The sequence below is a fragment of the Medicago truncatula genome, chromosome 8 (assembly GCF_003473485.1).
Source record: "Medicago truncatula cultivar Jemalong A17 chromosome 8, MtrunA17r5.0-ANR, whole genome shotgun sequence".
Classification (NCBI taxonomy): domain Eukaryota; kingdom Viridiplantae; phylum Streptophyta; class Magnoliopsida; order Fabales; family Fabaceae; genus Medicago; species Medicago truncatula.
Window position 1 is genome coordinate 26,546,173 of NC_053049.1, and position 64,970 is coordinate 26,611,142.

The window sequence follows — 64,970 nt, forward strand, 5'->3', positions numbered from 1 at the left end:
TTGAGAGTGTTGTGGATTTAGAATCCATTAAGAGGAATGGTTGTAACATCAAGCACTTTTATTGAGCAACAAGAATGGGTGGATTACTTTGAGATGCTGAATGGTCCATCATATTCTCAGTTAGTAAGATACTTCTAGGTCGGAAGTGAAGTCTATGATGAAGAAGTTGCGAAGAGGGAAGAACTTCATAAGATAGCTGAAGATAAGTCTAATGAGGGCAAAACTAGAGTTGTGATGGATCTGGAAGAATTTAATGGCACTGGAATATGGTCAGTTGTCCAAGGAATCAAGGTCACAATTATTGAAGTTGTGGTTGAAAAAGTTGTTCGTTGCAGACACCATGGCATGTTTGAAGTTAATATTGGGAAGAAAAGTAAATGGGTTGATAGGATATATCAGACTCTCCATGCAAGGAGACCTTCTCATAAAACTTCAGAGATGAAGGATGAGCACAAAGTGCTGCACAAGTTGATTTTTCAATGCTTCATGCCATGGGAAGAAGGTACTAACAAATTATGGGATCATAATCATTTCCTTCACTTCCTAATCAACAAGTTCAAAATCAATCTTCCAGCATACATCTTTCACTATATGTGTGAATCCATCAAGGAGGGTATTAAGGGTAAGAAGCAAGTTCCTTATACAAGACTTTTGTCTGAAATTTTTCATCAAGGAAAGTCGATTCAAAAGTTGCAGAATTTTGGACTAGCTTCTGATGAAGAGCTAGGAACCTACAATAGCAAGATTATCACTAGAACTCTGTTAGGGAGCATGGGAATTATTAAGAAGAAGGAGGTTATAACTTTAGATGAAGAACTGCAAGTAAGCTTCAACATGTCAGCATTTTTGGATGACTTCCCTCTTATCTCAAAGGAAGATTGTCCAGAAGTGTTGGCACAGTACATCTCCCAACACTATCTTGACACTAGTGTTATCATCTCTTGGGATGAAATTCTATACAACTTGATCAACCTCTCAAGCCAACAAGAAAGAGGAAGGCATCCTATGAAGAGGCTACATGTGTGCCCCAAAAGACATCCAAGAAGATTAAGTCTGCTAAACCTACTGCTTATGAAGTTCAGAAGGAAGTAGAAGAATGAGGTGCATCTGATAGAGCTTTATCTCATCAATAGAGCATGAATCCTCTGAAGCAAAGAAAGAAGACTATCAGGAAGTTGGTGCTACCCACATATGTTGTGGAAGAAGAAGTTGGAGAAGGTGGAACAAATCATATGTCAAGGGTAGTAAAAGAAAGACAAGTAGAAGTTGCACAACATGTGTTGGGCTTAACTGAGGAATTGAAGGAGTATGCAGTAAGTCAAGCAAGTAAGGTTCTGAAGACTCACATGGAGATGAAGACTAAATCAGGAGCTTCTGATGCTCATAGGCTAGAAGTTGGTGCTTTGGAATCAGGTAATCTTGCACAATCCTCGCCCTCTAAACCAATAGATATATATTCATCGTCAGATTCAAATGATGAATTTACCCTTTATCAAAGATATTCAACCCTACGTAAAGCTAAGACCCCCTCATCATCCACCTTACCCAAACCAGATTATGTATCATGACCTAAGAACACTTGGTTCAAAACTCATGATGAAGCTCCACTTTAAACTCTGCACCCTAGTGAAGAGTTTCAAGCCTCTACTATAATTCCCCAAGAAGTCTTAGATTCTGAACCTAAGCTAGATGAGCTAAGTAGAAGAAAAACTCAGCTTGAGTATGAAACATACTGCTTTTATAGAGAACTTACTGCTAAAACAACATTAGATATTATATATGTGTATCTGGGTGCAGAACTACCTTCCACACACCTTGATCAAACTCCACAAATAGCCTCTGAATTAGTCATTGATAAGATTGTTTCAAAAATCCAACAACAACCATCCTCACCTCCACACAAAGCCACTGATACAACATCTGAAAAAGTTGTGTAAGAACCTCAAACAACAACAACCTCACCATTATCTAAACCACCCTCAAACACTTCAACACACACAGTCTCTGATACATCATCAGTATCAGAAGACAAACCAATCATAGCCATGACCTTACAATTTGCAAAACCTGAAACCAACCAAACTGACTCTGATGTTCTCATGCTTGAGGCGTCAGAAGATGTTATCCAACCTGAAACTCAACCTCTTACCTCCACTCAAATTGTCCTGACCTCTATTGATGAAACTCAAGCTATGGATATATCAGAATCAGATATTCCATAAGCCATCATCATAGAAATCCCCTCTCAAACTTTCATTAACCCGCCTCCTATGCTTACCTCTAACTTAGTTTTACAAGGAGTGTGTCAAGAAATATTTGATAGTCTGTTGGAGCTAGTTGAAGCAAGACATCAAGCAATACATCTTGTCAACTATGCCGACAAATGGAACAGATTGAAAAAGCTTATGCACTACACGTTGGACAATCTTTATACCATGGAAATTGCTTCACAGCAAGAAGCTCTTCAGAATTGGTTTGAAGAAGTATGCAATAACATGGAGGAAGTGGAGCTGAAGACCAACATATCAAGGCAATCACAAACTCTGAGTTTGTACAAGAGTATGATAATGTTGAAGAACTGTTAGAAGCTTCTGAAGTTCCTGAGATTGTTAAGTGTGGACTGCAAGGTTCTTGGATCTCTAAGTTTTCTACAAAGCCTGAAAAGGGTATTCTCAAGAGTCAAGATCCTGAGGTAGTTCTATTTCAAGATCAGATACAAGAAGATCTGGAGGATCAGAAGCTAACTACAGAAACTGTGAAAGTTCAATTGATTGAAGTCATGCTTAAACAAAAGAGGCATAATGAGATTCAAGCTGAGATTATCAGAAAGCAAGAAGCTTAGGAAGTAGAAAATGGAAGAGCAACGTGTAACACCCTAATTCCCGACGGTAATTTTAGATAATAATAATAATCATAGTTTTAACGAAAAGGATGTCACACACATTCATTCATCTTTCACATAATAAAATAATAGAGAATCAAATGTAACAGCGAAAGATACTTCATAAAATTTCATGATTATAAATGTCTTGTCTTTAACATTATTTAATAAAAAAAAACTTAAACCATCATAGTACTTAAATTAACTTTATAATTTAAGAACATTCAACGCTTAACCGAACCCCCAGTGTTACAAATCAGAGCACATATCTATTCGACTACTTAATATCTCAAATAATAGCTACAGTGGTATGTCCCCCATCGCCACCTTCTAAGCATCTCGCAAATCTAAAGCTCCTCGTCCTGAATATTTGTACCCCAAGGGTACAGACACCAAAATACACAAAACAACAACAAAGGGGTGAGAATTCACATCATAACATATATTGGGATACATGAATAATAAAGTATATAATCATATCTTCATCGGTCCTTCATCTCATCATCATCAATCATTCATCATACCATCCTCAATCATTCATCATAATATTCACACAATTCATTTCATAAACATCATTAACACATACATCTTATGCACACTTTTAACACATATATCATATTCACATTATTAGCACATATCACAGTTCACCTAACATGACCTATATGCAACATACTTCATCCCTAGACCTACATGCATGCCGGTACCGGATCCTATCGTCATAATAATGTAAGTCAGAGGTGTGTTACTGAACTTACATCCGTCATCCGTCATTCGTCATTCGTCATTATGCAGTATGATATGATGCATGTGGACCCACCAAAACATCATTTAGAAGAAACATAAACAACACATCATCTTTACGTCATAGTTACTCGTCATATTGCTTGTTATTAGAAAACAAGTACGTCATTCGGCTTACATCATTTTACATCATTCGTCTTTAATAATCATAACATCATTTTACATCATCATCTTACATCATTAGCAACTCATCATTATTTTACACCATATATTCGTCTACTTATGTCTAACTCATAATTTTGTCATATTCACATCATATTTAAATCTTACACCCACCATTAGTTTGATTTTCATTCTCAGCATCTTTTACTCCTAGTGACATACTTCATCCTTCATCTTATCCATGCATTAAACCTACCTATCCTTCTCCTCGTTTATATGCACCTCATCAACTCTTTAACATTGCCGCTTATATTAACTCTTATTCCCTACAACTTAACAACCTTCCTAAGCTCATTATTATTTAAGGATATTATGTTTAACCTCATCAATTACCCATAATCATCTACTCTATTATTCCCTCTTATCATCGTATTTTCATTTCTTTAACTCATTCATATCTTGTACCTTACTTCATACTTTGCCATGTCATTAACGTCATTTATTACCTTATTCATTTACCATCGTGTCTCTTTAATTTACCCTAGTTCTTGCTCTTCATGTAGTCTCATCGTTGCATCTATCATTTACTCTAATTTACTACTATTTTGATCCTCATTAGTTCTTGAATTACCCTCTCACAACTCTCTCTACTTCGCTTCTAAGCCCTTCATCGTTTCACTACCTAATCTCTTTTGATTTTTGAGATAATCAAATCCTAATGACACTTAAGCATACTCTCTCAACCTCATTATAATCATTAACAACTTCCATTCCTACCCCAAGGACCGGCTCATGAACTCATTAGACCCTTTATACAAGGTTATTTCCTTTCTAAAAACATCTCTAGATGGTTAGGATAAAGTCCCTACACTTAGGAAGAAGTTTGGAAGCATTTGGAGTGAAGAAAATTGCATTTTTAAGGTTTCTGGTATGACATCATCGTGGCACGTTGGTCTCCCATCGTGACACGATTTTTTCCAGATTTGACAGACGACTTCAGATTTTCAACCTTCACGTTTTCGCGCATAAAAACCTAATCGCGCATAAAAACCTAACCGTTAACCCGTTTTCGATGGCGTTTTCGCCTACACGCTCCTGACACTTAGCTCTATCATAATCTACAGAAAAATTCAAGTTTCAACCACCTAAAAAAAATCGATTTCACAAACCTCACATAATCTCTTATTTGCAAAACGTTTAGACACCGACTTTTCAAACGAAAATCCCAATTTCCATCGGCTCAAACCCCAATACTGATTGGAAACTTAGTCTGTGATTATTCTACAATCTAAACATCCTTTATCACCCTAATCCATTAAATCATCTACTTCTTTCCACAATTCAATTCTACTTTCTAACCCTAACTTAATCTCATAAATCTCATTCGTTCAACAACATCATTGCCTTTATTCATCATCATAATTCCATCATAAATCATATCAAGAGAAACACATCATACTAAATAAAGTTACCCCCATCATAGATTAAACACCCTAAAGTGGTAGGAATCTCCCCCTTACCTCGAATCCTTTGAAAAATCTGGTTTTGCCTTGACCTTGTTGCACTAGGGTTCTCTCTGCCTCCGCTCTTCTCTTCTATTCTTTTTCACGTTTAGTAAAAAAAATGAGACTTTAGATTGTTAATTCTCTATTTATACTTGGGCTAGCCTCCACCTATTATTTTTTCTATTCTATTTCCTATTATTTTTACTCCTCCCTCCCCCACTTAGTTATTTTCTTCTATTCGACACCTCCCCCTTCTTCCTATCTTATTATATTTATTTGTTTTCCTCTTTCAATCTTGTCAATCTTCCTAATACGTCGTTAGCCATCGTAATCTATTATCTCATAGTTAACATATATATTAAGTATCATAACATCAATTTAATCTTAAACTCAAGAATTCTTCTAATTAACTTCATTAAATCATTACATATAATTTTTGGGGTGTTACACAACGCTTAGAGTCTCTAAGGAAGCAAGAAGAGCTGGAAAGAAATATGAAAAGGCAACATGAGGAGTCTTTGGCTGAGGCAGCAAAGACAAATGTTGGGATTGATGCTATCTTAGAAATGATGAAGAAACAACAACAACCTTAGACCCTTAGTTGCACACCCTTGATTTTTGTTTTATTATTACTGCTTCTAATATATATTTGTGCTTCTGATACAATTTCTTAACTCTGATGCCTTAACTACTTTCAACGTAGTTTTTGTCTTTGATACTTATAATCATGTTTTTATTCAATCTTTTCTTACTTTTTTCAATTATTTTTTATGATGACAAAAGGGGAGTAAAATATATAAGTATTTAGGCTCTGAGTCCTATAAGTAAATTTAAAATTGGACTTAAGAATCAACTTCTCACCTCTTTGCCTCGGGTTTTAATGTGATTTCATTCTTAGTGATGTATTATTTAATTATTTTGGATTTGTAATGAATTTAATTAACTTGGATATATCTTAAGGGGAACTTATAAAATTCACCTTAAGGACTATTAAACCTAGGAGGGATCTTAGAAACCTCAGACCCTAAAGTCAAGTTGTTAATTAGATTAACAACAAGTGACTATTAATATTTGATTTTGTCATCATCAAAAAGAGAAAGATTGTTGGAACAAAATGAGTTTAAACAATGCCTCTTAAGTTTTGAAGATAACAAGGTATTAAAAGTTCAATTGGATATGCTAATATTTGTTCAGGGGTGCAAAATCATAGTCTAGAATTTATACGTTTTAAAACAAAGTATTGGTTCTGGAAGAACAAATTAGAGCAAATGAATTTTCAAGCGAAGCCATGTTGCAAGTCAGAATCTGAAGATTATCCAGAAGCTGACTGTCAGAGTCTGAAATTCACTCACAGTCTGAAGTTTATCAGAAGTTGAAGTGAAGATCCTAAAGTCAATTATTATAGTTATTTGAAGATACAAATGTTCAGAAGGGATTAGAAGATTGGAGCAACGAATATTCTTAAGAATTAGAAGGCTTTGGATACTTATCCTCAGAGAAAAGACAATGAAGGACAAATAGTAGAATTGTACGACCACTACCTCAACTACTCGAACAATTTCTACACATAATACAAGCTACAACTGTGTCTACACTGGATTGGAAAGGTTAATTCCCTATCAAGGAATGGGTTTCAAATTATTCCTTCCTATGACATTAAGCATATCAAGCAACAAATCAATGTTGATTGATGAAGCATTTTCTAACGACTCTTTGATGTGATGACACCTCTACAACGTCTCTTTTATACCTATATATAAAGGGATGGAGACTTGAAGATTAGTAGAGACTCTGCAATATTTTTACAAGTGCCAAAACTCTGACAAAATCATTGTGCATCAAACACTTCGAATTTCTTATAAGCTTTCATATCTTAATAATTCTTAAATCTTAGAGTTTGAACTGTTTTGTATTGTGAACACCACTGATTATATATCAAGTGTTCAACCAATCTTATTATTTGTAGTCTGTTTGTTAGGAAGTCTCTTGCTTTTGTACTTAAGCATAAGAAGTTTCTTTCTGGTGTGCTTGAGCATTTGAAGTATCTTGCTTGTGTGCTTGAGCAATTGTAATCTTGTGTGATTATAGTGGAAAATCTCCTTCGAAATGCAAGGGGGACTGGACTACTTCTGGATTGTGGAAGGAACCAGGATAATTTCCTGTGTCTCTTTCTTTTTTCTCCCTCTCTCTATCTCTTTTATATCCGCTGCATTTGACTCAGAACATTGTTTAAGACTCTGATCTTTATCAGACTATGAACTCTGGACTTAGTTAAAAAGAAGAAAAAATTAAATAAATTCAACTTCCCTTCTTGTGTTTTTCTCACCTTTGTAACGCCCTGGATTTTAACCCAAGACATTAATTAAAAAAATTATTAATCTTCATAAAATATGAGTATATCTTCATTTACTTTTAAGAAGATTAACTTCTTTAATTACACTGAATAAATTACACCAAAAATAATAAGCTTACAAGAATTGTTTTAAATTTACAATTTAAGAAAAACCCAAATTTATTCCCCGCGAGCGTACAAGCTAAACATCAATATTTCTTCAAATCTTCAAACTCATCAATACCTAAAATGTTGGTTGTAAGGGTCAGTACTCCTAAACCACAAAATACAATTATATAGACATAAAGGCACAAGATAAAAAGAACAGTAAGACACTCACCACATAAGAGTCAAAAGCTCAATACAAATAACAGAAATCAAAATACAATTTTATGCAATTGATGCATGAGATGCAACTTGACCATGATCCGGATATCGCCCCAATTGGCACAAGAATAAATCGCCCGTTCGGCGCATAATAAATCGCCCTCTCAGCACAAGAGTAAATCGCCCTTACGGCACCAAAGTAAATCGCCCTTACGGCACCAAAGAAAATCGCCCTTACGGCACCAGAGTAAATCGCCCTCATTGGCAACCTATGACACAACTACATGTCATGCTATGCATGTTATGCATTCTTTACAATCATCACTACTTTTGCCAAAATTGATTAGAAATTTCAATTTAATTTCTTTCAAAACTTTCATCTAACCTCTTTTAAATCGTCACCATCTCCACAACTTCAATTAAATATTCAAAGTCTCATTCAAACATTCATCAAAGCATTTTCTCTAAAGAACAATAGAATCAAATATAATTACAACGTAATGCCATGCTATGCCACCAAAGATGAGATATGCAACAAAAATATAAATTCCATTCTTTTATTTATATTCAGGTTTTCTCATCTTATTAAGATAAAGGCTCTACGTTCAAGTTAGCTTATGAAATTATGAATATATAATTGTACGGAATATCGCCCTTACCTTGGGTGATTTTTCCTTCGAGACAAGACGTCTATAAGGTTGATTCCGAACCGTTTCACAAGCTAGTCTTGGGATTCTACAAGAAATAGAAGTGCAAAAGGACAGGTTGATATAATAGCTCTTGAGAGAAGGTACAAATTTTAAGGAAAAGACTTATCATAGGAACAAGGAATGGAAGAGGAACACAACAAGATTTTACCTGAAGACCTTCTAAGAGTAGAGTGGATGGAGACTTAGAATTTGGATGAGCAAGGTGATGATGACGACTATGCCGTGAATTCTTATTTTTTTGGAGATGACTCTAAATTTTCATGCGTAGTTTTTTGTATATGAGAATAATTTAAAATGTTGAGAGTCTCATGGATGAAGGGAAGGACATGTTGCAAAATCCAAAGGAAATTAATAGGAAAAAAGTAGTATTAAGAGAGAATTATTTTGGTCAAATGATTTCATAAAATGAAAGGGATATAACATGGTTTTAGTGAGTTTATCCTAATTCCTAAATGAAATATTGTCAAGAAGTTACAAGAAAGGAACGTACAATAATTAGAGGAAAGTTGGTTAAAACCTCTTTCGTTGACTAGCTAGGCGACATGGCATAGAGGGAAAGATGAAATCATTTAAACAAATCCTTAATATCATTAATAGATAATTAACAATTTGTAAAGAAATGATGAAGGTCAAATACATAATAGTATTGGGAGATTGAATCAAAATTAAAGGGAAATTACTAATAATAAAGATGATGATAATAACAATTAGTTATATGATGTTTTGAAAAAACCAATAAAAATATTACGTGGGATTAAAACTAGCTAAGACATTGGTCAATTATTTTAAGGACCAAAAGGAGAATGTATGGAAAAAATAAATAAAAGGGGAATGATTTTTTTTTTTTGAAGGAATAAAAGGGGAATGATATACTTTGCTTAAATTCTATACCATATGAAATAAGTTGATGAATAAATAATAAATCAAGAGATTATTAAAAGACATGTAAAAGGTGTATAATATATTTTTTTGCTATTCATGTTTAGTTTACACAATTGACTTTTGGATCTGTATAATTTTACTCTGTTATTTTGTTTCAATCCTTATCTTTTTTTTTTTTTTGAAGGAATGCATATCCTTATCTATCTACTTCTCTCTTGCTTTTATCACTTATTGTTGTTGATGACAAAAGGGGAAATAGGATAGAAAAGTATTTAAGTCTGAGTCTTAATGTATATAGAGCCTAGAGAATTCTAACTCTAGCATTTGTGACTTAGATTTTGGAACCTGGTTAAATAAAACAATAAACAGTGGTGTATTGGATTAGGATTTTAAAGGACAATTTTTGTTTAAAAAAATCTTGAGGATTTTAAAAGATTTTGCAAGATTTTGATGACTTTGATGATTTTAAAAGACTATTAAGGATTTCAATTGATTTAATTCATAAGATTTTAAAGGATTTGAAATGATTTTATGGATTTCAAGAGATTTCAAGAGATTTTACGAATTTTTAGAAATAATTGAAAAAAATATCATAACACACTCTCTTTCACAAAATCTCAATAAAGACTCTTTTATTTATTTTATTTTATTTTTTACGGGAGAGCTAGAGCTAGAGAGAGAGAGTGAAGGAATCAGAGAGAGAGAGAGAGAGGTTTTTTACGGGAGAGCTAAAGAGAGAGAGAGATAGAGAGAGAGAGAGAGAGAGAAGGAAGGGGAGAGAGAGAGAGAGAGAAGGGAGGAGAGATAATAAAATCTTAAAAGAAAAAAACAATCCTAAGAAATCTCATGTTTTCATGAAAGACTTTTTCATGCTAAAATTTCACTAGAAAATCCCACAAAATCCATCAAAATCTGATTTATTAAACAATCCTTCGAAATTTGAATGATTTTGAATACCACTAGACTTTTTTTAAGTGATTAAGAGTCTTGATTGAATACCACAAGACTTTTTTTAAATGATAAAGAATCTTGATTGAATAACACAAGACTTTTTCATGATAAAAAAGTCTTTTAAAATCCTTTAGAATCATGATCCAATACACCCCCCTAAGTCTGGACTTTGATGAGTTCAGAACTTGAAAGTTTTAAATTTTAAACCAGACTCTGAACTCTTGATTTTTGAACTTTAAAAGATCATTTATTTAACCTAGATAGGACTTGCATGGAGCTTAGAAACCTCACGTTATGGACTATCAGATTCAAGGGAGCTGACAAACCTCAAACTCTGAAGTCAACTTGTTAATTAAATCAACAATAATTGTTTTAAATACTTATGTTTGTCATCATCAAAAAGGAGGAGATTGTTGGAACAAAATTATAATTGTACAATACCTCTAAAGTTTTGATGATAATAAAGTATTAAAGAACAATTGGATATGCTAATATATATTCAAGTATGCAGTACCATAGATTAAAAATCCTAGTATAAAATCTAGTTCTGATCCTGAAAGAATACATATAAGAGCATTTGGAAACAAGAAAAGCTAAAGAATTGCACATGACTGTGAGAGATAGAAGACTCTGAGGGACCTAGAATCCAAGTCATACTTTGTGCTCTTCTGAAGTTGTCTCTATCAGACTCAGATAATATGATTTGTCTTATTCTAATCATGTGCAGAAACAAACAAAGAACTTTAATGACAAAAGGAATGAACAGAAAATTCTAGTTGCAGAAAAGGAATTTCAAATGTCCCATCAACGACATTATCCATATTAGGCAATATTTCACGTTCTTGCTTGAAGCTTCTCAAACGACTCTTAATGCGCCGAGACTCTCCAAAATCTCTCAAATAGACTCTGAAGCTTTGTTTGATAGATATAGGAGAAAAAGGGATAGAAAGACTCAAAAGGAAGGGGAGGGAAATAAAAAAATAAAGTAATTTTTCACCATGTTTGTACAACCACTTTGTTACAACTTTTTGACAACTCTCTAATACTCACGTTATGTTCTTATTCTTTTTTTTTCTTTTCTCTCTATTGTTTTTGACCAATGAAAAGAGAGAAAAATGAAGTTGTCATAAAAGTTGTCTCAAATGGTTATTCAAATAACACTAATCAAGAATGCTTGTGAAGAGTTGTGTTATTGAACAACCATTTGATTGACAATTTTGGATGAACCATAATTTTACAAAGAAAAAGAGTTATTGACACAAAAACTAAAACAATAATGAGAAAGTAAAAACATAATGTAAGTATGAGAGATACAATTGTCACAAAAACTATCGAGAAATTGTGGTACAAATATAATTTCTCGCTTGTGAAATTGAACGATGTTTTTATTGTGTTAAAAAGGTGGAAAAAAGTTGTCTAGAGAATTTGTCAAAATCTTTTCCAAGTTTTATATAAAAAAAATTAAACAAACCATCCAATGTAAGGTGGTTGACTATCTTCTCTTACACTTTCTTTTCTTTACTTTTTTTTTTTTTTTAGGCCTTCCCTTTCCAAAAACAGTCTAAGCATAAAATAGTACCAACTACTGATGCCTTTAAAAATCAGTCTCTTCGCTTGGCGCTTGTTACATGATAGATTACCTACAACGGATAATTTAATCAAAAGACACATTTTACATCCGAATGTTCATTTCTGCGTGGGGCGATGCGGCATGATAGAAGATGCAAAACACTTATTCATCTCTTGTGATTTTTTTGGCAAACTTTGGTATGGCATTTCTCATTGGCTGGGTTACCAATTAGTGCTTCCGGAAAATGTGTTAGACCATTTATATCAATTTGGCACCCTTAGCGGCTTCTCTAACAGCAAACGCTCAACTCTTAATCTTATTTGGCTATCTTGTGTGTGGGAGATCTGGCTTGAAAGAAATGTTCGCATATTTCACCAAAAAGAAGCTTCTTTTAATCAATTGTTAGATAAAGTTAAGCTCCAATCATACTGGTGGTTGAAAGCGAACCGACCTAGTTTTGTTTTCTCCTACCATTCATGGTGGCTGAACCCTTTACCTTGTTTAGGAATATTTATGTAACAGGGTAGCCTTCTTTTTTGTTCTTGTTTTGGCCTTTTGGCACACTTGTAATTGACTCTTTTAGCTGAGGTTTTGGCATTCCTTGTGCTGAAATCTCTATGCTTTCAGTTTTTTAATCCATTTTAGTTTCTTCAAAAAAAAAAGTACCAACTACTAATTTACTTTACTTTTTTAAGGCTTTCCGTTTCGAGAAACAAAGTCCAAGTATAAAATAGTACCAACTACTAATTAAGATAATAAAAACAAAAAGAATTCATAAAAAATGATATTGACTTAGTGTTTATTAGCTTTTATATTCTTTTGACAGAGTGAACTTTTATATTTTAATTAGTAAAAAGCGGCGAATATGTATGGATTATGTATCCTTCAAAAAAAAAAATGTATGGATTATGTAACATTGCAGTAATTATATAAAAATAATTAAATTGGTAAAATTTTGAAATTTTCAAAGATATTAAATAAAAATTATCTGCATTAATATAATATTTTTATTAAATAAATTTTTTCTTTCCAATGCAACAATATATTAAATATTTACACCGCATATGTTGCTTATATTTACGGAAGGAAATTTTGATGTACTAATATGAGAAAGTTGATACGATAAGATTTTGAAAAATTATGGGTATTTTTAAAATATCAACATTAATATAGTGATTTATTACATATTATTTTTATTTTATGTACCAAAGTAGTGTTTCTATTGCATATTATTTTTATTTTATGTACCAAACACAGTTAAATATTTGCACCGTGCACATTGAAGATTTATGTGCTTATATATCCGGAAGCAAATATTTATGGTAAAATTTATAGAACTCATGATTGATGTCAAAATATTAGCATTAATGTAATGTTTTTATTAGATATTTTTTTATTTTAGATACAAACACAATTAAATATTTTGCATCGTACTTGTTGCGGATTTTATTCGTTTATATCAGCGAAAGAAAACTTTTATAAACTGATATAAGAAAGTCATATGACAAAATTTTAAAAACTCATGACTATTTCAAAATATCAATATTAGCAGTGTTATATGTAAAACCTGATTTCCCGACGATAAATATTAAATAATAAGAATTTATTTAATAATAATGATGCTACAAAACTTGACATTATATCACAAAATAATAATAAAATGTTTTCTTTAAAAATAAATCCACTGTAGAAGAATAAAATCATTCACTGATCGAATTAATAAATTCATACTTACCTTTCAACAACAATAAATAGAAAATAACAAAGTTTCCAAAATTCAACTCAAAATGTATTTAAAATTAAGTCGTCAATCTCAACCCTAGTGTTACAATATCAGAGCTCGTAGCGACTACATGCTTATTCAACTACTAAATAACATAACTAAACGGAGGGCATCCCCTCATCTCAACCTTCTAAAACGTCACACAACTACTCCTTATCAACCTGAGTATCTGTACTCAAGGTACAACCACCATCCAGAAAACAACACAACAAATAAGGGGTGAGAAATCCTATAATAACATAATAATAGGAAAAAGCATGCATATTAAATAAATATCAAAATAATATAACATACACCGTATCTTCACTCTCAACAGTTTATGCCTAGATATAGTATGAAGAACCCATAGTTTCTTCCAAACTTTCATGTCAGTGTAGCTAGTAGAGGGAGTGTTGATAGCTTGAGTTTTCCAAACTTGGATAGCCTTGTAACCACTTTTAACCGTATAGTTTCCGTTCGGTTCATGCATCCACATGAGGGTATCCTCCTTATTAGTGTTTATCAGGGGAATTTTCTCAATGGTGGCCCTGTCCAGGGGAATAAATAAAGAACCTAAAATCTCCTTGTTCCAACTAGAAGTTTCGCTGTGAATTAAGTCTTTAACAAATCTGCAGTTAGAATAGTTTGTAGTCTGAATCAGGACCTTGTAATTGTGGTGGGATGGGAGCCAGTTGTCCTCCCAAGTTCTGATGTTGTAGCCATTCCCTATGCGCTAGCAACTACCTTTTTGGATTATCTAAATAGATTGTTGGATGCTCCTCCAAGCAAAGCTTGGACTATTTCCAATGGGAGCATGTAGAATATCCGTATTGGGAAAGTATTCGGCCTTGTAACTTTTAGCAATGATGGATTCAGGTTGCTTGTGGAAGCGCCAGACTTGGTTAGCTAGCATAGCTAACTTGAAATCTCTAAGAATCTTAAAACCCATACCAACTTTATGTTTAGATTTGAATAGTTTCCTTTTTAGCCCAATGGATCTTTCTCTATTATTACCCTTGCTGCCCCACCAAAAGGCACAAACAACCTTCTCTATTTTTTCACATAAACCCTTAGGGAGCAGAAAACCACTCATGAAATAGGTGGGTATGGCTTGAGAAACTGCCCCAATGAGGACCCCTCTTCCTTCAAAAGACAGACTTTTCTCCTTCCAACCTTTGAGATTCTTCCATATCCTATCCATGATGAATTTAAAATCTTGCTCCTTAGATCTCCCAAACTGAGTTGGCATCCCAAGGTATTGTGAATTTTATCAGTGATTTTAATAGGGCTGAAAATCATTTCAGATTTGTCTAAATTAACTTTCTGACCAGAGGCTTTTTGATGTTGATGGAGAATGTCCATTATAGCTTTGGCCTCTTTTGGTTAAGCTCTACAAAACAAAACGCTATCATCAGCATATAATAGATGAGATATGGTAGGAGCATTAGTTGCAATAGATATGCCATGAAGTTTACCATCTCTCTGACCCTTTTCTATGAGTCCTGAAAGGACTTCGGCACAGATGATATATAGGTAGGGGATAAAGGATCCCCTTGCCTAATACCTCTCCCGGGATAGAAGGGGTCAGAGGGTTGGCCATTCATATTGTTTCGGAACAAGGAAAAATAGTTTTTTCATCAAACTTTCAGATTGAATTAAAAAAAGAAAACAACACACCAAGTGGTTCTCTTATTGTTTATTCATACGCTGCAAGGAAAATCCCACAAATGAGGGTGAAGCCAAACCTTAATAATATTAACATGTCACTAACAGAATTTTCCATAAAAAAAGTCCCTAACAGAATTTATTTTTACATCACATATACACATGGTATTTTTTAATGGATAATGAATAAAATACTGTGTCATACTCAGATCTAGTAAGGGATAGATTTTTTATATTAAAAGAAGAATATAATTGATTTAGTGTCTTATCTCAACTATATTGATACCCTAATTACTAACAATCATTTACAGCACACCAAAATATATTATTGACATAAATAAGAAAAACGAAGGGTGGACTTACCCTAACCCCAAAACCAAAAGATAAGCGTTACACAAGTGTTTAAAAGAAACTGATATGTTAGGTGAGGATGGATGAGAGGCAACGGTGACGGATAATGCTCCAGTGTGACGGTGACGGTTTCGGTACGGCGGTAATGAGTCTTTGCGGTGGAGCGAAAGGTGTCTGCATGCACGTTAGTACTCCAACGATCAAGTCAATAATGGAAATGAGAAAGAGTGTCTAGAAAGTGTTGTGAAAAGTGAATCATACCTTGAGGGTGAAGTAGGTTCACCCATATATAGGTGCACGTTGAGCATCTTCCGTTCTACCGCGAAGACTCATCACCACCGTACCAGAGCATCTTCCGCTACCGTTAGTTACATTGGTCTCTTACCGGACAGATCACTTTCCCACAAGTATTGGTAGAGTTGGAAACCTTATCTTCCCCAAAAAAAAATAAAAAAAAAGAACATGGGTTCGAGTTAGTCCCAAAGTGTGGGTGTAAACTTAAAGGGTCTAAGCCTTATAGATACCTTGAGACACGTACCAGACTTTTCAAAAATCTTTATTACCATGAGTTAGGAAAAAAAAAAATTGCAAACTATAACACTAATTAAATGAGTTTTTTCTTCTTGCGTATAGGATGAGAGCTTTTATATATATAAGAAAAGGGGAGTAATACTTGAAAAGGGAAGTATTACTTGCAAGTTTGCAACCTTCATGCATATGTCATTGTTTCATTCTTTTTAATTTAATAAACCAACTAACAAAGTCAATCAAATAGAATATAATGTGGGAAGAAAGAGAGCAATAGATGCTTATTTATATTAGCACTATTGATAGTAGCAGGTAGATTTTTCACAGCGAAGAGTTGCAGCTTAAAAAATGAACCCAATTCCAATTCTTCATCATGAACTGAATGTTGCAGCTGAAGCAGGTGATATAGGCCTCCTCTATGGAGTAATCCAAGTTAATTCATCGATTTTAGAGATTATAGATTCGAATGAGTTTGTCAAAACTCCATTACATATCGCAGCAACACGGGGGCACCTCCCGTTTGCGATTGAGGTTATGAATTTGAAACCATCGTTTGCTTTGAAGCTAAATCAGGAAGGACTCAGCCCTATTCACCTGGCTATACAAAACAACCACAGGAGTATGGTATTTTGTTTGGTGGACATGAACAAGGACCTTGTCAGACTCAAAGGGAAGGAGGGCATGACTCCTCTTCATTTTGCAAGTCAAAATGGTGAGGATGAAATTTTAGCTAAACTCCTCTTTGCTTGTCCAGAATCCATTGAAGACGTAACTGTGAGGGGTAAGACTGCATTGCATATTGCTGTGCAAAATAACCAGTATGAGGTTCTTAAACTCCTAGTTTGCTTTCTCAAGAAAAATACCAAGAGAGGTGCAAGGAAATTAGAATATAAAATTCTAAATCAAAAGGATGAGATTGGCAACACCATTTTGCACATATTAGCGGCGCTAATGATGATCCAGCCAAATCCACAGCCTGAGGTAACCTTATGTTCCTTTTAATTAGTTTGTGACATTTTTGTTCGAAAGAAAACATATATATTAACGAAATAGGTGGTGTGAATCTAGCTAGAACAATAGTTACTTGTGAAGATTTTAGTTTCTAATATTATGAAGGCAAATTTACAATAGTTACTTGTGAAGATTTTAGTTTCTAGTGGTGTAATTTTGCCTATTATGAATGATCTCTAACAAATGAAATCTATTGTTCTTTAATTACTAGGAAGCTGCACAGGCACTTCGATTGTTGGTAAAGAGTGGGGTAAATTTGAATGCAAAGAACTCGGAAAACAAAACAGCATTGGACATAGCAGCCAATGAAGACATTGCGAGGATATTGTTAAGTGTTGGAGCAAGACACGGTGAAGAAGTCGTCGATGCTCCCTTACTTGCAAATCAACTAAGATCAGATACCACAATTATGAATAAAGTGACAATTTATGTTAGTCGCTTTAGAAGTGAAATATTAGAGGAGCAACGCAGCACTTGGTTGATTGTTGCGACCCTCGTTGCAACAGCGACCTATCAAACAGTACTAAATCCCCCTGGCGGATTTTATCAAACTAATGCTACCAACAAAAATTTGAACACCACTTCCTCCGATTCTACTATTTCTTCTGACCAAGGAAATGCTGGGAAATCGGTCTTGTCAAATCTGAATTTTATTTTATATTCACATTTGAATGTGTTTTCCTTTTTGATATCAGTTATGGCAATACTTATCATGACTCCGTGGGGGGCCGTAGGCGGTACTCTGGTGTTCGGTCCGGTGGTTTGGTTTGCCCTTAGTTATATGTATGCTATGACGGTCATATCCCCTGCACCTTTCAGTCCCTTAATTCATATCCTCATATCATCTTTAATTGGGTTATCTATATTCTATGTGTTAATTTTAAACATTATTAAACTTTACCGTAATCGTCAGCTGCAGCTGATAGTAGATCAGCATGGTCACTAGATAGATGATGGTACAACATGCAATCGCTATTTACATGTTCTGCAAGCAACAATATCTGAATTGAATAAAATGTTGAGTGAAGTCGGTGAATTGTATAACATTATCTATTGTATTTAATATCTTAATAATCGTATCTTGTACTACTACTTTTATTGAATGTACGTGTATTAATTGATGTTTGGAAGATAAATGAATACACGACATATGTGTGATGGTATTTTGCAATTATTTATTTTTATTTATTTATTTATTATTTTTTATGTTTTTTGCCAACATTAATTCTAGCTATTAATTATGTCAAGAGGGCTAAATACCAGGAAAAGTCAATTTACTAAATTGCAAAATTTGAAAAGTCAATTTGAGAACCAAAATATAAAATTTGAAAAAATTCTAACAATGAAGAATTTTAAAATTCTTAACTTTTAGTGTCTTTTGAAAGTTTCTAAATTTAACTTTAACAAAATACTTCATAAATTTCCATCATTTTAAAAATTCTTCAAATTATTATTCAAACAATGGAGTTCACCTCAAAATACTTAAATCCCCTCAAAACATTCTCTCATCCAAACACACTATAAAAATACTAACGTGACTTGGTATTAACTAAGTAAGAAAGTAATTTAGCTTCATAAAAAAAAACTAAGTAAGAAAGTTTAATATTTGGATTTGGCGGAATTTGTAATGGTTGCTTATACAAATATAAACATTCACTTATTTAGGCACTGTTAGATTCGGTTTCTTTTCAACTTCTCTGCATTTTAAAGGAGAATGTAGGTCAAACACAATATCAATTAAGTATTTACTAAAAAACTACCTTTTTTAGAATGTATAAAATTGAATAGAATGAACTTTGATCAAAAGTTGTTGAATGTTACTTCAAAAAACTACTCCCTCCATCCCAATTTATAAGCAAAAAACATAAATTCACACTTATTAATAAAACAAAAACATAGTAGTTTGAGGTATAATTTTGTGTTTTTATTGGAATAAGTTTCATGGAAAGATGTAAAAACAATTTTTATTGGTTAATGATTATGGATAGAATAAAAAGTAGAACAAATTGAATGCAATTTGCATTTAATACTACTTTGGAAAAAATGATTTTTTTGAAATAACATAAAAATTGGTCTTTTTAACTTATATTTTGGGACAAAGAAAATGAGATTTTTTTGCTTATAATTTGGGACAGATGGAGTACTTCTCATCAATTTATTTCACAAGCACCTCTCTTCAACTCACGCGGAGAACCTTTTTTTTTTTAATATTATATTTCAATTTTTTTTTCTTTTATTTTATTTTATGTTATTTTTTTGAAGCAGTCCATTTAATTCTTTTTTTTTTTTTGAAGGAGGGACCATTTAATTTTATTATATTTTTTTAAGGAATTTTATTATCTTTTTATCACTTATACTTAATTTCAATATTGTTTGATTATCACAACCTCGCAAATATTTTTATTCACACTATCATTGAATGACACCAAAGAAAAATATTTGGTCGAAGAAAGGGAATAAAAATATTTGGTGTCATTCAATGACATCGTGAATAAAAATATTTGTGAGATTGTGATAATTAAACGATATTGAAATTAATTATATAAGTGATAAAAAGATAATAAAATTAAATGGACCCTTCTTTAAAAAAAAATTAAATGGACCGGTTCAAAAAATTAAATTAAATTAAATGGAAGAAAAATATATTAAAAAATAAAAGAAAATGTTCCTAGTGTGAGTTGAAGAGAGGTCCCTTTGAAATAAATTGCAGAGAAGTAAGTTTTGTATAATATTTTCTCAAACAACTTTTAATTTAAAAATAGCTTTAAAACTAAACAAAATAAAAAATAATGAAATCAAACGGCTTTAACTTTTTTCTTAAAGATCTTTATTTTAACTTTGTTTTAAAGTAGCTTTTAAACCGTAAAAAAATCTGGCCAACGATACCTTAGTTGGCTGCCTACTCCGTGGATTAATCTTTTTTTTTTAGAGAAATGATATTTATACAACCACAGCTTTTATGACAACTTTTTCTTTTAAACTTACATTACTTTTTATTTTCTCTATATTGTTTTGGTTTCCATGTTAATATTTTATTTCTTCATAAATTTATGTTGTCTCTCGTACAAAATGGTTGTTCAAATAACACGTCTTATTTACTTACTAGGCTTACCTCAATCTCTCAACAATTAAACCCAATGTCTCAACCTTTAAAGAGGAATGATATCTGAACAACCAAATTGTACAACCAACAACTTATTTACTACTCCCTCCGTCCATATATCTAAGCACTCATTTGATTTTATTTTTGTCCCTAAATGTAAATCCTTTTTCAAATTCTTAGATGCATTTATTATTATTTTTCTTAAACATACCCCTAATTAATACTACTATTTTATCTTGAAATATGAAAAGTCAAATTTAATACACATACAAACAAAAGACAATTTGATAATATTAACACACAAAACAGACACATTAATTACACTGACAAATTTTCTTAAAAAATGTGAAAAAGATAATGGATGCCTACATTAAGGGACGGAGGAAGTATTTTTAATAATATTTGCATTGGTTGTCCAATTTTAAATGTACAAATAACATAGCTCATCTTTAAAACAAAGTAACGGCCAGAAAACCAAAAGCTTAAAAATGAAAGGAAACACAGTGCAATATTCGTCTTCTTTTCACTTTCATTCATTTCCCCTGTTTCCATCCAAATTGTGCAAAAGCTTCATACAGATTACACACACATAATTAAGACTCAAACTTCCATGGCCTCTACTATGTTGTCTAAGTTCGAATCACGTTGATTAGTGTGTCTATAAAGTATTTACTGAATGTCTAAACCAAAAAGTATTGGGCTTTTTTTTGTCTAGTAACAACAAGTTTTAAGGATAAGAATTAAGAAGAACCTGTTTACAAGGTTTATTTATTCGCCTCTTGTCCCTTTTTAATCGACCTTTTACTAAGCACGCACACACAATTCGTGGAGACACGATCTATCTATCTATCTATAATCTATAATATAAGGTGAGGCCTAGGTTGTCTTTGAAAATTCATGGGCAATTTATCCAAACCAATCAAAAGTTTTCATGTGTACTCCATTAGAATAATAACATTTATTATTTTATTTTGCAAAAATTTAGCAAATATTTTATTATTTAAACCATCACAATAATTAAATTTCACCTCTAATCCAATCACTCTCCAAACCTCTTTTTTAAAAATTAAAATTATCACCCTTGGGAATTGAACCTGGGTGCTCCCACCTATTTAAAATGTACTTTGGAACCACTTGATCAATACATTTTTTATGAAATAATTTGGAATTCAAAATTATGTTATTAGTGAGCAAATTATTTTATTTTTATTTGCAGTGCCTTTGTAACCTAGCTTTAGTAAAAAAAAAATCATTTTATATGTGTATAATTATGAAGTAGTAAATTTTTCTTAAGAAAAATGAATTCATTCAATTGATTTTTTATATTTTAAATATCATTCTTTTTTATAAATTCATACTTTTATATAGATTCGATGACCTACAACAATGTTTCATTTGTGATCCACCGAATTATGATTTATTTTAGGTACTATCTTCCATTTGGATCAGATAAATTGTTTAAAGGTAATAAATTTTTTTTTTGCAAGGTCTTATAAGTTATAACCTAGCTTTAGTAAAAAAAATTATTTTATATGTGTATATTTATGAAATAGTAAATCTTTCTTAAAAAAAATGAATTCATTCAATTGATTTTTTATACTTTAAATATCATTCTTTTATATAAATTTATACTTTTATATAGATTCGATGAACTACAACATTGTTTCATTTGTGATCAAACGAATTATGATTTATTTTAGGTACTATCTTTCATTTTGATCAGATAAATTGTTCAAAGGTATTAATTTTTATTTTTTTTTGCAGTGTCTTATAAGTTATAACCTAGCTTTAGTAAAAAAAAAAAAATCATTTTATATGTGTATATTTATGAAATAGTAAATATTTCTTAAAAAAAAATGAATTCATTCAATTGATTTTTTTATATTTTAAATATCATTCTTTTATATAAATTCATACTTTTATATAGATTCGATCACTGGTGGGATAAAACCGCAAATGCACGGTTCTACTAGAATTCAGGGCATTACAAAGGCAACATGTGGCATAAAAACATTACTTTATATGTATATACTATTGATTTTACTGTTCATTTAAAATATTTTATTGGCTTAATTGCACTTTTGGACCCCAATCTTTCCAAAAGTTGCGGTTATGGACCCCTAACTAATTTAAATACAAAACAGTCCCCTATGTTTTGATTCTTTAGCAGTTTTGGACCCCCAAGGCAAAAAAAAATAAAAAATTGACAAGTGGCACCTCACTTAGGGTGTCACATCAGCGTTGACCGAGTCAACAATGGATTGGGGGTCCAAAATTGCCAAAAAATCAAAACATAGGGAGCTGTTTTGTATTTAAATTAGTTAGCCGTCCATAACCACAACTTTTGGAAAGATAGGGGTCCAAAAGTGCAATTAAGCCTATTTTATTTACTATTTTATCCTTTAATAATATTATATTAAATTTGAATTAGAAAAATGAAATCTCATTAAAATAGGAAATATACCACTGCAACAGGAACAATACTATATATACTTTTTTTTTTTTTTTTACAAAATACTATATATACTATATATGAAGGGAATAGAGAGTTTGGGCTGAATTTTTTATAATTTCAATTATACCCTTAAACAAATTTTCCTATATTAATGTTACATTCTTGGTGGTATTAAAAAAAGATAAGAATTTGTATTATATTTGTTAAACTACTGTGTTGTGTGGGAAAAGATAAACATGATTTTTTTGGGTTTGTTACAATTTTAATTTCACAAATATTTGTACTTATAATTTTAATCAAAATCAAAATTTCATATAAAATACCGTTCATAATTTACACATGTCACGTGCCCGTTTTTTCGCTAGTTATATATAGTATCTATACTATATATAAAGAAAACTATCTCTTTCAGCACTTTTGAGCAGGATTTTTCTTTCCAAAAATACCCTTAATTTTTAATACAAACAACACATGTAACAAATAAATAAGAATAAATTTAAATATTAAAACAAATGTAACAAACACGATATGTGTGTCTGGTTTTTTTCCTTTATCATTTAAAAAGTGTAACAAACTATATGAGTATATTTAATATTTGCTTTTTTATTATCCCAATTATACCATTAAAACAAAATCCATAATCATCAATCAACAGCAAGAATATCCAACATTTCAAAAAATAAATAGATAAATTTAAAGGAATTTTTTTAAGATTCTTATGTTGTTACATAATATTTGGACAAGATTCTAATTCTCATTAATCTTTTCTCCCACGTCAAGAATATCTCTTTGCTTCTTCTGATTCATATTCATTCATTCCTTATTATTCCAATTTTTAACTCAATTCATCTTCCTATAGATTTGCATCGTTTTTGCTGAACCAAGAAGGACTGTTAAGCAGAAGAATTCCAGAATCATAGATGTAATCACAATAGTTCTCAATGACAATGCTTAAAAAAAATTGATTTTTTTCCCAATCTATCTCTCTCAATCCCGATCTACTCTCTATCCCCTTAAACCCTTTTTTCCTAAACTATTCCTTACCTCTCATGCTCTCTCTTCTCCATCGGATACCATTTTCCCTTCTATCATCTTCATTGCATTCTCCTCCTTCTCTTTCATTTTTGACTTCTCAATAAAAAATCAATTCCAACTTCAATTTTTTATTGTCGAATTCGGATTTGGGGTGCGTGGGTTCGATTGAGAGAGAGAGGGATTGAGATGATGGATATATAGACAACGGTGTTGATGGTGGTTTTGAAAAAGAGGTTTTGATGGTGGTTATCTGGATTTTCTCAGAATTTTTTTTTATGAAGGTGATGAATGAGGGAAGGAAGAAGATGAAGTATGGGATATAATGCTAGATGTTGTTGGTTCACAGTGGACATGCATGATCTAACAATCCTTCTTTATTAAAAAAGATCAAACAGTTTATATTAAAAAAAAAATAATAGGATCTATAGTGGACCAGTGGGTTCACCATAGATATTTGAGGTTAAAGTTAATTTATTTGGCAAACTGTGGGAAAAGTGAAGGACTAAAACGTGAGTTTTATTAATTGTGAGACCAAAATAAAACCAAAGAATTAAATAAGCCTTTTTTTTTTACTAAAGCTAAGTTATAAGTTATAAGACATTGAAAAAAAAAATTAATACCTTTAAACAATTTATCTGATCCAAATGAAAGATATTATCTAAAATAAATCATAATTTGGTTGATCACAAATGAAACATTGTTGTAGTTCATCGAATCTATATAAAAGTATGAATTTATATAAAAGAAAGATATTTAAAATATAAAAAATCAAATGAATGATTCATATTTTTTTTTAAGAAAGATTTACTATTTCATAAATATACACATAAAATGATTTTTTTTTACTAAAGCTAGGTTATAACTTATAACACTCTGCAAAAAAAAATTAATACCTTTAAACAATTTATCTGATCCAAATGAAAGATAGTACCTAAAATAAGTCAAAATTCGGTTGATCACAAATGAAACAATGTTGTAGTTCATCGAATCTATATAAAAGTATGAATTTATATAAAAGAATGATATTTACAATATAAAAAATCAATTGAATGAATTTATTATTATTTTTTAAGAAAGATTTACTATTTCATAAATATACACATATAAAATGAATATTATTATTATTACTAAAGCTAAATTATAAGTCACTGCAAACAAAAACAAAAAAAAAAAATTGCTCACTAATAACATATTTTTGCATTCCAATTTAATTCATAAAAAATGTATTGGTCAAGTGGTTTGGGAAAACATTTCAAATAAGTGGGTGCATTCAAGTTCGATTCCAACGAATGATAATTTTAATTTTTAATGATTTTTGCCAAGTCGTTCAACTAAATTTGAATGAATGCATGATCTTTGGCATTAAATTCCAAATTTGATAAAATAAAAGGAGTGATTGGATTAGAGGATAAATTTAATTATTGTGATGGTTTAAATTGTAAAAAATCATTAATTTAAGATGGGGTGAATATGCAAATAATAAAATACATGCTAAATTTTTGCAAAATAAAATAATAAATATTATTATTCTAATGGAGTACACATGGAAAATTTTGATTGGTTTGGGTAAATTGCCCATGAGTTTTCAAAGGTAATTTAGAAAAAACCATAATGTAAAACAAATGCTATTGGAACATAATAAATGGCTATTTTTTTTTTCTTTTCTGAAAGGAATACGTGGAGGCACAATCTAACTATAGTATAGAAAAAATGTTATTGGAACACAATAATATGATATAAAATACGGGATAGATTTTTTTTTTTTTTTAGGGAACGGGATAGCTACATTGTTCACCAATAAAAACAAACAAACAAAACAGTCCCGTGAACTTAGCTCAGTTGGTAGGGACATTGCATGATTTATGCAGGAGCAGGGGTTCGAACCCCTACCATCCCACTTCTGCATATTTAAAATGTGTGAGTTTCAGCCATTAGACTACTTGACAAAAAAAAGAAAAAAAAACAAACAAAACAAAACAAAAATTGAATTGTATCATTAACAAAAGTCACAACTTCATTAACCACAAAAATGTATGTCAAGTCACAACTTCATTAACCACAAAAATGTACGTCATCAAGTACTTTTTTTTAACATAAATCTCATTAATCACAAAAATGTAAACCATCAACCACTTATTTTACATAGTTTCAGAAAATAATAATTACCGAATTACGTAAATGGTTGAGGTCATGCATTTTTGTGACAGTCACAGTGGTTAATAGATAAATTTAAAAAGTGGTTAACATTTGTGTTACAAAAATGCTCCCTATATAATTAAATTTTGTTAACGACACAACCCAATATTTGTGGTAAGCGAGATAATGAAATTAGTTAATGACAATACCCAATATTTGTGTTACACAAAAATGCTCTCTATATAAGAAAAAAGTTTGTTTTTGAAATGAATAAATAGGGTTTAAGCATCTTTTTGATCCCTTATCTTTATTGTGGGGTTTATATTGCTCTCGTATTAATAAAAAGGTGCAAATATAGGTTCTTTCATTTGTTTAATTGGTATCATATTAGTCTTTTCCATATAATTTTGTCGTTTTGAAGTACGAGATCATATGTGAATTTGTATTGGGTCAACTCTTTGCACCATAGTTCAAGAACTTCAGAAAGAAAGAAAGCAGATGAGGAAGCTAGTAAACTTGACATGTTAGCTTAGATGTGGAAGAAGATTGGTGATAAATATTTGATAAGTGTACCAAAAACTATCGAGGTAATGAAAATAAAATTCATATTTACGAGGTCTGTTGATATTTTCTACTTGATAAGTAAAATTTGGGGGGTTGCACAAGGGCAAATGGTTTTGTTTACTAACATTCACTATTGGAAAATGTGATATAATTTGGTTTAAAATTTCATGATAAAAATGATTAAGCCTTCTGAATCCTTTATTGCTTATTGTATGATAATTTGCACCTCTTTTTTACAATTGTTCACTTAGTTTTACAATGAATTAATAAAATGACTCTGATCAATCTCTTGAGGCAGAGCCCTCTCCTAAAGATACAATCCCTTAATCTATTAAGTGAATTTATAACCGTTGAAGATTTTGATTGTTCGTTAATCCTTATATCATACTTAACAATCACCTATCTCTATCTTAATGATGACATGTCATCTAACGTTATTCTTAGTATGTTTTTAGTTATTTTCAGTAGGTTTTACATCCAGAATAGAGAAGTATTAATGCAATTGCTTATGATTTCAGAATATTTGTAATGTTTTCTATATTTAATTCTGTAATTATATTCTTCCTGAAACATAACAATTTTAAGGTGTTTTCATGTAATTCACAAAGAAATCATGCAAATCGGCAAAATAAAACACCTGAAGATTTGTGAGGACTTTGGGAAGATTAAAGAATGAAGATTTAAGAGGCCTCAGAAGACATTACAGAGAGAGGAATTTAGTTCCCAAGTTCCAAGACATCTTATATGGAAGCAAACACCCAAAAAGACGAAAAAACAAGCATTTCAGCACCCAAACTTCGCTCACATGTGCCTGGTACGCATTTTTGTGCACCTAGGCACATGATTATACATCTGGCGCATGATTCTAGGTGCCTAAAACAGCACTCACATGCGCCTAGTGCATGGTCTAGGCGCTTGGCACATGTGTCATGCAGGGCAATACTGAAATGTTGTTACTTTTGTGATAAAAGTTCGGTTTTGGCTCAGGGACAAAAGGAAAGGTAGAGAAAATAGAGAAACACTCTAATATTCTCTAAGAAAAGTTATATTACTTGAATGATTCAATGCTTGATTATGCTTCAGTATGCCAAAACACTAGATGGTGAGCCTTATTTATACTACTCTAGGAAGGCTCTCCATTAAAAACTAGAAATATCTAGAAACAAAGAAAAGTCTAGAGATATGGATACTATAGTACATAAGCCTAGAAGGATCTAGAAAAGTTAAGACTTCCCTAGTGCTTATTTAGTAGTATCTGGTAGCTTCCTTATTATTCCCCAGTATTCTAGAGTCTTCCATATTATTCTTCACCATTCTAGAGACTTCCATATTATTCTTCATCAGGTTTTTTAGCCCAACTTTAGGTGGAAACTCTCCCTATAAATATTACTCCTCTCATTCATAATTTCTCATTCAGAACGAAGTGGTTCAAGAGGAAGGGAAACATTAGGAGTTTCAAGGGAGGAGTTTCTCTCCTCACTCCAAGTTTTTTTAGGGTGTGTTTTATTCCTTTTGTAGTTTGTCTTTAGTTACCATGTGCAACTAAATCTTTTTAGGCTAGGGTTTTAAGATGAACCTCTATTTTGGTTGTTGGATAATGTATTTAATTTAAAGTCTATATTCGGTTATTTTATTTATGCTATTTAATTTTACTATCGTGCGTAAGATTTATCTCCTTTGAATTATAACCCTGATACCTAGGCACTTAGGAAGGTGACATACCTAATTTTGATATTTATATATGTCTTAATCAGGAAGTAACTAATTAGTGACTAGGGAAACAAGCCATAGAGCAAAACCATGAGATAAAAGTACTTAGTGAGGGGACTGATGACAAATCAACTCACGTTATTCTTAGCATGTTTTTCAGTTATTTTCAGTAGGATTTAGTAGCAAAAAGGATAAGTATTAGAACAATTGCCTATAATTTTGGGATTTTGTAATTTTTTTCTATATTTGAGTGTATTTCTAGTTTTCTCGAAACATAGCAATTTTAGGGGGTTTTTGAAGTAATTCACGAATAAGTCATGCAAATCGGCAAATCAAGAACATCTGAAGAATTGTGAAGACTTAGGAAGACCAAAAATGAAGATTCAAGATGCCTTAGGAGACATACAAATGGGAGGAATTATGTTCCCAAGTTCCGAGGTTAGTTATTTGAAGACGAAGACCTAAAACGACGTAAAAAATCGAGAATTTGGGCCCAGGAAACTATATGATATGCGCCTAGGGAATTTTCAATGCGCCTAGGGCATGATATGGGGTGCACTCAAATGGGCCCCTGCATTTTCCATGCGCCTCGTGAATCCAAAAATGTGGGGCGTAAGCATCTTTTCCTACTTCTGTGTTGGGTAAAGCCCGCACTTTTAAACCAGACCCATGCAGAAACTCTCACCATAAATACTAGCCTTCCTTATTCAGAATTTCTCATTCAGAATTGTGGCAATTCAAGAGGAAGGCAACTTTGAAGCTATAGGGTATGTTTTTATCGTTAGTAATTTGTTTTTAGTTACCATGTGTAACTAATTCTCTTTAGGTTAGAGTTTTAAGATGAACCTCTTTTTATTTTTGTTGGATATTTATTTAATATAATATCGTTTTTATTTTATTTATCTTTTGTTCGCTATTAAGTTTTATTAGGAAATTCCTTAGTTTATTTTTATAGTAGGTGCAACCTTAGATTGTGATAGGGCCCAATATTTTTATTACTATCTTGTTGCTTATATCTTGATATTTATAACATTATACTAATAACTATCTGTTTAGGAAGTAATTAACGAAAGATACCGAAAGAGAGTTGACGCTAGTAGTAAGTACTTAGGAGGTGACGTTACTAAGACCGAATAGTAACTCTGCTGAACCTAAGATGTAACTGATTAGTAATTAAGGAAACAAGTATCTTCTTGAAGGAAATAAGTTGTAGTCTAATAGAACCATTCTCTTAGGACTTAAACATCTATAGCTACATAGTTCAAGTATTCAACAACAAAGGCTGCTGAAGTTTTCGTTATTTATATGTTTTTGTTATACATGTACTCTCCACCAATATTAACTTCTTGTTGTCTGTGTGCAAGCAGTGGCTATTTTCTTCCCCCATTCTAGATATTCCAGAATTTCACTATATTTAGTTTATCTAAATGTCTCTTTTCCTTCTTTCAACTTGAGTTTTCTGTTCGATGTGCTTCAAAAGTGTACCTGCATTTTTTATTGGCATCTTATGTAATTGTCCTTTGTTGCCAGAAAGATCAAACATCTGTCAATGGATTCATCACCTTCCTATGGATGAGAGGCAAAGCGTAAGAGTGTTCCTTACTGTCTCATATCCCATTTGACCTTTATTTACTTTCAAGGATTTGAAGAACATTTACACGAGCTGGAATTTAACTAAGCTGCATCACCTTATGGAACTGTGAACTTCTACCATTTTCATTCTACGTGGCTTACTGAATAAAAAAATAATGGTTTGTCTACACTATTAGCTGCCCTTCAATTTTAAAATATATTGAATTCAACAATGTAGACAGTTTGATTTCCTACTGCTATTGTCGTTCTTGATTTTGCTTCAATATGAACCAATGTCCAATGGAAACGTTAAAGACAATGTTTTTCATTCCTTTTTTTTTTTTTTTTTTTGAAAATATAGTTAAATTTTTTAAAATGTCAAGTTAAATATTAAAATGAATATAATTTCATTGATATATTACTTCATCAAATTAATTAAACATAAACTATATTATTTATTGTTCGCGTATGTAAATACAAGTTACAACTAGTGAGCTGTTCAGAGAAGCTACCTAGGTGGAGCTTCAAGAACACTCTAAGACTTAAATGAAAATACACTGTTCAAAATAGAAATTTGAAGGTAATGAATGTCGCTCAAGTGTCCCCTTTTAAACATGTTGGTCACTCAAGCCCATTAAGCCGTGATCTAGAGTCTTTCATTGGTTGTTCGGTTTGTGTACGTAAGACTGCACGTGAACTAGTTTGCAACTCGTCCGTACATGACATGTTATGTTGAGATGCACTTTTAAAGACTTCGATTATTCGTACACGACACATGGAATTAGGGCATACATAGTTTACGGCACTGCGTGGATGTGTAGTGATACACTTGAATGGAACCACATCAAGTTTATCTAGCCTAATTTGGCATGAGCTTGGCATGGTTGGGGTCGCTTGAATAGTTAACTAGTGCTGAGTGAGAACGAGTTGACTTGACATGACTTGAAAAATCAATCCAGTGTTGAGTGAGGACAAGTTGAGTTGTCATGGCTTGAGTAGTCAAACTTGTGTTGAGTGAGGATGAGCTAAGCTGACATGACTTGAACAATCAAAGCAGTGCTAAGTTGGATCTTGCTAACCAGTCAGATCAAGACATTACAAGCCACATAGCATGGTCGTCTATATTAGTTCGTAGTACATTGAGTCAAAAATAGTTTTGAAAATGTATTGTTAAAGTAAAGTTTCCAAACAATTTTTTTCATTTTTCATCTTTAAAACTGTTGTTGAAAATATAATTCCCAAACAGATTTTTTATTTTTTATTTTCTTCTTAAAAACAGATTTATGAAACAGTTTTCAAAAACTGAAAAGCAAAACACAGCCAAACAAGCAATTTTCAATGAGGTGGATGGACAATTTAGTAATTTGAGTGAAAACGACGTCATCTCCCTAAACCTAGTGGGCATAGATAAAGACACCCACATCATAATCAGTCACTCCAGTTATAACCAGTCTTTCATTGTTGAGTACACGAAAATGACTATGGCCGAATCGAGCTGGAAACGACGGAAAGTAGAAGAACATAATGAGGAGGAAGACGAAGGTGAAGTAGAAGAAGAAGAAGATGAACATGACGAGGAAGAAGAAGATGAACATGATGAGGAAGAAGAAGAAGAAGAAGAAGAAGAAGAAGAAGATGAACATGATGACGAAGAAGAAGAAGAAGAAGAAGAAGAAGAAGAGGAGGAGGAGGATGATGATGAAGAAGGGGAAGAGGATGAGATCGACAGGATAAGCACTCTGCCGGATCCACTGTTGTTGCATATACTCTCCTTCCTACCAACAAGAACCTCCGTGGCAACGATGAGTCTCGCTTCTCGAAAGTGGCGCAACCTTTGGGAGCAACTTCAGGTCTTCAACTTTAAGGACTCGGACCCGGTCTTCCACACCCCCCATGACTGTGAGTACAAAAAGTTCAAAAAGTTTGCCTATTACGTTGACAGTGTGCTCGCTCTCCGCAGATCCCGCAACATTCGAAAGTTCCGTCTCAGCTGTGGATACGCCGATGAGAACAAGTTTAAAGTGTGGATCCGTGCTGCCACTGGACCCCACCTTCAACAACTCTATCTCAAGGTTCCAAATGCCGAATGTGTTGCCGATTGTTTAGTAACACTCCCTTCTTCCCTTTTTATCAACTGCAACAACCTCGTTTCCCTCACGTAAGTTCATTTATTTTAAAGCTATTATCACAATATCAACACACACCACTTGTTACTACTATGGCTGGGTTTGGTAAAAATCAGTGCTTATGGTGGATAAGTTAGCTTATAAATAGACTATAAATATGAAATGATATGATATACTTAATTAATATTTTCTTTTTTTCAATTAAGATTGCAGGGGTAAACTTGAGATAAATTAATGATAAACTATAAACTTTAAGCTATAAGCTACTTGAATCAGCATATCAAAAACCTCTCTAAGCTAGTAAAAATAAGTTATAAGCTTGTTAGAAAGTGACGGTTAGCAAACTAGTCTTTTTAATCAAATGAACTTATAAGGTACTCTCTTTGTCCCAAATTATTTGTCCAAATTATATGTCGTTTTACAATACCAATGCAACGTTAATGTTACTTTTCCTATTATAACCTTAACTATTTATTACTTTATCTTCTTTCAATTCTTTTATTTATCTTTTCCATATTACTCCTTCCGTTTCAAAATACATGTTCAAATTTTGCAATGTGCACTATTTACTTGACTTACTTTGACCATACTTTTTAACTAATGTATAAATACAAATATTATGTTTGATTTGTCTCGACAAATATTTTCAAAATATTAAATTTTTATAATTTTACTTTAGATAATTTAAGATATTAACCGTCAAAATTGTGCATTGACATATGTGAAATGGTTGACTTGGACATGTATTTTGGAACGGAGGGAGTATTTATTAAAGACAATTTTGTAAAACAACTTATAATATCTCTTTTCCATACAATACTAATTGCATTTCTTAATACGTGTGAAATGCCCAAAACGTCATACAATTTGGGACGGAGGGAGTATAAGCTATAAAATCATGTCTTACCAAACAAACCTTAAAACAGTAACAAAAAGAAGAAAAAAAAAACCTTAAAACATACATACCTATATTATTATTTACCCACTTGTTTTTTTTGTTTTGTTAGAAACCTATAATAAGGTAGAGATAGCGTGATTTATGTTTCAAATTTGTTTTAATCCTATGAAATTGCCAAAATACTCATGTTTTGCATATTATGTCCAACCTCACTTCTATCATTTTATCTATTGTTCTCGTTCTATTTCTAACAAGTAAACAAAACAAATATACAGTGTTATCTATAACCTATAACCTCTTTGTTTGTCTTTTGAAAAAACTGCAGTCTTTACGGTGCAATCAAAATGAAGGTTGAACATTCTTCAGTTCATTTTCCATCATTGAAGCAGCTCAAACTCGACATATGGGAACTGGATTCGAAAGTTGCCTTTCTCTCTAGCTGCCCTGTGCTGGAAACTTTGGATACTATCCTTGAATACAGAGACATATCTTTGACCAAGCTTGCTGTTCCACCTTTCTCCAGCTCCAAGTTGAAATCCATCAATGACAATTTCACTTGGACTTACTTTGAGTTTGATGATATTGATATCTATCCATGTGTCACATTGGGCATCGTTGGCATCTTTCATAGTATGGTGGAAGCATTTCTTGATGTCTTTTCCCTGAGAGAGAGTGAATTTGTCGACCCTATTCTCAACTGCATCCGAGATGAGATCCGATTCTGAGATAAGATAGGTGAAGTTGCATCAAATCTACTTTTGCGTCATTCAACATCAAAGGTGAAGTTTTATTTTTACGGTTAATATGATTTTATATATGTAAATTGTAGTTGGTACTAATATTGTGCCATCACTTGTTGTTATCATGTACAACCAGTGGCCACTTCATTCCCATGTTCTAAACTATCCAGAGTTTCGCAAATTAGATCGTCTAAAGTTCATTCTTCCCTGCTTTAACTCAAATCTTCTGCTCAACGTGCTTGAGAAATGCCATATGCTTAAAGTTCTCATAATCCAAAGCAGCAAGGTTTGTTGACTTCTTAAGTTTAATTTAATCAATCTTTGGTCTGTCTATATATATGCATGCATATGTATCTATCCGCACACAAATATATTATTGAGTCATGGCATGGTGTCCCTTGTTGTTGGCAGGAGGAACAACCACCATTGAGAACATGGCAGCCGGAGTCAACAAGAGTTTCTGAATGTCTCAAGTCCCACCTGACCTATATTCACATAGAAAGTCACAGCTCAATATCAGCAATGCAGACAAAATATATTGAATTCAACAATGTAGACAGAGTTTGATTTCCTACTGCTATTGTCGTTCTTGATTTTGCTTCAATATGATGAACTAATGGAAAAGTTAGACAATGTTTTTCACTCCTGTGTGTGTGTGTTTTTTTTTGTGAAGATATAGTTAAATTTTTTAAAATGTCAAGTTAAATATTAAAATGAATATAATTTCATTGATATATTAGTTCATCAAATTAATTAAAAATAAACTATATTATTTATTGTTCACGTAAGTAAATACAAGTTAAGCTGTTCAGTGAAGCTACCTAGGTGGAGCTTCAGGAACACTATGATTTAAATGAAAATACATCGTTCAAACTAGAAATTTGAAGGTAATGAATGTCTCTCAAGTGTCTCCTTTTAAACTCGTTGGTCACTTAAGCCCATTTAGTTGTGATCTAGAGCCTTTCATTGGCTGTTCAGTTTGCGTAAGACTGCACATGAATTAGTTTGCAACTCGTCCGTACGTGACATGTTATGCTTAGATGCACTTTTAAAGACTTCGATTATTTGTACACGACACATGGAATTAGGGCATACATAGTTTACGTCACTGCGTGGATAGGTGGTGATACACTTGAATGAAACCACAACTTGGGCTGATCTTGGCATGGTTGGGGTCGCTTGAACAATTAAACTAGTGTTGAGTGAGAACGAGTTAAGCTGACATGACTTGAACAGTCAAACCAGTGTTGAGTGAGGACAAGCTGAGCTTTCATGGCTTAAGCAGTCAAACTTGTGTTGAGTGAGGACGAGCTAAGCTGACATGACTTGAACAGTCAAACCGGTGCTAAGTTGGATCTTGCTAGCCAGTCAGGTCAAGATATTACAAGCCACATAGCATGGTCGTCTATATTAGTTCGCAGTCCACCAAACGACAAACTTGTTAAAAGTAAAACATAGACATTTGTTCTTCATCCAGTTGATCCATACTAGTACATTTATTTAAGAGAATTGCTTGCTGTTACGAATCGGCATTCTACGAAAGGTAAGAATAAATCTCCACCCTTAAATTTGTCACCAACCACCCTTTGATTTTCGCCAAATCCCACTGACATGCGTCAACTCAATTTTTGTTTTTTTGTTATGTGTAATTCTTGCTTTTCATGTAGCTAACTTTGAGTAAATCATCCACTTCGTCCCTGAATTTACACGGGTCGGCCAACTTCGTCCCTCAATTATGTGAAATATCAATTTAATCCCTGAATTTGTTAAATGTCAATCAAGTTAGTCCTTCTGTTCAAACGGAGCGTTAACGGGGCTATCGTGACCGTTAACCTCTCACATGTCAGGCGCCACGTAGACATAGAGTAATTTGGCCGTTATAACAAACATTTCGAAGGACTAAATTGATTGATTTGCAGAATTTTTTTGGTTTCTTCCGAAACGGCTCTTTTCTTCCTCAATGGCTCTATCTTCCCCAATTGTATAAAATTGGAACCCTAATTACACAATCTGCAATCTACATTCTAAAATCACCTAAATTTCCTCCAATAATAAGTGGTCCAGTTCTTCCCCAATTCAAAAAACTTGAATGAAGGGGGGTGGGAATATGAGAAAAAATTGTTATGAAAGTCGAGCTTCATCTTCAAGCTTCAAATTTAATGGTGATGAAAAGAGGTTAAAGATGATTCAGAAATGTAACCTTTCTGTAATAATATTTCTATCATATTAGTCCCTGAATTATTTCACTATCTATCAAATAGATCCATATGTTATATTAAAAACCATCAAATAAGTTCCTGAATTGTTTAATCAGATATCAAATTGATCCTTGAAGCATATGGGTACAAAATTAAGTAAAAATGCCAGAACACACAAATTGAAACTGAAATATTACATAGGCAAAAGTCGTAGGTCATAAGTCGTAAGTCTGAGAAATTACATAGGCAAAACAACCTAACTATGGGGCATTAACAAGTCATAAGTCTTAAACGACAAGTTAAGCAAAAAGAAACCCAACTACGGGGCATAATTCTTTTTTTTTGCTAAGCAGGGAGAGAGAAAGACATCAGGGGACAACACCGACATCCCAATTAGATTGACACCCCGGGAAGCCTCCATCCTATGCCTGTCAAACTCTAAAATTCAATAAAAAAAGGGGGAAAAAGTCTGTACAGAGAGAGGGGAGACTAGGCCAAAACCCTCAAAAAAGAAAAGCAAAAATGAAAACCAAACAATGCAAAATAAATAAATGAGTAAGGAAATCTATCAAAGGGAAGATCAATTATGTCCGGTAAAAATCCATATGCAACTCGGCTGGAAGCATCTATTAAACTCCAGGAAGCATCACTTCTTTGGAAAAGACGTTAGTATAAGACTTTTTTAACATATTAACTTATCATATCAAATTTTCGAAAAGACGTACTTAGACTTAAAAAATAAACTAATGTCAGATTACAAACTAGAAATAGGCCTTAAAATTTTGGGAAATGCTAACAATTGCCTCATGAGTTTAGAAGTCAAAAGATGATTTTTTTTTTTTTGTTTTGAAAATTGTATATTCAATACTTTGAGACTTCAAAATAAAACTTTTTCCACATTAAATTATCTCTTTTTTTAATCCTTAACAAGTGTCTAAATTTTTTGGTAGGTCATGTTTTTTCTTTTAAAAGCCTAATTATCATCCTTGCATTTATAACATCTGTTAGCAATTCCTTTTTTTTTTTATAAAGAGAAAAGGAAAGAAAACTTTAGTTGTCTATCGAAATTTGTATATTGAAATTTAGGATTATAGTCATTTTGGTCCCTAAATATTTAAGGAGTAGGCATAATAATTTTTAATGTATTAAAATTTTAAAATAGTCTTGCAATCTGCTAGTCAATATTGTACTAAAATAGTCGCCAAACTTTTATCTTATAGAACTTTTACGACAATAAATAAGTGTTTAATGGAATGAATGTAACAATAAATAAATGTTTATAAGAATTGATATGATTTTGTTAACAAAAAAAAATTCTATTTTGATTAAATGTGTCTACAATCAATAATTATGTTAAAATTTAGGTCAATATATATGTTTACTCCCTTGTTTAGATTCCCCATGTAATTTGAATCTTTTTGGTTTTAGATTTTCATGAATTTTGACTGTACAAAATCGATGATATTACAGGGGGTAAACTGAAATATCGATGATATGGTAGGGGGTAAACCGAGATTCTCTAAAATTACAAAGGGCGAAAATACTTTAAATTTTATAATTTGATGCCACGAAGGTACAAAATAAAAAAATCTTTAAAAGGTGTGGGTGGTGGTGGTGGGAGTAAAAGAAGAGAAAAGAAACGACAATGAAGGCGAAACGACGACTGAAAGCAGAAGAAAAAAACGAAGATGATGACATTGACGACAGAATCAGCACTCTTCCGGACGCCTTACTACGCCACATTCTGTCTTTCCTCCCTACCGACACCTGCGTTCGTACAAGTCTTATCTCTCGCAGGTGGCGTTACCTCTGGAAGACTCTTCAAGTCTTCGATTTCCACGATTACTCTCAACACAATGCCGAACTGTTTATGTCATTCACCGTTTTCGTCAACGCTGTCCTCGCTCTCCGTAGCTCACCTCACATCCGGAAGTTCTGTCTCCTCTGTTATGACTCCGAACCTAAAACCTTCTACACACACTCAGTCAATGCGTGGATTCGGACTGCCGTTGGGCCCCACCTCCAGGAATTTCATCTCAGGATCGAGGGAGATGACTTCACCCTTCCTATCACTCTCTTCTCTTGCTCTAACCTACTCTCTCTCAGGTAACCATTCACTTTGTTTTAGGGTTAAATGCAGTTTCTACTAATTCTAAAATTGAATGCTCTTAAACCATGATATTCCAAATATTGATATGACTTGTAATGATATGAGCTAAGCTGTTCCAATTTACTTGCTCTGTCCCAAATTACATGTATAAATGAAAATAGGCTTAAATAGGTTTTTCGTCCCTGCAATTTAAATTTTTGCCCTGAAGTTACTAATCCTTCCAATGTGCCAGTGCAAATATTAATCATTTGAAAAATGGTCTGGTTATGTCTGATTAGTAACTTCTGGACGAAAATTCAAATGACTTATATTTGCAAAGACAAAAGACCTATTTAAGCCAACTACCACACCCAATCATCACTTGCCACATGGGCACCACGTCACTAATGACAGCCCACCTCAGCAAAAAAACAAAAGTTAATATTTGCAGTGGCAGATAGGAAGGATTAGTAACTTCAGTAACGAAAATTCAAATGACCTATATTTGCAGGAACGAAAGACCTATTTAAGCCATGAAAATACAAGTCACTTTGCAAAAATATCTTTTGAGAAAAATAAATTAACATTAATGTTTCATTGTTATTGTAAAATGACATATAATTTGGGATGAAGGGAGTAATTTAAATGTGATTTTGATACTAACATTCATGTAATGTAATGTAATGTACCTCAGTCTCGATGGTTGCATCGAGTTCGAATTGCAAGACTCTTCCGAGATCTGTTTACCATCGCTGAAGGTGATGAAACTAGGATACAACTATAGCTTGGATATGAATTCCCTGAATATCCTTCTTTCTGGATGCCCCATTCTCGAAACTCTGGAAATTCTTTCCCTTGGTCTCGGTTATGATGAATTGGTTAGTCTTCGGGTTCCATCTTCCTTGAAGAGCTTGAAAATCACTGTTGAGGTTGGGTATGGGATTTGCCTTGAAATAGACGCACCTGCTCTCAAGTACCTTAGCCTCGCCGCTGTCACATTTCTCAATGCTGCTACTATCGGCGAGAACTTGCACAACGTGGAAGAAGCAGATCTTGACCTATTTTCTCATCCTGATAGTGAATCTGTTGAACCTTTACTCAAACTCCTCCGTGCTCTCTCTGGACTTAAACATCTAGAGCTACATAGCCCAACAACACAGGTGACTGAAGTTTTCATTATTTATATGTTTCTATTATATATGTACTCTCTACCAATATTAACTTGTTGTTGGCTGTGTGCAAGCAGTGGCTATTTTCTTCCCCCATTCTAGATATTCCAGAATTTCACTATTTAGTTTATCTAAAGGTCTCTTTTCCTTCTTTCAACTTGAGTTTTCTGTTCGATGTGCTTCAAAAGTGTCCTGTGCTACAAACTCTCATAACATACGATGACCAGGTGTGTCTAGTTGAACTAAAACTTTGGTGTGTGCCTGCATTTTTTATTTGGATCTTATGTAAGTTGTCCTTTGTTGCCAGGAAGATCCAACATCAGTCACCGATGATCCATCACCTTCCCATGGATGGGCGGTAAAGCCTAAGAACGTTCCGAACTGTCTCATATCACACTTGACCTTTATTGACTTCCAAGACTATGAAGGAAATTCACACGAGCTGGAATTTATTGCCTATGTTTTGCTAAATGGGCTTGTTTTGAAGACAATGCTTATTGGCGGTTGTTGGATGGACCAACCGGAGGAGTTGGAGAAAAAAATTTCTGATCTACCAAGGGGATCTGCCATTTGCCAAGTTAAATTTGACTATGATGCATCACCTTAAGGTGTGAACTTTTACCGTTTTCATTCTATGTTGCTTACTGAATAAAAAAATGATGGTTAGTCTGCACTATTAGATGTCCTTCAATTTTACATGCTTGTCACCACATTTTCAACTATATTGTTTGTGGTGAAATTCCATTAATTCATACCCTCCAACTCCAAAGCATCAAATTTATTTGATCTAATTATTTTCTCATGACTTAACCTGGGGACCTATGTTAGAAAGAAGTCTAGAAATACAATTAGGCTTGGGGTAAGATGTTCTAAAATTTTAGGAAGCAGTTTATTTAATTATTAGTAGCGGGTGTATGTGCAGTAACTCCTATGTTATTATTGTGTGTGTGTGTGTGTGTATATATATATATATATTTTTAATAAATGTTAATATTATATAAGAATATGAGTATTCGATAACTAAAATTTGGGAGAGAAAGGACTTCGGTTAACCGGGGGAATTGGTAGATTCAGAGTCTAGGCTCTTAAATTCCTAGTGCACTCTTATTCTCTTCATCAATCTCTTTGCAAATCCTAAATTCAGTGTGATGTACTCTCTGTTGTAAGCAACTTCTACGAGTCATATCCTTAATAAAAAAAGTTTCCTCAGTTCTATCTGAACACAACCCATGTACTAGTGGCTCACCAAATTCAACCCAAGCACATAGTTTCCTCAGTTTTCATCAATTTTAGGTTCTCCTTTCATTTCTTTGTGCTCCTTTTATTGGTAATTTTTCAGCATCACTTCCCCTTTTGTTGTGCTTTGTTTGTGCTTTTTGTTTTTGTAATTTTCAGCACCACTTCTCCTCTTGTAGACTCTATCCTGATTGATATTTCAACCCAAGCACACCGTTTCCTCAGTTTTCATCAATTTTACTCTCACTTCTTCGTGCTCTTTGTTTCCTTTTATTGGTCATTTTTCAGCATCAGTTCTCCTTTTGCTGCACATTGTTTCATGCTTTTTGTTTTGGTAATATTCAGCACCACTTCTCCTTTTGTAGTTACTATTCTTAGAGATCGTGGTTGGGCCTAACACAACCCCACAAAACCGGATAGCGGAAACCTGATAGCAGGTGTGGGTGGCCCGATAGCGGAAACCTGATAGCAGGTGGCCCAATGGATCTTGAAGGGGCTCTGATACCATCTTAGAAATCATGGTTGGGCCTAACACAACCCCACAAAACCGGCTTGTGAGGTGATGATTGCCCCCACTTATAAACACATTGTCAGGCCATCTCCTATCCGATGTGGGACTCTTAACAAATATTGATGAAATGTTGTATGCAATTACTATTGGCCGAGCGAGGGTGTCAGACAACAGTAACCATGTTATGCAGTTAACTTTTAATGGATAGAGAAGGGGAGTTTGACAGAAAAAAGCCACACCAAAAAGTCTACTACCTTTTTCTATTGTTAGCGCTACTGAGTCGTTGTTTTTTGAGAGCACTAGTGTTCACTTTGAAGAATGATTGTACCACCTTCGATGAAGTCATGTCTTTCTATTATAATCTGATTACCAACTTTGTATTCATGAGTGTTTGTGATACATGCCCCGATCCATGATCACTAAATCGTCGATGACATTGTATCTAAACAATATATAAATATGTTGTTGGACAACTATTTAGTTGTCCAAATAACATTTTCCAATCTGTTATATGTTGCGGTGTGTGCTGCCATTCTCAACTTTCTTGTTTAGTTTTAGTTTATTACATAACTTAACACACTTAAATCTGGCAGCGGCAGTTACTGTGTGTTTTTGGTGTAGTATATATTACTAGATTTATATGCATTTGTAAAAAGAATGCTGAACTGATTGCAGTCAAAATGTAGTCATTAGTTTGGTGTTGGATGCATCTGATATAGACATGACTGAGTTATGTGATAGTTATATACAATATTTTTAGATGCATAAAAGCGCAAGACTATAAAGATCATGACATACCAAAGACTGAATACAATCTTTTTTTCCTTAGATTGTTGTTTTTTTGGTAACTCGGAAGGAGCAGTTGCGTTGGTATATAATTACAATTAAAAAATTTATCAGTACTCAAACTTTTGACTGTATAGAAATAGACATAGGATAGTTATGCTGCACACACATTGTTGTCATTTGATCTTTGACAAGGTGTCAAATTAATCTTAGACACCTAGAAAGGAATTGATGTAAGGAATAATTATTCCTTAGTTGTTGGTATTTTCACCAAAAACCTCTTAATTTGTAATGTATTTTTCAAGAAGCTACTCTGCCTCTCTTGTTTCAATATTGATCCTTACTAAGCTTCTTTACATTCAACTTAGAGTAGATATCCCAAGTATTGAAATGGAAGCATGAGTATCTCAACTTTAATCTATGTTAATAAATTATTAATCCTTTTAAGGTTTTTGCTGTGCTGATTTCTAAATTTGATTTTGGTGTATTGGTCGAATTTTCATGCCAATAGTTCATACCTTATACATATATTTTCCTGATAACATGCAACAGTTGTGCAAATTGTAAATTATAGGAATGGTTACCTTATTGGATGCCATGTTTGTATATATGTTATAGTGCTCATTTAATGGTGTACAAGCCTTATTAGTGTTTTATATGCTCATCTAAATCCTCTTTTTAAAAATTTATGCACTAAAAATTTTGATGAACAAAAAATTTGCAAGAGAAGCAACAATATATATGATCACTTTTAGTTTAGCACTAATATGATTGACTGAACTTTATTCTTTCTACTTTTGCAGCATATTGAGCACTTAAAGTACTACATTATAGCAGAATGCATAAAACCTGTTGCAAGCTTTACATGGTGTCTTATTTGGTAAAAGGATTTAGAGGCAGCTTATATTTTGAAATTACTAATTGATACCAAAATCTTGTACAAACATGAATTGTAACAATGTTAATGTATCTTTGGATGTACTCAATTTGTTTCAAAATGCATAGCAGGTACACCATCCAATTGGCGAACTCGCACCGTCATATTTCGTCGGTCTAGACACTCTGGTCGTCCTCATGTCTACTTCAGATCTTATTTCATATAACTTGTTGCTAAACAAAGAGAATGATTTAAACGATTAACAAACCGTTTCTACAAAAGAAGACTCAAAAGACTTATTGTCAACTACACTAATGATATCTTTGAGGATTATATTACCAGCAAAATCATTTGACTTCTGCAACAAGACTATTTTTTGGACCTTGAGTGAGTTTATTACCAGAAATATGATTTATACTTGATTTCCTTACTTGTTATTATTATCTTAGTGTGGGACATTTCAATAGGATAAAAATCTACAGATTATAACTTCTGACTACTATTCACATTCATTTTTTGTTCTTCAAACCAAATAATGATTAAAGAATTCCTAAAATATATAAATACTTACCAAACACATGAGCAGAAATATTATATCTAATATTTTTAAGAATATCGTTCCACAGGGCCGTTCTTTGGGGAGTGCAACGAGCTCAATCGAGCTGGGCCTCCCAAAGTGATGGGCCTCAAGAAAAAAATTATTGCTCAATATTCTCATCCCTACTCAAAAAAGAAAAATAAACATGTTTCATGTTTCAATTTCTAAGTAAAGAATTATGTTCCATGTTTCTATTTCTAAATTAAAAAAACAGATTTTAGTAAAAATAATTGCTAATTTTGATTTTGGTGGCTAATAATCATTATACGAGTGTTATTTTCAATTTAAACAGAAAATTAATCTTTTAAAAAAAATTGTACGCTTTTTTATTAAAGGTCTATTTTTACTATAAGAGTCGAGCCTCCAGTTCATAGATTTGGAAGCAACTATGAATACAAAGTTTAGTTGCCATACAAATCAAAATATCAATAAATATTGAGTTGATTTGGAATCAAGAAATATCCATATTTAAACTAGCGACGCAACCGTTAATGATGAATCATCGACTCAAATATATTTCCTCTTGCTGGCATTTGTAAAGTAACCAAATGTGCCGATAAAAAAATTATTGTGTATGTATATTGGAAAATTAAACATTTAAACTATTTCTTGTGTCTTCTTCCCATATTTATATTGAAGTATTTTTCTTCCTGTAAAATCTAGTAAGGTTTTTTAATATTGCAAAAACCAAAATGAATAACTGGAATATTAAGTGTGACATAATCATGAAACATCATTAATCAATAGGACATTATTCTTAAAACATTTGTAATTAAACTTTAGTGTGAAGTGAGATAACATTGAAACATCGAGATTATTTTGTGAGTACACTGATGATCATATCTTACGGATCATGAATAATGAGTTATCAAGTTTTCACATAGACACCAATACTTCCTAAAAATACATGGAAAATACATTTTTTTCTCCAGCAATAATTAACTACAGATGACACCAGTTGCAGTTAAATACAACTAGTTTTGCTGCACTTAAGTGCAATTCCTGGCAGAGAATCAATTGTGATTTTACGCGTTTCAGTCGAAAAATGAAAATAAATAAAGGTTTATTCGGAATGCTACGAAACTTTACAGATCCTCTATATGGATTTTTATAGAGGTGTCTAGAAAAAATCAGCTCAAAATTCAATTTCTAGGTCGATGTTTTGATGTTTTGGTTTCTTGAGTTTTTGGCGCATTAAAAATTCATATTTAATCTGTCCGTTGTCGGAAAATTCTAATTTTTTGTGGAATTTTTTTTTTATGTCCTTAGAATGTGTGCAGAAAAATATGAAAAAAATTCAACCTCTGTAATTTTTCAGATGCGCAGTTGGGAAAATATTTGCGATTATATGCATTTCGGTAAAAAATTAAAATAAATTGAGGCTTAATTGAAATACTACGAAAATTTGAAAATCCTCTATCTGTAGTTTTATAGAGACGTCTGTAAAAAATAGCTCAAAATTCGATTTTTAGGTTAATGTTTTGGTGTCTTCAATTTTAGACACATTAAAAATTCATATTTAATCCGTCCAATGTCGAAAAATTCAAATTTTTTGTGGGAGATGTTTTTTTTTTTGTCCTAAACATGTGTGCAAAAAATTGTTAAAAAATTCAACCTCTAGGTCACTTTTCCGGACTCGCAGTTGGAAATAAGTTGCGATTTTGCACGGTTTGGTCGAAAAATCAAAATAAATCAAGACTTAGTCGGAATGCTACGAAACTTTATAGACACCTCTATGAAATGCGTAGTTGGGAAAATATTTGCGATTATACGCATTTCGGTAAAAAATTAAAATAAATTGAGGCTTAATTGAAATACTACGAAAATTTGAAAATCCTCTATCTGTAGTTTTATAGAGATGTCTGTAAAAAATAGCTCAAAATTCGATTTTTAGGTTAATGTTTTAGTGTCTTCAATTTTAGACACATTAAAAATTCATATTTAATCCGTCCAATGTCGAAAAATTCAAATTTTTTGTGGGAGATGTTTTTTTTTTGTCCTAAACATGTGTGCAAAAAATTGTTAAAAAATTCAACCTCTAGGTCACTTTTCCGGACTTGCAATTGGAAATAAGTTGCGATTTTGCACGGTTTGGTCGAAAAATCAAAATAAATCAAGACTTAGTCGGAATGCTACGAAACTTTATAGACACCTCTATGAAATGCGTAGTTGGGAAAATATTTGCGATTATACGCATTTCGGTAAAAAATTAAAATAAATTGAGGCTTAATTGAAATACTACGAAAATTTGAAAATCCTCTATCTGTAGTTTTATAGAGATGTGTGTAAAAAATAGCTCAAAATTCGATTTTTAGGTTAATGTTTTGGTGTCTTCAATTTTAGACACATTAAAAATTCATATTTAATCCGTCCAATGTCGAAAAATTCAAATTTTTTGTGGGAGATGTTTTTTTTTTTTGTCCTAAACATGTGTGCAAAAAATTGTTAAAAAATTCAACCTCTAGGTCACTTTTCCGGACTCGCAATTGGAAATAAGTTGCGATTTTGCACGGTTTGGTCGAAAAATCAAAATAAATCAAGACTTAGTCGGAATGCTACGAAACTTTATAGACACCTCTATGAAAATACATATAGAGGATTCGCAAAATTTCGTAGCATTCCAAATAAGCCTCGATTTATATTGATTTTTCGACTGAAACGCGTTAAATCACAATTGATGTTTTGTCAGGAACCAAACTTAAGTGTAGCTGAGCCAGCTGTAGTTAACTGCATCTGGGAGCCAGTGGTAATTAACTGCAGTCGGAAAGACTGAACAATAGTTAACTACCGCTGAGGGTAAAAACATATTTTCCATATGTTTTTAGGAAGTATCGGTGATCAGAAAAACAATTTTCATATTTATATTGGATTGACCAGCCATGATTTTTTTTCATCATACAAAGAACAATAGTTACTTTGTACTGCTTGAGAATTTGATGCAAAACATTGAACTCTGGCGGCACGTTCTCGTCCCGTTGTTTGTCTTCTGTCTGAAGCTTCTCTCTTTTTACTTCTACCAAATGAATCTGCTCTTCTTTTCCAGCTTGGTTTGACTTCCGCAACTCTTGTCGCTTTAAATCTACTTCTTGCTGAAATTCAAGGTACCCTGGCTCTTTCTCCAACTTCTCCACAAAAGAAGAAGTCACCTTTACCTTCTTGAGTAAAGTGATCACTTGCTCTAGATTTTGATCCTCCATCTCCTCTTCAGCTGTCATTGATCGTGTGTTTTTGGTTGATTCCATGGTTACCTATTTCACACAATAATTGCAGGTTCGAGAAAATTTCCTAACAATAATAAGTTTGCGATTGATTTTAAATTTAAATTAGGTTTAGGTTTAATTCTTATGTGGTTACTTGACTCTATGTAGGCTCGATCTAAATCAACTATTATAGTCAATATCTAACGTCGTTACTGATAAAACTTAAGACTCTATTCTATGACTCTTATTATTAAATGTTAATCCTAAATACAAAATTAAACGAACTGACTATTAAAATGAACCTAATTAAAATTAGACTCGATCTAATGTAGATATTATAACAACTTTTATTTTTACTACCATTTCCTAAATACAAAGACAAGAATCAATTTGGTGTTTATTCAATGAGCAATGATAGATATACACCCTTAATGTATACACCAATTTGTACCACTCTAAAAAAATATTTCAATTAACTAAATATATGGTATGAGTGACCACATTTTTTTAATTTTGTGTGACCACTAATTTTCCAAAATTTATTTGGTTAACCATATGGAAAAATAGTGGTAACACGCGTTGCAGTTACATGACCATATTTTTAGCTTCTAAATATGTTAGTCGCGTATCAAGGGTGTCTATCCATCTTTATTAGATATCCATGCGCAAAGAGACCAACCAGATAAGAGCGGTGCGATAGATCCTGTATTGGTCACATTATCTTCCGATATTTATACTGCATTTCTTTTTCTTAACTCCAAATGGATTACTACATAGTTCAAATTTGTTTCACTTTATTGTCTTGTAAAAATTGAATCAGGAGGAACACAAATTTGGAATCAACGATGGCAGAGTCAAGCGTGGAACCACGGAAAGAGGATGACACAGACAGGATTAGTAGTTTACCGGACTGTATACTTTACCATATAATGTCCTTCCTCTCGACACGCTTGACTCTGCCATCGTTGTAGTCATTCTAGTTCTGGACATGAATCATCATGTTGGATTTAATATTAATTATGCGAGAAATTTTTATTGTTTAGGTTTTTGGATGGCTTTTTCTTTCAAATTTCAAAGATATCCTCCCTTTATATTTCAATGCTCTAAATTTTCACATTATTTCCACAAGTTTTTTTTTTTCCAACTTGAGAGAATCAAAATCCATAACCATCTTGGGATTTGTTAACCATTTTGGGACAAAACTCTCTCTCTATTTAAAAAGTTAAGGTTTTAAATAAGAGTAATGATATTTGTTAACCATTTTGGGACAACTCTCATATTCTCATTGTGTCTTTACGGTCTCTTCATCTCTCTCTATTGATTTGTCTAATGAAATAAGATAAAGTTGCTTGAAAAGTTGTAACAAAATTGTATGTTTTGCTTTAAATGTTATCTTTTTTATGAAGCCCCAACCCCAAGCATCTACTCAAACAAGATTATGCCAGCTTCAGAAATCATTGCACTCCAAACGCGCACTGCCAAACATATAGCAGAAAAAGTTATTCAAAGCCTATAAAATTTACTTTCAAGAAGACTATAAAAAGAAGAATCTTCAAATACCTAAACTATCTGCTAAGATGAGATACAGAAAATAACCAAGTCGCATAATTTCATTCTATATGCATAATAACGTTTTACAAATAATATTCATATGATCATCACTTACTATAATAATTTGAATCAATTAAGTTATCTTAATCACCAAGACAAAGCAAGTTGAGATAAAGAATCTCAAACTATACAATGAATTGAAAATGTTGCTATGCCAACATAAAGAATTGTTAGCAATAATAGCTAGAGTAAAAAGAATAAAATCACTAAGTTGCATAAGTGGCACAAAATCTCGAAGCTTTTCCAACAATATCAGTAAGCATGTAAAGATCATCACTTTCTCAACCTTATAAATTTAGCAAATTTCAACTATTGCAATGATCAAAATCCTAAATCAAACATAGTTACTTCACCGGCCAGTAATGTCTCAGTGAGTTCTACTTAATCCTAGGCTATAGGTAACCTCGGGGAAACCTAGAGTTACCACATGTCTACAATACAACCTGACGGTTGATTATACGTGTGTGGATCATGCTTACCTAGAAGGTTGTGCATAATAAATCTGTCATAAGGTTCTTTGTATCTTAGCTCATAAGTCTTGTCTTGTACTCTACATGTCATGGCGGTCAAGGGAACCTAGGACCGCTATGTCGAGATACGATAAACCCATCAAGACCTAAACATAAGTCATTCATGACATGTTCTTAGACTGGACGATCAGGGAGTTACTAAGACCGTCGACAGTGTATCTTCATAACTTATTCTATTGCATAAACTTGTTCTTGTCTCGTAATGTAACGTAAACATATTCATATTCATTCTTATGTTAGATGTTAGTGTGTAACAAACAACATTATCTTGGTTCATTTTACGGAGTGCATCGAGTGGAGTAACCCCGAGTACAATCCCTTACTTGACAGATGAAAACCTAGCTAAGGTACACCAGACTCCCTCAGTGACGTGCGGGCATACCTTGCGGACCGTATCCAGTTCCCCTGGCGAGAACCTCTCGTATCCCCCTTGGCGTGGATTACGGAAAGACACGACACCTACATCTTACTTTATGGTCTTGACCATATATGATAACTTGTCTTAATATTGCTTACTTAATCGTTCTTGAACATAGTGAATAGATCATACCTATCAATTCACGGCTTAACTTACTTAAGGTTCTTGCTAACTTTCTAGTTTCTCGACGATCTATGTCGAGGCTCTATGCTTTCCCCATCCTTATTTTATCGCTCCCCGACTAAACATGCTAAGACTCTCTTGTGCCATTCTTGCCGTATAAGCTAAGATTGCCATGATTTCCATTTCATGAATCATTTGATGTTATGTGCATTGCTTAGGTGTTGTCTAGGGGTTATAAAGTTGGAATACGACGTAAGAAAAGCTTCGGATTGCACTACAGGCCCCAAGATGAGCCAACAAGCAAAAGTGAAGTTGCCTGGGACAACAAGGTTTTGCCATTGGCGAGTTGCTTCTGAGGAATTTCGCTATTAGAGAAATATTTCGCTAATAGCGAATTTCTTCGGGTCTATAGTGCAGATTTTGCATTTTTTTTACCTAAACCTCATTCAATTTGTCCCTACAATGCATCATATACATCTAGTAACTTATTTAACCATTAGAAATCATCTTGCATCATATAGTTATTTATTTTAAAGTCTTATTATTAATTTTATAATTAATTAGTTTCTTTCTTGACTAAGTATCTTCACCCCCCTAATGCTCCAAAAATTATAGAAGTTATCTGGCACCCTCCCATTAAAAATTGGATCAAATGTAATACTGATGGTTCCTCGAACTTGTACAACTCCTCATGTGGTGGAATTTTCAGAAATAGTGATGCTGACTGTCTTTTATGTTTTGCTGAAAATGTTGGTCCTGAAAATGCTTACTTTGCTGAATTAGCTGGAGCAATGAGAGCTATAGACATAGCCTACCAGAACAATTGGATGAACTTGTGGCTAGAGCTTGATTATGCTTTGGTGGTAAATGCCTTCAAAAACAATTCTGAGGTTCCTTGGAAGCTAAGAAACAGGTGGAACAACTACATCAACAAAACCAAGTCAATGACCTTCATTGCCTCACATGTGTTTAGAGAAGGATGAGAAGGAAATCAATGTGCTGACACTTTAGCAAACATAGGCTTAACTTCTACATTTTTAACTGTCCTGACTGTATCAAATCTTTTTTTGTGCAAATCAAGTTAGGGATGCCTAATTTTATATTTGTAAATTACCAGGGAGGTTTGGTTTGGCCCCCCTACTTTTCTTTGTTTTATGGGTTAATTAAGTTTTTGGTCCCTATAAATATCTGTAGTTTTTTTTTTAGTCTCTATAAAAATAAATTACACTTTTTAGTCCCTACAAAATTTTCTGTTAGTGTTTTTGGTCCCTGTTAAATTAAATTTTGTTTAATTATGCTTAAACTTCTAAATTTTTGAAAGATTTTTTACATACATGTTCATAACATCGTAAGACACTCTTTTATAAAAAAAATTAGTTTTTTAACATGTAATGAATTAAATATGAATTTTTCTAAAAGCCAAAATTTCAAGATTATATTAATGAAAATTTGGACCTAATAATAAAATTTTAAGTTACTTTTTTGCGGAGGAACTTTGTATAATATTCTAAGTAAGTATGTGAAAATATGTTACAAATTTAAAAGTTTAAGCACAATTAAGCAAATTTTAATTTTACAAGGACTAAAAGTATGTGTTGGTCCCTATTAAATTGAAATTTGTTTAATTATACCTAAACTTTTATATTTTTAAATGATTTTTAACAGACATGTTAAGAACATTATAATAATCTCTTTTATAAAAAATTAGAATTTTTTAACATGTAATGAATTAAATATAATTTTGTTAAAACGCCAAAAATTCAAGATAAAACTAACAAAAATTTGGACCTAAAAAAAAAATTTGAGCTAATTTATTGTGGCGGAACCTTTTATAATGTTTTAAACAAGTATGTAAAAAATCATTAAAAAATTTAAAATTATATGCATAATTAAACAAATTTTAATTTAACAGGGACTAAAAACACTAACGAAAAATTTTGTAGGGACTAAAAAGTGTGATTTATTTTTATAGTGACTAAAAACAAAACTGCAGATATTTATAGGGACTAAAAACTTAATTAACCTTTGTTTTATTTGCTTTCTTTTGATTTAATATATTTGGCAGCTTAGCTTCCTGCTAAGACGGTCTCTTTTGATTAAAAATAAAATAAAGTATCATGCACGTTTCCTATTTCTACTCCAACTTCATATGTGGCTGTTACGATTTTACTTGGTCAAATGCAACCATTGTTATTTACTTGCATTTACCAAATCAATCCTAATAAAATGGAACTTACGGATTTTATATATTTGGAAAAAATGTAACATATGATTATTTTTATTTGAATCGGTAAATATTATTAAACGTCATCCCTACATGCAACACGCAAGGTATGCACGAAACGAGATACAAATTTTTAATGAATGAGTTATTTATATAGGGAAATATAGTGAGGATGTGGATAAATGGCAGAAGCATTGTATATAAGCTAGGTCTAATTTTCTTTCTTTCATATAACAAACTCCATTGATAAGATTAACACTAAGTTCCCTTTAGCATCCAAGAAATTGTTCATGAGACCTTGCTAATTCACGTGCGGTGCTAGCAAGATATGATTGTTGTATTCTGGAGAGTACTAGCTATGAGATCAACCGCATCGGATGATCCATCCGTAATGGCAAAATACTCTTAAGTCCAATGCATTTTGCACGCCTCAGTCAAATCCTGTAAGTTTTTCATTATATAATTTTATCTATTATGAGTCAATTTATTTATGCTAATATTTTATCTTTGGTTTATCACTTTATAATAATTCTATGTCTAATTTTTTCCTACTGATACATGACATATGCTTGATAAAATTCCAAGAGTTCCCTTCATCTTCTACCTTCTAGGAACCCATAATAACATGTGAGTTTCTATTTACCTCACAAATTATTATCAACCTCTACACTGATACGCAATATCACCACGTCTACCTTATCTATCTACAACAAAGCAGTTATAAAAACCAACCTAGTAACGAAACTCCTTAATTTAGTTATGTGGATTAACGTCTCACTTAAAAATACGGGATCTTGCTTATAATATCGGCTAAATACTTTTTTGATCTTTTAAGTTTGACAAAAATATTGGGTTAGTCCTTTAAATTTTGAATAGGTCCTTAAAGTTTTTTTTTTAAGTTTTAAATAGGTCTTTTAAGTTTTGACATTTCAAATTGAACCTTAAAAGGTAACAATGCATTCAATTAACATCTTAAAGGACCTGCTTCAAACATACAAAACTTAAACGGTTAATCTGCTATTTTTATCAAATTTAAAGGACCAAAAGAGATATTTAGCCTATAATTTCAAAATAGGAATTTTAAATTTGAAACTGCACTCAGACTCCCCAAAACTCAAGAATTCCAACAATGAGACTCATCTTTTCGACCAGTTTTCGTCGACACTGCCATCACTATTTACGCTCCCCATTCCCTTAATAACACATGACCAACAACACATACATCAACAATATGAGAAAGAAATAAAACTATCAAAATGGAATACACTACATAGTTCAGATGGAATAGACCGAACAATTCAAACACCAAACTTTCACAAGTATAAAAAAGGATGAATGTAACATCCCAAAACTAAGGAGCAGAAATTATTAAACTTTGAAAGAAAAAAAGATTAAATTTAATTAGATTGATGATCTTAATTAACATAAGACAATGTATGATAACTTAATTTTACATTTATTATATTATAGCTATTTTTTTAAGAATTTGTTCTAAAAATAAAATTAGTAGTAGAGAAGCTATAGACTATATGAAATGATCTGTTGAAATCCAACTTGAAGCATATCATTTAAATGGGAAACTGAATGAGCTATCTTATAGGGATGGATAACTATAATTGTTATACCATAAAATTAAAATTAATATCAAAAGAACCGTGTGTTAGTTACCTATTAATGTGTAGTTTGGATTTATATAAAGCACAAAACAAAAGGATGCTAATTAGAGGCCACACGTAGAAAAAATAAGGGAAATTATAGGTGAGTAATCACACCCTTTAACCCTTCCATGGTATATATTGATTTTTGAAAGAGTTATAATTTATTTGATGAAAACCTAACCCTATTAGTTGGAGGATTTTATGAAATACAATTAGTTTGATGAGATGTTGATATATTACTTTAGATGATGAACCATGAATTGGTTATATACATGCTATTCGATTTAGGTTGTTGTCCTTATGAATATGTTCTTCGGGTTTGTTGTTTATACGATATGATAAACCTACCTATGCCCTTGCTGCTATCTAGCCTAGTATTAAGGTCCATGCACTGTGTATATGTATACTTCTTTTTCTTGTTGAAAGGACCGTATATAGCAGGCATATTAATCATTTGCTAGTTATTGCTAATTCATCATTATAAGCTTATATACTATACACACGATGCATGATTATTGATGTAGGATTATAAGCAAATTATTATATGCAGCATGAATTTATGTACTATATATACATGTATATATTCCTTGAGGAATTGTAGAGCAAATTAATAGAATTTAATTTTCAATGTGATTTTAAGATGGAAGTTATAATGAAAATTATTCTCATTATTATTAAATGTGTTTGAGATGAGCTATCTGCTCCATATGGATGAGTCTTGTACTCCACAGTTACTTACCCGAATGAGCCATGTGCTCCATATAGATGAGTCTTGTGCTCTACCTGAGATGAGTTGTGTGCTCCACATGGATGAGTCTTCTATTCCACAGTTACTTACCCAGATGAGCTATGTGCTCCATATAGATGAGTCTTGTGCTCCACATGGATGAGTCTTGTACTCCACAGTTACTTACCCAGATGAGCTATGTGCTCCATAGAGGTGAGTCTTGTACTCCACATGAGATGAGCTATGTGCTCCACATGGATGAGTCTTGTACTCCATATGAGATGAGTTATGTGCTCCACATGAATGAGTCTTGTACTCCACAGTTGCTTACCCAGAAGAGCTATGTGCTCCATACAGATGAGTCTTGTACTCCACATGAGATGAGCTTTGTGCTCCATATGGATGAGTCTTGTACTCCACAATTACTTACCCAGATGAGCTATGTGCTCCATATAGATGGGTCTTGTACCCCTACAATTACTTGCCCATATGACCTATGTGCTCCATATGGATGGGTCTTGTACCCCATATTAGATGAGCTAATGCTCCATATAATAATGATATTTTGATTGATTTATTTGTATTAATTATGAATAATTTTAAATACTATTTTAGAAAGTATCTTTTAGAAAGTAAGCGGATACCATGGTAGATTTTCCCGATTACCGCGCCGGCTGAGAACAATACTCATTTTCAAACTTGTGTGTATTATTTACTGGGATTTCGTATCTCATTAGAGTGTTGTTTTCAGATTCAGAGACTAAGAAGGAGACTGTCGATGACATCGAAAGCTGAGGAGTTCAACATTCTAGAAGTGCCACTTCATTAGATTAGATTGATATTTTGCGAATTAGTGAACAAAAGGCCTACATAGTTTTGGTATTAGTTACTAAATGCCCAATTTTGAGTATTTCAACCATTTATGATTTATTTCAAATGTATAATAATGAATTTTGAATTTTATGAAATTTGTTTATCAAAGGAAAGGATTTCTTCACATTTTCCGTTAACGTTCAATAATTAAAACTTTAAAATTGGATGTTACAATGAAAACTTAAATTTGAAGAAACACCATTAAAATTCTAGGAGAGGTGAATTTTTCAAACCCCTCACTTATATATATAGAAAATTTGAGAAGGAGGTTTAAGAAATCGAGTAAGGATCCTTTCCATTTTCTTAAAATAAATGGAGAACTTTATTTGAAGAGAGATCGATACAAAAAATAAATAGTAGGTTCTACCACTAGGTGGGTCCCATCACTTATAATTAAATTAGGTTTCCAGATAAAAACAAAATAAAATAAAATGTCAGAAGTGGGATTTGAACCCCGCCCTCTCTCGAAGACCAAAACTTGAGTCTGGCACCTTAGACCACTCGGCCATCCTGACTAGATTGTCTTTGGTTTCAACTTATAAGCTATATACTCGTTTCTACTTTTTTGAGAGGTTATTTCTGGTGTTTTTAAGTTGTGCAAATAAATGAGTCTTTATGTATTAAACATCTCATGATAGTTTATGAAAAGACAATTTATAATGATACAATTTTTGTTAGTGAAAACTTTTTTCAGTTTTAAATAGGTCTTTTAAGTTTTGACGTTTCAAAAAGGTCCATAAAAAGGTAACAATGCATTAAATTAACAACTTAAAGGATCTATTTGAAACTTAAAAAACTTAAACGATTAATCTGGTATTTTTATCAAATTTAAAGGACCAAAAGAAATATTTAGCCTATAATATCAAAATAGGAATTTTAAATTTGGAACTGCACTCAGGATCCCCAAAACTCGAGAATTCCAACAATGAGACTCATCTTTTCGACCAGTTTTCGTCGACACCACCATCACTATTAACGCTCCCCATTCCCTTAATAACACATGACCACCAACACATACATCAACAATATGAGAAAGAAATAAAACTATCAAAATAGAATACACTACACAGTTCAGATGGAATCGACCAAACAATTCAAACACCAAACTCTCACAAGGATAAAAAAGGATGAAAACTTAAATATCAAGAAACACCATTAAAATTCTAGTAGAGGTGAATTTTTCAAACCCCTCACTTATTCATCTTAAGAGGTGAATTTTTCATAGGTACCAAGTAGTTATAAATGTATACAATTTAAGAAGGAGGTTTAAGAAATCGAGTAAGTATCCTTTCCATTTTCTTAAAATAAGTGGAGAACTTTATTTGAAGAGAGATAGATACAAAAAAAAAAAATAGGTTCTACCACTATGTGGATCCCATCACTTATAATTAAATTAATTTTCCAAATAAAAACAAAATAAAATAAAATGTCAGAAGTGGGATTTGAACCCACGCCCTCTCTCAAAGACCAGAACTTGAGTCTGGCGCCTTAGACCAGTCGGCCATCCTAACTAGATGGTCTTTGGTTTCAACTTATAAGGTATATACGCGTTTCTACTTTTTTGAGAGATTATTTATGGTGTTTTTTGTAACGCCCTACTTCTATTAAAGCAATTAAACATGCGAATAATACATTTATTTAAGAAATAGAGGCTACGTCACATTCAAAATTCAAAAACCAATAAACATGTATATAAACTTCAACAATCGCAGCGGAATATAAACCAGAGTGATCAAATATGTACATGCCATAAACGAATAAATTATATTTCAAAGATGAATCTCAAAAACCCAAACATACGGGCAATCATCAACAAAGCGATAATCCAAAGGAAATATAAACAACCTAATATAGACCGACACAACAAGCCTAGATCAGAGCCGACACGACACCGATATCGGAGAAAGCTCCCGATATCCCAAGCAAAGACTCACCGAGCACTACTCCTGCACAACGTCTACTCACCCATACAGGCAAGTAGGCGGTTAAAACCACTGGGGGTAAGTATTACATTATCATAATCCAGATAACAATCAATCAATAATATCATGTATTTGAATAATATTAGTCATGCATAGATACTTACATTACAACTTGATAACTCATATCAACATATATCAATCACATGAAAAATTATCCGATCATAAATATTCATTCACAAACATCAATTATTGAACAATTATCCACTCATAGTTATTCATTCACAAGCATCGATCACAACATCATCAATATCATTCATCTCATTTCATCACCAATCACGAATTTCACATAAGACTCATGTTATGATATGCACTTATTGACACATAAATGCATGTGGTACCAAATCTCCAAAAGGTCGTCACCTCCGATGGACAAGTCAACATCGCATGTAAGGGGTCACTCCTTACATAATCTCCGAAGTAAAAGAGCCGGACTCTTTTACAACAACTCGACTATGATGCATGGACATGTATAAGAACTCGATAATTCGACAACCATCACAATTTCAACTCAATATATAGGACAACACCCAATTATATTGATTATCTCCACAACATTGCATTATCAAGGAAACATGCCCACACACAAATAAATCATAGTATTCATCATCACATATCAACATGATTATCAATCATCATCAATGTCATTCAACATCAACTATCACATTTAGTTTCACCACTTCAAACATTCCTTACATTCTAGTAAGATAGCATACACATCTCATGATAAACATCCTATCCAATACAATCATTCATTCATACAACTTCACTTAGTCATACAAGAATGGTCACAATAACTCACAAGACAATTGGCTCAAGAAACATTTCCGACAAAAATCCAAATCATGTGGCAAACGGCCAACATTGATAATTTTCAAGCTAGTCAACTTATTCAAGTTTGAAATCCTACAATTCAATCTTAATCAATCGTATAAGTATGAGCATAGGCCACTTACGAACTATCGATCATTAGTTCAAAGGTTAGCCTAAGTTCGTATGAGAAAATCCCAAGTTTATACATTCCACATTCCCACCCGAAAATCAAGTTTGACATGATTAAGACATTGTACCAACCTTACAAGCATTGCCTAAGACCATAAGAACTGTAGACTAAGCTTGCAACTCCTTTTGTTCACAAAGACCAAGTTCCAACAATTTCCGAAAAACCGAAACGACACAAACTCAAGTTTCAAACCATTTAGAAAATTAAAGTTTCGACAAAGCCAAATGCGTTCCAGTAGAAAAGTAGGTGAAAACAGCAAAAGAACACTTCAAAACGATCGCCTAGGACCCTCACACGACCACTCCCAAGCACCCGGACACGGAGCAACAAGCATGTTGCCCTGTCCAGGGCGCCTAGCGCTCGCAGTGGGGCGCCCAGCGCTGGCTTACTGACTTGTGGGTACCTGGCGCCCTTGCTCAGGCGCAGCGCTCCGTAAACGCGCGTTTTCGCGTGATTCTGCCGCGGGTTTTCGCCAATTTCGACCAAAAATCGAATGTTTAAAGTCCTCAATCATCAAAAGTGATCTGAGGCATAACCCAAGGCTCTAACACATCGAACTCGCTCGTTTCGTGGCATTTGTACAAGTTATGAAATTATTAAAATGATTTTCTCAAAACAATAAGTCTTCAACAACAACAACAATTCATTTCTTCTAATTAAACACAATTCAAATTCTCATCATCCACCCATGAATATGCAAACCCAAGTAATTATTCATCAATCATAATATCAAATAACATTCATAACATCAATTGAACATGAATCACATCTCAAATCAACAACAACTTTAGGAGAAATTCACCAATTGAGCATAATATTCATAACTTATCATTTTTGCATATATGAACATGTAATTTCACCAACAATCATACAACTAGCATCAATTCATGCATGCAAACATAACATCACAACAAGAGCACAAATTTAGCATGAATTGTTCATCAACTCATTTTCATACAACATGAGAATATGAAAAATTACACATGATTATCATAATCACTAACCCCCTTACCTTTGAAGTTGATTATCTCTAACCCTTGCTTCAATTCAGCTCCTAGGTCACCCACTTGATTCCTAAAGCTTCCCTTCAACCCTCTTGCTCTTCTCTTCACCTCTTCTCTCTCTACCTCTCCTTCTCTCTATGAAAATTGTTTTGTGAAATGAATAACCATTCTAAGACAACCCTAGTGTTATCTCCCTTAATGGGCTTAACTCAAAATTCTAATGGGCCTAACCCATCCTAACACAATTCAAAAGTTTCTATACACTCCACGGCAATTACTAACAACGGTAAAATATAACCAACGGTCACTAATGGTAAAAACTAATCACTACACTAGTAACTTAGTAAAATAAGGGTTCTCACTAATTATTAAAATAATTCTCACCAAAATTACCATTTTACCCTTACCCGCCAAATGACCAAAATACCCTCCTAATACGGTAAACCACGTAAATGCACCCGATGACAATAAAATACATACAATTACAATTAATCACACACAAACACACAATAAAGGTAATTAAAGTAAATCTAGCCAAAAATCGGGCTGTTACATTTTTATTATGATACAATTTTCGTTAGTGAAAACTTTTGTAAGTTGTACATAGGTCTTTTAAGTTTTGACGTTTCAAATAGGTCCTTAAAAAGGTAACAATGCATTAAATTAACAATTAAAAGGATCTATTTGAAACTTACAAAACATAAACAATTAATCTGGTATTTATATCAAATTTAAAAGACCAAAAGAGATATTTTGCCCATAATATCAAAATAAGAATTTTAAATTTGGAACTGCACTCAGGATCCCCAAAACTCGAGAATTCCAACAATGAAACACTTCTTTTCGACCAGTTTTTGTGGACTCCGCCTTCACTATAACGCTCCCCATTCCCTTAATAACACATGACCAACAACACATACATCAATGATATGAGAAAGAAATAAAACTATCAAAATGGAATACACTACACAGTTCAGATGGAATAGACCAAACAATTCAAACACCAAACTCTCACAAGGATAAAAAAGGATGAAAATTAAATTTGAAGAAACACCATTAAAATTCTAAGAGAGTTGAATTTTTCAAACCCCTCACTTATTCATCTTAAGAGGTGAATTTTTCATAGGTACCAAGTAATTATAAATGTAGAAAATTTAATAAGGAGGTTTACAAAATCGAGTAAGGATCCTTTCCATTTTCTTAAAATAAATGGAGAACTTTATTTGAAGAGAGATAGATACAAAAAATAAGTAGTAGGTTCTACCACTATGTGGGTCCCATCACTTAAAATTAAATTAGTTTTCCAAATAATAACAAAATAAAATAAAATGTCAGAAGTGGGATTTGAACCGACGCCCTCTCTCGAAGACCAAAACTTGAGTCTCGTGCCTTAGACCACTCGGCCATCCTGACTAGATGGTCTTTTGTTTCAACTTATAAGTTATATACCCGTTTCTACTTTTCTCAGAGGTTATTTCTTGTGTTTTTAACTTGTGCAAATAAATGAGTCTTTATGTATTAAAATTCTCAAAATAGTTTATGAAAAGACAATTTATTATGATACAATTTTCGTTGGTGAAAACTTTTTTAAGTTTTAAATAGGTCTTTTAAGTATTGACGTTTCAAATAGGTCCTTAAAAAGGTAAGAATGCATTAAATTAACAACTTAAAGGACCTATTTGAAACTTAAAAAACTTAAACAATTAATCTGGTATTTTTATCAAATTTAAAGGACCAAAAGAGATATTTATAACTCCGAGTCTTCACTCTTTTATATAGAGGTGTGAAAGAGACGTTGAATTGCCAGCACATTCAAAATTGAGTCGTTTGAAGGTTTTGATCAATCACCGATGATCTTTTGTCGGATATGGTTATTTTCCTAAGAATGATCAATTTCAAATGCATTCCCATTGTGAAGGAACATCGTTGTAGGCAGAGCTGTTTTTCTTGTCTTGTAGTAGAGACAAAAACAAAGTAGTGGAGGTAGTGGTTGTACACTTCGTACAAACGTACTATGTTAACGCTCTTTGAAGAACAAGCATCCAATGCCTTCAAATCTTTTCAAAATAGTCGTTGCTTCACTTTTCCAGTCTTCTGCAATCTTTAGACGAGGTTGAATCCATTAAACAACTTTTGAAGCCTTAAGTTGCATCCCATGATGAACTGCAGCTTCTGGTGATTTTTGGCTTCTGATAAACTTGCTTCTAATGAACTCGCTTATGATGAACTCGCTTCTGATGACGTCATCACTTCAGGAGCACTTTGTCTTCAGGAGCGCCTTATCTTCAGGAGCAGTTTGCTTCAAACGCTTTAAGTTTCCTTTTTGTTGATGCTCTTTATTATTCTTCCAAGACCTTTTTAAGATGTCAATTTTTGTCTATAGTCCTGTACACTTGAACAAATATAGCATATCAAATTGACAATTTTTAATACATTTTTATCATCAAAACTCTTAAGGGTTAATGTTAAACACATTTTGTTCCAACAAATATTCTAGGAATGTTGAGTATGTATAGGTGCTATGCTTGAAATCCTTGAATGCTTATGTTTGATTATACTTGATTATGAATTGTGAACTAACCCTCAGTGGTCGTTTGGTTGACCGCCTACCTTAATCGTATGGATGGGTAGATGGTGTGCAAGAATAGTTTGTGTAACAGCCCGATTTTCGCTAGATTATTTTTAATTGTTTTAATGTGTTTATATGTGCTTGTGTGAATATTATCATTGGGTGCATTTTTATGGGTTTTCGTGTTGGGAGGGTAATTTAGTAAATTCATGTTGAAGATTATTTTTAGTGTTTCAAGTAAGAACCATTATTTTACTAAGTTACTACTGTGGTAATTAGTTATGAGCCGGTAAGAGATCGTTGTTATTATTTTACTGTCAAGTGAGTAGAAACATTTTAGAATTAGAGTTTGAGTGGGTTAAGCCCACTAAGGCATTAGGGTTAAGCCCATTTGAAAAAAGCCTATATAAGTTCTAGACTTTAGAGGAAAATAGGTTTACATTTCATTTCATTAGAATTTGAGAGAGGTAGAGAGAGAAAGTTCAAGAGAAGAGAAAAAGGGTTAGAAGGGAGAAAAGCTTGAAGACCCAAGAGGTGATAAAGATTCTAGGAGCTAAATTGAAGTTTTTGCAAGGATTATTGTTAATTAAGGTAAGGGGGTTAGATTTCAATCATAATCACTTTGTTGTAATTTTTCATTAATTGCATGCTTAAGTGCTTATTTGAATAAGTGATTATTTTGCTTTTAGTTGTTGAAATTCGTGCTCTTGTTATGATGATATGTTTGAGTACATGAAATTGGTGATAATTGAATTGTTGTTGGTGAAATTGCATGTTCATAGTATGTGAAAATGATATATTGTGAATTGTGCTCTAATTGTTGAATTGTGTTATGTTGTTGTTAATTTGTGATGAGAATCATGTTTAATTGATGTTGTTGTTGTTAAGAGATATGGTTGTTGATGATTTAGAGCTTGAGTGTTAATGAATCATGAGTTGGTGATGTGAAATAAGTTGTTGTCGTTGGTTTTGTAAAAAATGAGTTGATGTGGTGAATTATGTTTAAATGACATTTGTTTTCATGTTTGAAGTGTTCTTGAGAGCCCTTTTAAGTGCTAAGATCTGTAAACAAACTTTGAAAATATATTTGGACATTGAGAGATCAAAATTGGGATTTTTGGATGAAAAAGGGGTTGAAACCCGTAAGTTTTTCTGCATAACTGATGACTGTTCGCTTAAGAGAACACGTAAGCGAACCATCACAATAGGTTCTGGAACTCGATCGCTTAAGCGAACCGGTAAGCGAACAACTGCTGTAAGCTTCTGGAACTTGGTCGTTTAAGCGAACAAGCCCAGATTCAGCAACTATTAATTTTCGTTCCGGGCTTTAGGGGGCCAATCCGAGCTTTGTAAAATACTTCTTTCAACTTGTTTAATCTCTGTTTTTAGTCCTAAACCTACTGGAACATGATTTACTCATTCAAATTTGGGATTTTCTATTTTGGTTGAAACTTGAACTTTTGGTAATTTCGGATTTTGTCGGAAATGAACTTTTGTGAACTAAAGGGGATTACAAGTTTGGTCTACAGTTCATGCGGACTTAGGCAAGGCTTGTAAAGTTGGTTCAATGTCTTAATCATATCAAACTTGATTTTTGGGTGAGATTACAGAATATGTGAACTTGGGGTTTTCTCGTATGAACTTAGGCTAATCTTCGAACTAACGTTTGATAGTTGGTGAGTGGCTTAAGCTCATGACTACATAATTGATTAAGATTGATTTGTGAGTTTTCAAACTTGAATAAGTTACCTTGTTTTGAAAACTATCAATGTTGGTCGTTTGCCACTTGATACGGACTTTGTTGAAAATGATTCTTTGAAGCCAATTACCTTATAATCCTTTGTGATTAGTTTATATGACTAAATGAAGATATGTGAGTAAATGGTAAGTGTTGAATGTAACGTTTATCACAAGGTGTTGTATTTTCCTGCTTTACTTGGATGGTGATAAGTTGTGCAAAGTGATTGAACTATAGAATATAGTTGAAGTTGATTAATGAATACATGTTGATGAATTGTGATATTTTCGAGATGACTCTTAATTGAATAATGACATGTTGCTTGTGTGGACGTAAATACTTGATAATGCAATTATTGTTGAAGTTGATCAATGTAATTGGAGGTGTACTTTTACATTGTGTTGGTGTATGTATATGGTGAGTAATTTGCATTATTGAGTCTTTGCTTGTATGTTCATGCATCATAGTCATATCGAGTCATATGAGAAATGTAAAAGGAGGTGTACTTTTACATAGTTGTTGTAAGAGGAGGTGTACTCTTACATAAGATGTGCGGTTGACATCTTGTTGTTGTTGATTGGTACCACATGCATGTATGTGTCGGAATTAGGCGCATAGCATATTTGACATGAGTCGTAATTGTTGCATGTGAATGATAATTATTGATGATAAGTGTGTTTGGTGAGTACTTATTCGTGATATTTGGAATTGCTATGTGAAGGTGTATATTGAATTGAATGCTTATGTTAAGTACTTGGAACTTGATTTAATTCAAATATGTTCAAATTTATTTTATTGATTATGATTGATGTAAAGTTTACCCCCAGTGGTTTTAACCGCTTACCTTTCTGTATGGATGGGTAGACGAAGTGCAGGATTAGTTGCTTTGGTGAGTTGCTTGGTGATTGCTTGGATAGCGGGAGCTATCTCCGTTATCGTTTCCTTAGAGTCTTAGGATAGGCTCTGATCTAGGATGTCTGTCTTATGATTATTCTAGATTGTTAATTATAGATTTATTTATGTTGTGGAGATTTACCCAATTGTCGGAATTCAGAGAATTTATATGATGATGTATTTTGATCTCATGGCATGTATACTTTGGAGATGTATGATTTATATCCGCTGCGACTGTTGATAATTTTTATATATACCCGTTGTTTGGATTTTTGTTGATGACGTGGCGTCTATTTCTTGAATATTTATATTATTCGCGTGTTTTATCGCTTTAATAGAGATAGGGCGTTACAATTTGCATGCTTTTGTGAGTTGCTTGAGGATAGCTTGAAGCTACCTCGTTTACTGCATTTTGGTGTCTTAGTCTTTAGGGCTCTGATTATGGGTCGGTCTTTGATGTTTACCTATATTATGATTGTTGGAGATTTTTGAGACTATGTATTGATGATGATATGTGTAGTATGTTGACATGGTTACTTGGAGATATTTTATTAGATGTCGATGAGATGTTATTATTATTCTGCTGCGATGTTTGGAAAATTTTAATATGCATGTTGGACTTATAGGAGAAGTGGCATCTAGATCCTTGTATGCTTTGTATTATTCGCGTAATTTATCGCTTTAAGGGTTTAGGGTGTTACAACCAGAGGCATCCCAGAGGTGTCAAATCAACCAACGATGCTTACAATTCATGTATTTCTTTGCATATTCTTTTGTTCATGTATATCACCTTATCTATAACCATTTGAACCATGTAATTTGTTGGTCTAATTAAGTACAATCACTCTGTTTGGGTTTTCATTCGTTTATAATTTGTTCTTAATGATGTTTGTGCTTCTATGAATGTTCATGAAATGATCCAATTTCAGGTGTCCTTAACTATCAAATGTTGCAATTTGCACTAGTTGTTATATTTGTAGTAATTATTGCTTTTTTTTTTCCTCTAGTAAATTTTGTTCCTAATGCTTGCCATGTATTTACGAATGTTATGACATGATCTAATCTCTCTGACCATTGACGCCAGCTCTAGGGATTTGCACTCGTTTTATTTGTTCTCATATTAACTAATTTGTACATTAAGAGCAAACCTAATAAAAAACATACCTTTTAGAGAGACGGTTGCTAGTGTCGGTCTATGAAACTAGTTACCATGTTCAAATGTCTTGAAAACCACTTAG

The 64,970-nt window shown here is 32.8% G+C and overlaps 5 protein-coding genes and 1 non-coding gene across 6 annotated transcripts; 4 read left to right on the forward strand and 2 right to left on the reverse strand.

The window, feature by feature from the left end:
• Window positions 1–14,580: 14,580 nt before the first annotated feature.
• On the reverse strand, window positions 14,581–15,024 carry LOC112417380 (uncharacterized mitochondrial protein AtMg00310). Its single transcript, XM_024772992.1, has one exon. The coding sequence runs from the start codon at window positions 15,022–15,024 to the stop codon at window positions 14,581–14,583; it is 444 nt and encodes a 147-aa protein (XP_024628760.1).
• A 1,691-nt stretch (window positions 15,025–16,715) lies between these two features.
• LOC25502715 (ankyrin repeat-containing protein BDA1) lies at window positions 16,716–18,507 on the forward strand. Its single transcript, XM_013590274.3, has 2 exons — window positions 16,716–17,348; window positions 17,590–18,507. Exons 1-2 carry the CDS (start codon window positions 16,716–16,718, stop codon window positions 18,322–18,324), a joined length of 1,368 nt encoding a protein of 455 aa, XP_013445728.1. The 3' UTR covers window positions 18,325–18,507.
• Window positions 18,508–31,371: 12,864 nt separating this feature from the next.
• LOC25502716 (F-box/FBD/LRR-repeat protein At1g16930) lies at window positions 31,372–34,359 on the forward strand. Its single transcript, XM_024773455.2, has 4 exons — window positions 31,372–32,111; window positions 33,303–33,756; window positions 33,854–34,003; window positions 34,129–34,359. Exons 1-2 carry the CDS (start codon window positions 31,429–31,431, stop codon window positions 33,700–33,702), a joined length of 1,083 nt encoding a protein of 360 aa, XP_024629223.1. The 5' UTR covers window positions 31,372–31,428; the 3' UTR covers window positions 33,703–33,756; window positions 33,854–34,003; window positions 34,129–34,359.
• Window positions 34,360–37,513: 3,154 nt separating this feature from the next.
• Window positions 37,514–42,735, forward strand: LOC25502717 (F-box/FBD/LRR-repeat protein At4g26340). Its single transcript, XM_013590276.3, has 5 exons — window positions 37,514–38,021; window positions 38,699–39,164; window positions 39,251–39,400; window positions 39,481–39,781; window positions 42,510–42,735. The coding sequence occupies exons 1-4, from the start codon at window positions 37,561–37,563 to the stop codon at window positions 39,778–39,780; spliced, it is 1,377 nt and encodes a 458-aa protein (XP_013445730.1). The 5' UTR covers window positions 37,514–37,560; the 3' UTR covers window position 39,781; window positions 42,510–42,735.
• A 4,491-nt stretch (window positions 42,736–47,226) lies between these two features.
• Window positions 47,227–50,046, forward strand: LOC112417381 (uncharacterized). Its single transcript, XM_024772993.1, has 3 exons — window positions 47,227–47,293; window positions 49,293–49,392; window positions 49,773–50,046. The coding sequence occupies exons 1-3, from the start codon at window positions 47,227–47,229 to the stop codon at window positions 50,044–50,046; spliced, it is 441 nt and encodes a 146-aa protein (XP_024628761.1).
• Window positions 50,047–55,972: 5,926 nt separating this feature from the next.
• Window positions 55,973–56,056, reverse strand: TRNAL-CAA (transfer RNA leucine (anticodon CAA)). The gene has a single exon. It is a non-coding gene; the product is annotated as a tRNA-Leu (tRNA).
• Window positions 56,057–64,970: the final 8,914 nt, after the last annotated feature.

What these genes read in the sequence shown, in the direction of transcription:
- LOC112417380 (XM_024772992.1), bottom strand. Translation starts at nt 15,024, where the DNA reads ATGGATAGGATATGGAAGAATCTCAAAGGTTGGAAGGAGAAAAGTCTG.
- LOC25502715 (XM_013590274.3), top strand. Translation starts at nt 16,716, where the DNA reads ATGAACCCAATTCCAATTCTTCATCATGAACTGAATGTTGCAGCTGAA. An exon ending in AGCCAAATCCACAGCCTGAG is followed by an intron (nt 17,349 to 17,589) that starts GTAACCTTATGT and finishes TTTAATTACTAG; the next exon opens with GAAGCTGCACAGGCACTTCG.
- LOC25502716 (XM_024773455.2), top strand. Translation starts at nt 31,429, where the DNA reads ATGACTATGGCCGAATCGAGCTGGAAACGACGGAAAGTAGAAGAACAT. An exon ending in AACAACCTCGTTTCCCTCAC is followed by an intron (nt 32,112 to 33,302) that starts GTAAGTTCATTT and finishes AAAAAACTGCAG; the next exon opens with TCTTTACGGTGCAATCAAAA.
- LOC25502717 (XM_013590276.3), top strand. Translation starts at nt 37,561, where the DNA reads ATGAAGGCGAAACGACGACTGAAAGCAGAAGAAAAAAACGAAGATGAT. An exon ending in TCTAACCTACTCTCTCTCAG is followed by an intron (nt 38,022 to 38,698) that starts GTAACCATTCAC and finishes AATGTACCTCAG; the next exon opens with TCTCGATGGTTGCATCGAGT. An exon ending in TACATAGCCCAACAACACAG is followed by an intron (nt 39,165 to 39,250) that starts GTGACTGAAGTT and finishes GTGTGCAAGCAG; the next exon opens with TGGCTATTTTCTTCCCCCAT.
- LOC112417381 (XM_024772993.1), top strand. Translation starts at nt 47,227, where the DNA reads ATGGCAGAGTCAAGCGTGGAACCACGGAAAGAGGATGACACAGACAGG. An exon ending in GATTAGTAGTTTACCGGACT is followed by an intron (nt 47,294 to 49,292) that starts GTATACTTTACC and finishes GGTGTTGTCTAG; the next exon opens with GGGTTATAAAGTTGGAATAC. An exon ending in AAGTTGCCTGGGACAACAAG is followed by an intron (nt 49,393 to 49,772) that starts GTTTTGCCATTG and finishes TGGAATTTTCAG; the next exon opens with AAATAGTGATGCTGACTGTC.